The sequence below is a fragment of the Sabethes cyaneus genome, chromosome 1 (genome assembly GCF_943734655.1).
Source record: "Sabethes cyaneus chromosome 1, idSabCyanKW18_F2, whole genome shotgun sequence".
Taxonomy (NCBI): Eukaryota; Metazoa; Arthropoda; class Insecta; order Diptera; family Culicidae; genus Sabethes; species Sabethes cyaneus.
Window position 1 is genome coordinate 93,202,410 of NC_071353.1, and position 72,089 is coordinate 93,274,498.

The 72,089-nt window shown below is 40.5% G+C and overlaps 1 protein-coding gene across 1 annotated transcript; it reads right to left on the reverse strand.

Moving 5' to 3' along the window:
- Positions 1-1,798: 1,798 nt before the first annotated feature.
- On the reverse strand, positions 1,799-39,721 carry LOC128733207 (peptidyl-prolyl cis-trans isomerase-like). The gene is made up of 2 exons (XM_053826903.1): positions 39,491-39,721; positions 1,799-2,721 (listed from the first exon to the last, which is right to left on the reverse strand). The coding sequence occupies exons 1-2, from the start codon at positions 39,713-39,715 to the stop codon at positions 2,296-2,298; spliced, it is 651 nt and encodes a 216-aa protein (XP_053682878.1). The 5' UTR covers positions 39,716-39,721; the 3' UTR covers positions 1,799-2,295.
- Positions 39,722-72,089: the final 32,368 nt, after the last annotated feature.

A 72,089-nucleotide genomic window follows, 5' to 3' on the forward strand; every position in this document is an offset into this window, starting at 1 on the left:
CATCGGCGGGGCTAGCGTTTATGCGTATACGTTATATATCATATGAGTAACTAAAAATATTACTTTCTTCGGGACAACGGTTCTAGTAATAGCAGCCTTGCTGATAGTATGGATAATAGTACAAAATTGTCTCACTGCGTGACGACAGCGTACATGTAACGTACTTGTGTGGGCTGTATCTTGCGCTACTCATAGCTCATGATCTTAGTAATCTAAGAATTCGCTTTTTCGGAAATGGAAACATCGTTAGACATCGATTTTCCTTGAATTCTAATTGTATGTAATCCCTGATTTGCCTGATTAAAAAAATCTCATAGTTTCTCACCCCCCCCCCCCCTTCCCCTTCAGTGACCTGACATCGAAAAAACAAAATCTTCATAAAATATTTGTGATGATCTAACTTTAGAATGGCTGAACCTAAGAAATAAGTTTATATGACGTAATTTGTTCAATATTATGCAAAGAATTCAATCTTGTATTAATTTTACAAAAATAACTGAAATTTGGAAATTTTTGAAAAATTTGTCGGAATAAAATAAAAATCCGAAAGAGTGCTCATTAGTAGCTCTTCGCCAGATTTTAAAACATGTTTTAACTTATCATTAATAAAGATGATACGAATTTGAGGGGACATGTTTTGAGATAATTCACGTTTTATGCTTTTTATTTTGATTTTGCAATTTTTTCTTTCAGTGTATTTTTTCCGAAAATACACTTAATTTCCTACAGCTTTTCCGTTGGCGTCATTTTTAACGAATAAGTAGTTTTCAAGATATATTTTGAAAGAAAAAAACTGTTATTTATAAATTTTGTTTCATGGAAAATGAATCCTTGCGTGGGATCCAACATATCAGCAAAATTTCATTCCAACAAAAAATAATCGAGACAAACCGTTTTGTTAGTTGAGCTGGCATTGCTCATATGGGGCACTTACACCCCTTTCCTTCCAAGTGAAAACTAACTTTTACTTTGCTATTTTTTCATGTTTTAGGCTGTGAACCATTTCGCGAAATTTTTAACTTTTTATTTTTTAGTTAAAATTTGACAGTTCGATGGTTACTTCTCCTCGAGTGGTTAAAATCAGTTCAGAATGCGAACCATTTCATATTTAACAGATTGATAGTTGTTTTACTCAATGAGAGCATATATAAGGTGAGGATGAAGATGTTTCTATAACAGCGAATTTATTTATTCAGTACAGGTTGGAATTGGATGAATTTTTGGTGTTCAATTGCTCCTATTTGATAGATAAAATTTATCTCATTTCATTTCGGGTTGAATAAACGAATTTGTTAAGTATATGTTAAACATCCATACATTGCATTGGTGAAAAAAAATTCAAGGAAAAATCAGTGAAACACATCGAAGCTCTTTTCTCACCTGTGGCATAGCTCATTGGCTCTCAGAACTTGGTAAAAACTAACCATGCTTCCGAGCAGGGTTATTTTCGAAAAACCATCGTCTGTCAAATTTTAACCAAAAAGTTAAAAATTTCGCGAAATGGTTCACAGTCATGGGTAAAATTTTGACGTGAATTTTCTAGCATAAAACCATGCTCAAAGTATCGTTTCCCACCATTATCTCGATTTTTTCAATTTGGTCACTAACACCCCTCACCCTCTCAATTAAAACTATGAATTATATACGATTTGTGTATAAAATGTTGAATAGGTATTACTCTTTTGTCTACAGGAATCGGGTCAAATTAAACTGCCATACGAAAAATAATACACGTAAAGAGGAGTTACATAACTTCGTCTTATCAACAGATAATACGGGAATTTTCGAAGAAGTATTGATGAAAACAAACATTTTTGTTAGCTTGACCATTTAACTCTGTTGCAATCTTGTTTCTGTTCAGATCTGGCCTACTAAACAGGTTACTGCCGGCAACGAACCCTTTATGATATATCTAATCTTCTATGAATGATATATCGAATGTGTTCACCATTCATTGCAATTTTATGTTATCAGTTGAAGCATTGATTACAAGAATCAGGGTGGACAACTTCTGTTGATAATTGCAGTTTTTTTCTTTGAAGGATTAATGTATTATAGCAACGAAATACAAAATTATTCTCGAATTATTAGGGAAGTTGACGTTTTCGAGTAGATGAAAAATGCCTAAGATTAATAGAATGAACCGAATCAACTTTGGCTGCTAACTTTTAAAATGTGTTTTAAAAATTTCGCGAAAATTAGAACCAAGTTAGCATTTTTATTGGAAACACAAATTACATACGAATTCGAGCTAAAAAGGTATAAGTCTTGATGAATAGCAGAGTATGATTAAATTTACAGCTGACCGGAGTTGGCAACAACGATTTTTTTAGAGGTTTTGCCGGCCTGATTGCCGTATGATTCAATTTTTCGCACAACATCCATGCCTTCGACAACACTGCCGAAAACAACATGACGATCGTCCAACCAAGAAGTCTTCACGGTGGTAATGAAAAACTGGGATCCGTTGGTGTTTGGTCCAGCATTAGCCATCGACATAATACCAGGTCCGGTGTGTTTCAAAACAAAGTTCTCATCTTCAAACTTGTTACCGTAGATAGATTTTCCGCCAGTTCCATTATGGTTCTGAAAATCGCCACCTTGGCACATAAAGTTTGGAATTACACGGTGGAATGTTGAACCTTTATATCCGAAGCCTTTTTCCCCAGTGCAAAGAGCACGAAAGTTTTCACATGTCTTTGGGGTGACGTCGGTGCGCAGCTGAAAAGAGAAATTAATTTTATCAATGATCAATTAATAAGACAAAAAATTCTAATATATATATGACGACGATAATTTAGCAAGTTTAAAATATTGCACGTAGAGCAGAAATCCTATTTTGAGCCTATCAAGCGACAACCTAAACAATATTTATGGATTATGGTAGAACAGGGCAAAGAGTGTCAACTAAACTCACACTGTGCTAGCTCAAAAAAATATCAGTAGGGAAACTAGAGGGGCAAGAGGACCACCCGGGACAAAAGTACCACTCTTCAGTTTTCCATGTAAAGGACGAAGAATTTGAATATGGTTATTTTTATGGTTTATAAGTTTAATATAATCCATTCAGGGTGTCGATTATTCAGCGAAAATAAAATTCCCTGACTTTTCCAGGTGTATTTCGAAAAATTCCAGACGCAAAATATCTCCTTCACTTATCATCAGTTGTCAACCTAACGTCATTCAGTACAGACGTAATCTGATAGCATTGGTAAAAGTTTGAAAAGTAACGTTATTTCAAGGGGTTTAAAAGCTTGAGCAATTTAACAAGTTCCCCTTGATCACGATGGAATCGCTAAGGTTACATACCTTGTACATGGACATCCGAGGAATCCAAGGGATAAAACATACGCAAATCTACGACTACATCTATGACCAGCTGCTTCTCACACCGCATGAAGTGCAATCCATCCAAGTAGACTTCACGGAAGGAAAAGTGTACATCGAACTCCAAACTGCCGATAAAGTCACCGAAATCGTCGAAAAATACAACGGAAAGCGAGAAATAATTATCGAAAATCAACCACACAAAATCCGGCTCTACATTGAAGATGGCGGGATCGACGTCAAACTACATCACATGCCTCCAAGAATGCCAGAGGAATGGATATCGCAACATATGGCTCGTTTCGGACATACAATGCACATTAGAAATGAAATGTGTAAATCTTCGAAGTTTCTCAACATACCCAGTGGCGTTAAATAGTCAGGATGCAGATGCACCGAGCAATTCCGTCATATATTAGCATTCGTGGGTACAATACCTACGTCACATACGACAACCAGGTTCAAACCTGTCGCCATTGCGGTCACATAATGCATCGAAGTCCAGGATGTGCGGAGAATAGAGAGCGGCTTGCAGCAGAAGAACGTACACTTACCTCATATGCAGACATCACTTCTAAACAACATCTAAACAGCCAACACAACCAGCACTCAAAAATCAATCACTACAACCACGGTATCGACTCTTGATACTATTGCACCCAGGGGGCTGATATGACGTCATATTTTCATTGCTCACATGAAAAAAGCGGCAAACGCAAAGCGATTTTATGAAACGAATTTAACTAACCATTTTCACAGTTTCATGTATTTCGCATCAATTGCCTACCTGGCATTGGCTATGTGATGCTAAAACCTTGGCTAAAATCAAACTAAAACTAACAAAATTTAACAATTTACACATCCGACTCGGTTGTCAGCTTGAGCCCATGTATGAAGCTGTCAGCTTGGGCCCGCTCTATGTTGGCTACGTTTTTTTGTACAGGTTGGTATTGGAAGTGTCATTCCCGTGATTGCACCTGAAACAATAGCTATGCAAACCAACAACACGAAACGACCGGCGATCACTACTGATGGACTCGAAAAGGGCAGGAAAGGCAAAACGGCAAAAACTACTCTGGAACCACGTACTCTATCGAAGGAGCGAAAGGCAGAAACAACTTCCATTCATAAGCATAGTATACAGTTCCAAGCGAAGTGAAAATTGAAGCAAGTGAAAAGGCGTCCCTTTTCGCTCGCGGAAAATAAAGACTGTGGATCTCTTAATAATTTCATTAGCTTTCGGTTTACAGTTCATGCGAAGTGAATTGAAGGGTTTACAGTTCGAGCGAAGAGAAAATAAATTTAAAACCAATGCGGTATTTACAAGTGGGGCAATGGTGCTGCAGCAGTTAAGTGTAGCGCAAAACATTATCAATACGCTTTTGGAACCGAAAAAAAAGTAATAACGGTTAGGCGTGACGTCCAATTCTGCAAAAAAGTCCGCATTGCTCGTTGCGGTATGTTTTTGGAGTCATGAAGTTTTTGTCGCCAATATTAACAAATATTTTCCTTTTCCACACCTCTACACACTCATTGGCTTGAAACGTCAAGTTTTCGCTAGCTGCAGCCTTGTTCACGAGCGTAGGCGCGTGCGAACGAATAGTACCCAAGTGAAAAAGATGTCATCCACAATCTTTAATTTCGGTGGATCACGTTTGTTTACAGTTCCGAGTGAAGTGAAATGCGGCTTTTGCGCTAGTGAAAAAGTTGAGCGGTTTGTATGGGATTTTCACTTCGCTCGGAACTCTATACTAGGCTATACGCGAGATATATCTTACGGCAACGTAGGAGCACAAACACAAACACAAACACAAACACAAACACAAACATGCTGATAGATGATACGATGATCTCTGACGATGAGATCTCTCAGGCTGGCAACAGGATCAGTCGCTCACCATTCAGATCGCATCCATCCACAAGATCGAGAGAGGCAAGTAGAACACAACTTTCTCGCAAATAAATTGACACGACTCAAAATCATTCCTATATAATCGCAACTATCAACATTAACGCAATACAAAATAATACCAAAATATCAGCTCATTCTGATTTACTACGTAGTTTAAACACAGAGAACAGACATCCATTCAAGAACAAATTTTTTGGGAATTCTTGGATAAAATTTCAAATTAAAATCACCTAATATGCTAGCGTCACCACCACTATAGTTTCCCAACTAAATGATTCTTTTGATTTGCACACTGACAACCTTTGGCTCCTCTGGCGCTAGTATATATGGACTATATGCGTTATGCTAGCGCCAGAATCCATAAGCATTATGCTAGCGCCAGAAGCTAGCTGTTGTGAGTTTAGTGTAGAATTTTATGCGCCTTTAGCGACACCATCACTATAGTTTCCCAACTAATTTGACATAAGTTTTATCCAAGTGGGAACCTTTCGCTTGGATGTCTGTTCTCTGCAGGGATGGCACGTTCACTGTGTTTCTGCACGTCGGTGAACCACAGAGAACAGACATCCAAGCGAAAGGTCCCCACTTGGATAAAACTTATGTCAAATTAGTTGGGAAACTATAGTGATGATGTCGCTGAAGGCGCAGAAAATTCTACACTAAACTCACAACAGCTAGCTTCTGGCGCTAGCATAACGCTTATTGTCCATATATAGTAGCGCCAGAGGAGCCAAAGGTTGTCAGTGTGCAAATCAAAAGAATCATTTAGTTGGGAAACTATAGTGGTGGTGACGCTAGCATATTAGGTGATTTTAATTTGAAATTTTATCCAAGAATTACCGAAAAATTTGTTCCTGAATGGATGTCTGTTCTCTGTGGGTGAACTACACCCTCTCTTTACTGTGTGAATCACAGTTGGTCAGAGAAGTGGAATACAGCCCGGACTCGATTAGCCGGGTGTTGATTTTTATTTTCAGCCCGGATAATCGAATCATTATTTTTGAAACAAATTTTTTTTGGTATGTCAAGTTTCTTAACTTTTAGGTAAGGTACCCCGGGGCAAGTGGGAATACAGGGTAAGTGGGAACGGAGCTCATAACTCTCAACTTCATTTTCTCCAACTGAACCTTTCTAGAAATGAAAGATACAACACAACTCAAACGCATGTATTAAAATTATAGATTATTTATAACAGGCATTTCAAATAACAAAATTAGACTTTAAATTTGAGCGTTGTTTTCAATTTGCGTTGTAAGTTTGACGCACCTTTCTAGAAATGATATTTTGGCCACAAGCTTTACGTAAAAGTACATGTTTTTCTGGCATTAGATAAACATAACGACTGTATTAACAAATTATACCCGAAAACTAGTTGTTTAATTTGAAAAATGGCATTAAAAAAAATGGGTCGAAATAAGGTCGGCACTTCGAAGCACCCGGGGCAAGTGGGACGTATTAAAAATAAACTTCCTGTTTTAATACATTTTTTAGATGTACTACCAAACATTTTCAGTTCAATTACACAAAGAAACCCACATGCATAGCTTATGAGGGAACAAATAGTTTGGTCACATTTTGGTTACACCTAAACGATGTTAATTGAATTTGGAAAGGCAAATTTGACATAATTAAACAAATCTGCAACTGGAATTGAAACAATAAAGTGTTGTGGTTATTATAGCGTAACTATCTCTTATGAGTAGCTCTAGCGTATTGGGCATGGTAGAACAAACAGATCTTAATCGTATTTTTGAGCTATTAAACAACCCAGGTAACCAATAAGCATTTCCAATGCAATTTAAAAGCAAGCCGATAAGCATTTAAGTTGCCTTAAATGCTACTTAAATGCTATTTTGGCAAAATATGCGGCTACTTTACTGCTAGCCCTCTTATAGTGCTGACAATGCTTATTTGCAACTAGTTACCAACAAGAAGAATTTAAATAGAATTGTGGATGCCAATTTACAACAGTTATGCAGTCAAAAAGCTGATAAACAACAACCTGCAGTATAAAACGCCAGGGATGCTAATAAACGACTGATTTACTGCTTATTTTAATGCTTATTGGTTACCTGGGAATGGTTAATGCTAAATTACGTCTCGCAAGAATTGGATGCAACGACCTATTCAACTACATGTCCTTTTTTCCTTTTTTTCGGGTTATCCAACTGGTCGCTTAATAGCGTATAAAACTCTGCGCTGGGCCCTTTTGTGATGTCAACAAAGTGTCAGGGAGACCTCAAACATCAGTTCTACCTGACGAGACAGGCACTGTCGCCCACTAAAACACAGGTAGAGTCCCAAGCATAGCCGTCACGCCTATACCCGCAGGCGGAGGCGTTTTGGCCCTGCGCGGACTCCACGAACTGACTCTAAGATCTCTCTGCCAAAGGCCGGAATGTCATATTTTAAATATAATGATGATGATGATAAGAAAAATAATAGATCGAATTTGTAAATGTGCTTTGGACTTTTTGTACCACTCGAGTTGCAATATGTGGTATAGTGAAAAAGTGGAGGATTCGTCAGCCCCGCCTGACACCGGTCTTCAACCGCGCGCCCGCTTTCAGTTTTCCAACACAAACAACCACAAATGAACCAATAGGTAAGACAAATTTCGGAGCATTAGTGGTTATCAACTTATCAGGGCAAATTTAATCTTTCATCCCTTTAGCATTCACAGTGCATTTCCACGATACAAAGTAAATTGAGCGCAGCACAAGCTGGACGTTCGCGGTAGTCAACAGAAGCTTCAAAATATAGAAACTCTCCCGCCTTCCAACCCCCGAGACCAAAGTGCTGTAAAGCTCTGGGCTTATACGTCTCTTTAAGACTCGACCCCTTCCCATCGACAGAGCCCGCGGGCGGCCATCAGAGCTCAGGACAGCCACGGGGCCAGTGCAAAAATCCTACTCTATCTAGCAGCACCGCCTAGCCGAAACTCGAACACGCGACACGAATTGACCTAATTTTCCCATCTGCTACCTAAGAAGTGCTATTACCCGTAATCATTACAGAGTGGTCCTTCGGCATCCAATCGGATCCGGTATCCCGCTTAGATCCCATTACTAACCCTAAGCCCCCGACCAACTCAATCAATCCGACATTTTTCGAGATGATTTGTGATTTTCCGAGATATTTGTGACAGTTGTGATAAATAGGGATGAATCCCAGAAAACTTCATCTATTGTCAGAGATCCCCATACTGGCCTTATTCTTAAACGGAATAAAAGCACTTTCTGAACAACGCAACAATCACATTTGCAGGGTGGCCACAGAACTTCTTGAAAAAAATTCCCGACTTTTTCCCGATCGGATTCAAGTTTTTCCCGACAGAAACTTCCTTCATTTTTCCGTTATAAAATAAAGGTAGGGTATGTTGCTACATCGTCGTAATTGCCTATTCTCGTCCTATCCAACACAAACTATTAAAAATATCACATTTTTATGACACACAATGCAAAACTAGTTAGTCCCTAATATTTTAGTTTGCTGTCTATCATACGCGATCAATCAGAGTGAGCTGAGATCTATTTAAATGCTTTTGACGTAGGACTACGTCTTACGGCAAGTTTTGAGATAGGGTGTCATTCCAAAAAATCGAAAAATGCGAGCGTCACGAAAAATGAAAGGTTTTAAGCGCTAATAGCTCAGCGGTTTTCCGATCGATTTTCAATATTCTTACACCAATCGATCGGAAAATCTTCTAAGAATTGACCCAAATGAAGAAAAGTATGAATTCTTGATGTTGAACTATTGAAAAATTGAAAATAATGAACCTATGTTTTACCAGAGTTCTCGCTTCGTGATTGGTTGGAAGATTCTTTACGATGATCTAACCCTATACCAATTTGATATCTGTGCTTGGGAAGTAAACCAAAACAAGCGACAAAGTTTCCTCATTTCAACAAGATTTCTTAACACCGCGGTTTAACCTAGACCATTTTGATGTCCTTGCTTGGGAAGTACGCCAGAGAGAGTGACAAAGCCCCCTCGTACCAACAGATTTCTTACGAACACGATTAAACCTAGTCCAATTTGATGTCGGTGTTAGGGAAGTATGCCAGAAAAAATGACACAAGTTCATTGTACCAACAGATTGCAAATTCTTTACTGCGAGACGATTAAATCTAGGCGAATTTGATATCTGTGTTGGAAAAATGTGCTACAGCTGTAGTGTTTGGTTACAATACGACTCTGTATGAATACGCATGCTTGTCGTTTCATTAGAAGTGTAGTGAAAAGATGTGCTGTTGATAAAATAGGATTGAATTGGTAAAATCCCTTCAACGTGGGGAACCATGGGTAATAAAAACAATCTTTAATTTCAGTAAGGTAGCAGGAAAGTAATAGTTTGTGTTCTTGATTTTGTTAAGTGGTTTTCAACTGCACAATCTTTTGAGAATTGAACGTATGCAATGTTACTACTTTGATAAATGTTACATACAACGCATGTAGCATGTTTATATGTTACATATAGCATGTATACATGAAGAATCGAATGATTACAAGCATGAATACATGCTACTATCACTGCAAAGAGACTTACGTAGTCCTGCGTCACCTATATATGCGGTCGTGTCTTGTACACAACCCCTCTGATTTTTATCGTTAAAGAAGTCCTACCAGCCAAATTTCCTACGTTTTTTCGTGCGACGAAGAAGACAATGTCGACTAATCGTTTTAATTTCCGTCATTCATAAATGAAAATAACTCACGCAAGGCATTATCGTTATTCTACAGCTAGGAAAACTTGCCTGATCTGCAGAAATTTTGTAGAATAGCATTTGTCATGCCGTCCTACACAAATACATGCGCGTTAGATTCGTAAACATTGTTGTGATTTTCAATTCGGACGATGAAAAATTTTGATGGACGGATTTTACGGTACGGTACGACAAATTTTAGCAATAAAGTCAGTAGCGTAATTTCAATAATATGCTTTAATAATCGCTTTTCAGTGATTTCAAAGTGAACGGATCGGAAGGTAAGTATGTTTTAGTCAAATCAGCACAAGAACTTTTGGAGTATTCATTAAATCCATCCAACAAATGATGAAAATTAGAATGGCTTTACTTATTACGACGGGAATTAGAAAAAAACCCTAACATATGCTGTGTATATTGCAGTTTGCAGAGCAGAGCTCAAGGATTGAAACTATCACTCTACTATGAGTCTATGGAGTGCACTCGTCGATTCTGCCACGAAACAGAAGTGGAAGTTCAAATAATGTAGTAGCCGAAAATCAGGTATCTTTCTGGACAGCCTGGATACGACTGACTCTCAAGCCCACTAACCCAGTAAACCATTTGGTTTGTATATCTCAATTGCAACTGAGATATACGAAATCATATCTGACCGAAAAAGTTATATTTCACGCCATATAAGAACATATATGCACCAAACTGGAGGCGATATACGTGCGAGAATTTCGACAACTATTTGTAATTCTATTTTGCGTAGTTTTTATAACACGCAACTAAATACTCCTGAATATATGATTAAGATATAATCAAATGCTGCAATCGTCTATACTTCTTTATAATTCACAGTCATGAATTGTATATGAAGACACGCACGACTGCAAAACAACTTATTGTTCACTTCCGTTTGACATACTCTAATCATTATACAATTCCAATCTGAAATTGGCCTGAAAACGATTTAATGTGAACTTTCTATTACGATTTTGTGTTATCTGGGAAGTGTGCATCCAAATTAGTTTAAGAGTGCAGCAGAACTAAGGGAACTTTCCCGCCAAAACAAAGTTTCATTATTCAGGGTGCTTGGACACTGCGGAAACGAGTAATAAGCTTGTTAACAGCCTAGCGAAACAAGGATCAGCTCAGACAGCAGTCCGTCAATGATACGCCAAGCTGAGGAGGGCTGTTAGGAAATCTTGTAAGCAGGACTAGAGAGCCAGGGTCAAATATCTAGCTGATGAATGACGACGTTACTTTTTACAGCCTTCTGCTAGTGGCAAATTTTCGCAGGCTTCTGTCGTGCTCTGCAAAATATCTCAATTCTCGGCGTTTTCCTGGCAAAGCACAGAAGACGAATCGATTTGCTCTCTCTCAGTCGAATGTTACCTTCGTCGAGTTTTGTGTGTTTCATCTTTCTTTTTCTGCCGGAGCGCTACCGAATTCATGCTCTCAAGGTTACGGAACAAATCGTTCCAGTCCATAGAATTGCCTAACGCATATTCTCTTTGGGACACGGAGCAAATAGCCTCGTGTCTCCAGCGTGCGAAGAAAATATTAGCTCTGCTTGTCGTTTTCCGCCTTCTGATAAATTCTGACCTGTTTTCTTCTGGTACTTATTGATTTCGAGAAAGCATTCGACCGAAACATGAAAACATCTGGGGCGTACTAAGGCGTAGCTGAGTTCCTAATAAAGTAGTCTATCTCATTGTTTTAGTGCAAATTTGTTTATTTGTTTATTTGAAATTAATTCATCTGACAATGATGGTGTCTTAATGAATAAAACTACACTAAACTAACAATGACTTAATTCTACTTTTGAAACGCTCAGTCGGTTCGTCAAACTCGAAATGCTCTTCAACGGTCGTAAATGCACGGATGCATGCTGAGACTGGTTCGTGGTATCCAAACACCGTTCGATGGAAAATTGGTTGTAATAACGTCGTATTCCGAAGAGATCTACCTGGTATGCGAAAATTCAACATTGAGAGCAGTTCGGGGGCATCAATTTCACTATTAATTAATTTCGCAATAAACAGTGACTGCTGAAGTTTCCGTCGTCGTTCTAGAGTGTCTAAGCCCAATAGCCGGCATCTATCAGGATACGGTGGTAAATTATTAGGATCTCGCCAAGGCAAATTTTTTAGCGCTAAACGAATAAACCGTTTCTGAACACGTTCAATCCTTAGACACCATGTAACTTGGTAAGGATGCCATACGATACACGCATTTTCCGAAATTGGACGAACGAGAGCACAGTACAGCGACTTCCAACAATGTGGGTCCGAAAAATCCTTCGCAATCCTGGCGACAAAACCTAATTGTCGTAATGCTTTCGATATGATTGTTGAACATTGTAAGTTGAACGACATTTTTGAGTCAAGTACAATTCCTAAATCCGTCACTTTTGTAACTCTAGTAAGAGTAACGCCGTCGATGTTATAGTCGAACAAAATTGGATGTACCTTGCGATGGAACGTGACCACTTGACATTTTTCCACACTGATAATCAATTTGTTTCGTAGACACCAATCAGCAAATGATATTAATGAGTCTTGTAAGCGCCAGCAATCTTCCAGTGTGTGTACTACTATGTACAGCTTCAGATCATCCGCGTAAACTAGTTTGAGACTTCCATTCAGAGTCAGAGCAGCATCGTTAAAAAATATAATAAACAACAGTGGTCCCAGATTGCTACCCTGCGGGACTCCAGAACTATTTGTAAAAGGTCTTGATATACAACCGTCAATCTTCACCAGCAGCTCACGCTGCGTGAGGTAAGATTCTAGCCAAGCAATCAATTGCGCAGATACACCAAGGACGAGTCAGCTTATTTAGCAGTATTTTATGGTCAATTTTGTCAAAAGCTGCTTTCAAATCGGTATAAATTACATCGACTTGCGCTTTCACTTCAATACCATGTATTACCTTCGACGTAAAATTTAGCAAGTTTGTGGTAACCGACCGTCTAGGCATGAAACCATGTTGATCCTTGGATATATAGTTATTCGTTGCATTGAGAAGGTTTTTACACATTATGATTTCAAACAATTTAGAAACCGCAGGAAGGCTTGTAATTCCACGATAGTTGACAACGTTATGGCGGTCACCACGTTTGAAAACAGGTGTCATATACGACTGCTTCCAAATGCGCGGGAATCTTGCTTGTTCAAATGAGCGATTAAAAATGTCACATAGAGGTCGTGCCAAAATTGCTGCACAACGACATATTAACACCGCAGGCAAACCATCAGGTCCGGGGACAAACGAGTGCTTTAGCTGTTTCGCAGCTGATAAGATCATATCGAAATTTACAGTGAATACTCCCACATCAATTAAATCACTAGGAACATCACGGATGGCTTCATCAATTTCCAAACTGGAAGCGGTATCCGATGCGAAAACAGTGGCAAAGTGTTTGGCAAACAACTGGCTTGAATCTGCTGCAGTTTCTGCGGTCACATCATCTATATAGATATTCTTTGGGATTGCAGCACTTTTCCGTTTAGAGTTTACGAAATTCCAAAAGCCACGCGGATTTCTTCGCAAATTTATCTGCACACGTAACACATATGATTTGTACAGTGAGGCATTCAAAATTCGATATGCGTTACTGGCTTGTTTAAACTTTTGTTTATTGCTCGACGTTTGCTGACGACGAAGCTTTCGTTGACAAGCATTGCGTGCACGTTTTAGGGATCGTAATTGTGAATTGCTCCACACGGGCGAAAACGGCGGTCGTATTCGTGGAACGTTCGAAAGTAGCCAATCATTCAATACGGAACAAAAATTCTGAGCCATCACATCTACATCATCAGTTGTGAAAACTTCATTCCAGTCAACAGTCGTCAAATAGTCAGAAAGAGCTGCAAAATCAATTTTGCGAAAATTCAGTGGTTGTTCAATTTGTCTCTCAACAGTTTCATTACACGCCACTCGTGCGGGCAAGGAGATTTCAAGCGGGGGGTGATGTAAATCAACGGGCACCAGCGGTACAGAGCAGTTCATCACGTTGGGCTCACAGTTAGGCGAACAAAAACACAGATCGAGAATGCGGTTGAGTGACTTGTGTACAAGTTTCCTTTGGCTAAGGCACAAATAATCCATGCCATCTAGAAGAGTGCTGCTGGACGGTGGCAACTGGGAGCAATCACATTGTATAACGTTGTCAATTGAACGCCAGCGCATGCGTGGCTGGTTGAAGTCGCCACAAATGAAAATATCGTCGCCGGGCCTGCATTTTTGGCAAAGCTCATTTACCGAAGATACATAGTCATTTACAATGCTAACGCTATGACTCCGGTCAGGTGGAATATAAATTGCGCACAACAGAATCTTTCTGTCTTTGATCACCGACGAAACACATATTTGTTCTAAAGATTGACCGTTCTCAGTGTGCACAACACAGCTGGTGTACCGCTCAGAAACTGCGATCAGTACCCCACCGAAACGAGATTTGTTGCTGTTAGCGGGGCTCCGATCACAACGGAAAACATTAAAACCGGAGCCAAACAGCTGTTGCGAGTTGATGGTATTGTCCAGTCCAGTCTCGGTCATGATGATTACGTCATAGTTGCACTCATTTGTCGCCAGAAACAGGTCACTAATTTTCGTTCTCAGGCTGCGTACATTTTGATAATAGGTCCAGATCCAGATGTCGTCTTCTATGCATACAGTGTTCCGCTGCAACGTACAGTCGGTGAGAGTAGGAGAAAATTCTAAACCGACAGAATACTCGCCTTTGGCGGGAACCAGTTGGATCCCACCGTCCACATAGCATCGCGTTAAATTTAATACATTATGGCTGGATTGTCCTAAGAGTTCAGTATCCGCTACTCCCGAGGCGTGATGTAAATCGGGCGCGCAGCATTTTTTGGTAGGTGAACGAACTCCCTGAACATCAAACCGTCTGGCCAATTTTCAGCATTGATCGCTTGCATTTTTAGGGCAGGATCCAACCCGATTTTGAATGAAACGAAAGTCATGTTTGAAACATCTTTCCCTTTTGGCACGAGACGAATGACATTCATCGGTGCATCAGTGTCCAGACAACGGGAAACAATTTTTTCAACGTCTTTATCGGTGATCATAGGTTGGAATCCGGATAGATAAAGCCAGAATACAGGTTTCGGAGCGGCAGGCATGATAAAAGGCACAGATAGATCATCGAAGTTAATTTCCTTTGTACCTTTGTTTACAGTCGGTCGTGCTGTTTGCTCAAAACTAGCGCGGCGGCGTTTTGCACCTAATCTCGGCCACACAGGCGTTCTGGTTTCATTTGACAAATTGGGCAAAGGCGAGGCAACAGGGCAATTATTTTGAGTCGCCATAGAGGAAATGTTATCGACTTTTTGGTTTAACACTTCCACCATGCCAGTCAATTGCTGCAGTTGTGTAACGACAGTGGTAGCATTTGTTGAACGAGAAGTATCCAGATCAGCTAAGTAAGCGCGGACGCTCCTACCATTTAGAATGTCCCTACACGGAGGGCAGATGAAAATCAGCTTCCCTTGTGTAATCACCTCTCTGCATGAGCGCAAGTTAAAACCACAGCACTGTTGACTAATGTGAAAGTAAGCTTCACAAAAACCGCAACGCAAAGGCTCCAGATCGTTGACATCCAGTTCGCAAGCACCACATTGTTTTTGCTCCATTTCTGCTGTTTACGCTGTTCCGTAGATGGTAACAAACCCACACAACTAGACAGAACAATACTGCTGCTAGAAGATGCTAACGGCCACTATGAAGCGTGAAACTTGTTGCGACGGCGAATTAAAACCACAAAATATCCGATATGTTTGCAATAACTTATTGTACTCCACTTTCCAGGTGCGAAACAGCCAGTTAATAGACTATCGAACAATGATTCAAAACAATTAACGGTATTTAAAATAGCTTAAAACGTATAAACTAGCGATCGCGAATAAAAGAGAGTGACTCTAGTCACAGACAATCAGACAGTTGCTGCGCGATGGCCTCCTGTCGGTCCCTATATGTGTTACTGCAGGAGTGACATAAGGCTACATATGTACTGTCACCGCAACTGCTCCTCGTTGTGATGGACGAGATTTTAATTGGAACCATTGACAGTGAACCAGACCGAGGATTACCCTGGAGTCTTTTGACTTTGCCGCCCAGTTAGCTTCGAGGTACGATGCTGGTTGAACAAGCCAGTCGTCGTATGTTCGAATCTCGGCTAGGCGGTGCTTGCTAGATAGAGTCAGTAGGATTGTTACACTGGCCCCGTAATTTTCCTGTACTCTAACAGCCGGCTGCAAAGTCTGTTGATATAGAAGGGTAATGTCTAAAGACGGTTTAAGCCCAAGACTCGGAACACCTGTTATGCCGATGTCCGGCAATTCTCAATAAAAGATTAAGGTTCTTCGAAAGAGGGCTGTTAGAACCCTCTGATATTTGGAGAACAACTCCCAGCGCAGTAGTGCACTTCATCCGAAGTGCATCACCGGGCTGGACAAATGCTATTAGTCAAACAATGACAATCACTTCTGCTAGTGGTGCGTCATCTTGACAATATAGCTATAATAAAACGGGGAATATATCACAATAGATCAAACAAATGGTCGCAGTGATAAAAATACCCAACATGGAAAAAAAAGCCCAAGACTTTGCTTTTGCTTTGCTTTTGCACAATATGATGTGCAGAACAACCTTGTTGACAACTCCCAGATAGTAGGTCTCATATTCAACGTCGTAACTACCAAGTCAGTGAGATTAAACATTATTAATCCACCTTATTTCCAGTTAGATCAGGATGGCCAGGGATTTGGGACTATGAAATTTGGGAATTTGGGCTCGACACCCAAAACAGATTACCGCACCGATCCTAATACGAATTTTCAATTTAAATTTGAAATTCGTTCGATTGCCTGCAAGACGTGGTCCGTGTCGGTGTAGGCAACTGCAGGTCTTCGTTCTGCATCATTCAGGTCTCGTGGTCTCACACTTGGATTTTCAATTAGGAACTCTATCGTCAATATCGCCACATAGAAACAGAGATTCGGAAGCGTAGGTGGAGAAGGATCTGATTTATTTTGAGAAGAGGGGCGAACGAAATCGGCAGGAAGACACTCAATAGGAGAACAGAGGAAGCAGATCTAGAAGCTACTGACGGCGTGGTCTTGCTAACTGTATTCAGATTATTATTGGAACCTCACGTGGCGACATGTGGCAGATGGCAGAAAACCATGGCAGATAACCGTCCACCAACCAGACTTGATACCTTTGTTCTGCCGAACCACAAGCCAACGGACATGAACACATCAGCAATAATGTCATCAGCAACAAGGTAAAAACGGGGAATATTACAATAATTCAAAATATTGGACGCAGTGGATCAGCTCCGCAACAGAAGAAGAAAGGTCTATTTATTACTAACCATCTCCTCCCAGTTGGTCTCGTGGTACGATACTGATCAAATAAGCCAGTCGTCGTATGATCGAATCTCTCAAACATTCAAATATCTCTCGTGAAAAAAATCTACAGATCAAAGGTGACTACTTTAAGGTAAAAATATAAAGCGCTTAACTTATACAAATTGTTTTCCAATAAAAATTGTTATACGTGAGGAAAGAAGTATTAAATTTTTTTAATAACCATGAGGCCAAGTGGAAGGAGACGGTTAGCAATAAATGGAGCTCTCTTCTTCTGTTGCTGAACTGAACCACTGCGTCCAGTATTTTGAATTATTGTAATATTCCCCGTTTTTATCTTGTATGTTGCTCATGACTTAATTTCTGATGTATTCATCCGTTGGCTTGTGGTTCGGCAGAACAAAGCGATCAAGTCCAGCGACGTTCCTTGAAACCAACTGGAAGGCTGTACCCTCCACACACCACTATTACGAAAAAGCTGATACAGAGAGTGCCATATGCTCACAGTTACAGACGGGTTTCAGTTCGTCTTTGCAGGTGGAGGAAATTCCTGGTACGAAGATTTCGTTTGAGATCTAAAGATTCATGTGTTTCAGAATTGTAGAGGTTTCGACATATCTCCCAGATTATATCAAGGTATTCAACTTGAACATATTTACGTAAATTCATGAATTCCCGATTTATAGCAATTTTCATCAAATTCCCGACTTTTTCCCGCATTTTTCCCGACAGGTTCCAATTCCCGACTTTTTCCCGCATTTCCCGAATCTGTGGCCACCCTGCATTTGGTAAATTTTTACCCCGAGTTCCACTTGAAATCACAAAAGTATTTTGATATATACCCACATTCAGAAGTAAACGTGACCGCTGTTCATTTACTGATTAGTTAAAAAGCCCTACACCACGACAAGGTTGTTTTATCGTAGGGCGACCTATTCAACTACATGTCATTACAATAATGCTTTACAACGTATAATTGTACACAATCTGTGTTTTATAGAAATTATAAGGTCGCCCGTTGTGATCTGATTTTGTTACGCTATTTTTGGATGACCCTTCGTACAAATATTGTTTTTGATTGCTTCTTGCAATGCTTTAGCATTTCTGTATACTAACTTACACAATTTATTATTATTTCATGCTTTTTAATCAAATTTGAATATAGGTCCCACTTGCCCCGGTAAATGGGGCAAGTGGGACCCATCGCCATAATTTTGAAAATTCTCCTCCAGATTCATTTCATGTAAATTTATAGGCCTTTTTCGTAATTATTCCTTCGAAGTGATACCACTGAAAAGTTTCTGTGCTGAAAGAATTTTGAAATAATCATAGGTATAGAAAACACAGTGGAATAAACCCAAACTATGCATTTTTTAGGTCCCACTTGCCCCGGTGTACCTTATCATGATTGTTTTATTTATTATCGATCTATCTTTCCAAAAGTCAGAAAATTCCTTTCTGATGATTTTATTTTTGTTTCAAAATTATTTTGTGTGTGTTATGATTTTCAATATTTAGGTGTTATAAATGATTTTTTTTATTATTGATCAATCTCCCCTAAAGGCATAAGATAACTTTTTTGCAATATTTTTTATTATTGATTACGATAATGATTAAGATGATGATCATGATGATGATGATGATTTTTAAGTAAAAAATTTGATTTCATTATCACAGGATTTATTTTTGTTTTGTACGCCGATAAAAGGGATATAAGAAAGGAATTTTGTAGCTTTAGAGAAGTGAATCAATACTTGTCAAGTAAGAATCAGCATGTAGCATGAAAACTATAACATTGAGGTTTAAAAAAAATCAATATATATATTAAAATAAATCATTGAAAAAAAAATAATTTTTTTTTTCACCCGGATAATCGAGTCCCCGATAATCGAATCCCCGGTTAATCGAATCCCCGGTTAATCGAATCCCCGGTTAATCGAATCCCCGGATAATCGAGTCCGGCCTGTATTGAACAACACAGCGTCGGTGCAGCGCACTCAAAGGTGAGTGTGTTGTTTCTTCACACTCACACTTGTTATGCCGTTTTCGTTTTTGTGGTGCAGCTACACCGTTTGGTATTACACTTTTCGCTGGATAAACGAACGCTTACAGTTCAGCTGCAGTGATGTGGTATGGGTGTGTTTGTGTTTTCCTATCTGCACCAGCTACACTCTCTTTTTTTCTGGTGTAGCTGGTGCAGAAAAAGTGTAGCAATGGTGTAGCACCAAAATCGAAAACGAACAGTTTTGGTGCAAAAAAGCTACACCGGTGTAGCCTCGGTGTAGCTACACCGCAAAAACGAAAACGACATTAGTTACAGAATCATTTCAATTGACCACGGTCTGAAGAGCATACCGACAAATCGGTTGACTACCGCTACAAATATGCAATTAATGCCACCGGGAATAATACGAGCGAGTACCAGTCCCCATTATATCGCATCTGCTCTATTTTTCGGAAGTTCAAGTAGTTTTTCGATAGTTCTGAGCGATAATATTGCTCTTGAATAATATTCCGCACAAAATATTCGAAAATTTACGCCATCAGCTACAATACTGCAAAGATGGTAGATAAAGAAGCGGCTGCGGCTTTTAATGAGCATAGGTGATTGAACAGCGCTGGGTCTACCGTGATGACATGGGTAGTTGGAGAGATGAGTAGCGTCCATCCTAGCGAGTAGTTAGTCGGTAGTAGCATAGGTGATGGACAGACATAGAATTCTCGTGATATTACTAACTCGAAAATTGCGATCAACATGTTGACTAAAAATTTCTTCTTTTCTTTTCTTTTCTTTCTCTGCCTGATCTCTATCGCTTCTTCTCACGGCAACAATGTTGTCGTGAGGGGAGGCAAGAGATCAGCCACAGATGATTGCACTGGTGACAACGATGGAGAGGACGGCCGGCGTGGAGCCTGCTTTAGGTTTAATTAAGATTGACTACGAACAAGATGAGGAAACAAACAAAGGAAGGAGAAAACAAGATAAGTACAAGCCATCTTATGCTATATTGACCAAGCACACAATTATAACGAGCCAAGTTCTGTCATTCTTCTTCCGCCCATTAATCCATAATCACCAACACATTATGGCGCTAGCGTAATCCGCACGGATTCTTTTATCATTATCACAACCACCTTATCTCAGCCCTGGACAGACTTGGCTCTAACTGCCCCACCTTGTGCTGCAAACAGAAACAGAAACAGAATTTGTGGTAAATACATTATCTGCATAAGTGCGGCAATATCAACATCTGATTCATTACTAAAATCAATGCCACGATTACTCTTTCGTTAGATGAAATTTTTTGCATCTTGCCCCTTCCTACCTATGTAACGAATAGACTCATGCTCAAGGGATCGCCCTGACGCGTCATGACGAACTGAGCGTTTGATTTCGAAGTAAGTAGTGAGTTTTCCATTAATCGGAAGCTGTGACCTTGAATTTCTCACAATAAATTCTAGAAGGTTGATAAAGTTTTCGTTTATGTTCATTTTCCGCATGGTACTGAAGAATGAGGGATGTGGTAACCAGCCCAAGTCATATAAGGTCGGAGAGGATTTTGACGCGCCCTTCTAGCACACAAATCATCACGCAAGATAAGTTTGCACGGCGAAGTTATGTATCTAGAAACCGGAAGTCTATGCTGGAAGGAATGTCTTATATTCCCGTGGAATCATATAAGCGACATTGCTCATAGATCCACCCAACCCCTTTTGGTCCTTCACGAACAGCGTTGACATGAAAGTTGCTCGGTAGATAAATTCGATTCTGCAGTAATTCTACTTGCATACAATGGGAAACCCTTGAGGTGATGGTGGCTAACCCCATACATACATACATACATACATTTTCCGCATGGTACTGAAGAGAAACTGATAATTAACCCGATCGAATGCACTGCTTAAATCACACGCCATGATTAAACCTCTCCGCCTTGTGTAGTGAGTGTGTCCAATTTCGTCTCGAATCAGACATGTTGCCTCGAAGATATTGTGCTTGTTATTGCTGCATTTTTCCTCACTGGTAAGAACCAACGGAATGATTTTGTTGAGTCTGTCCTTGAGGACTCGACTGAGAATCTTATAGTTCACATTTAACAGTGAAATAGGACGATAGGATTTTACCGTATTGTCTCCGTTCTTTTTGTGAACTAATACAATAATTCCTTCAAATTGCTCCCGTAGAATTTGCCCATTTTTCATTTCGTTGATTATTTCAATGAATTCTGCCTTAATGATGTTCCATGCTTTTGTGTAGAATTCTTTGGTTAACCCGTCTTTCCCTGGCGACTTGTTCGCAGCAGACAGTCTGATCGAGTCGTAAATCTCCTCTTCTAAGACACGATCCATGATGGCGTTGTTTGTCTCTGTTTCCGGAGGAATGATTTGGGCCGGTTCAAACGTAGTCCGGTGCTCTACTCTTTCTTCTGAGAAAAGCAGAGAATAATAGTTATAGACTGCTGTTTTGATGTCGCGTGAGTTTTCCAGTATTTGGCCATCAATTTGGAGGTTTCCAATCCTAGTCCCTTCCTCGCTTCCGTTGATCGTAGAGCTGATACAGCGACACCTCCTCGTTCGGTAGATGACGCACGGAGGGTTTTTTGAGATTTTGATTGAATTTCATTTGCTTGGCGAGCATTGTCGCTTTTATTCGATTGATTTCTCTGGTGTTGTCAGTTCCCATATGAGCTGAATACGCCCTCTGAAGGCATGAGTAATAAAATCCCATGGTGCTGTTGTGCGTGTTGTAAAGCTGATTTTGTTTCCACTTGAAATACGATTTGAGCTTGTCTTTGACAGACTTCACCCACCATTCCGTCCATGTCCGATAATTAGGTCTCGTCCTTTTCCAGTATATCCATTTCCTGTGCAACTCTTCTAGGTTGGTCGGTGTTAACAGGCAGTTATTCAGTTTCCACGATGGTCGTGGTACGCACTCCGATACAAAGGGAAGAATTACTCGCATTACGACTGCCTTATGATCGCTAAAAGCAATTAGGTAAAATTTTACAATACCTCATCCGGTCAGTAAAAGACTGATTCACATAAATAGTATCTATTCGAGACATAGACCGTCCGCGCACAAATGTATAGTCTATATCATTGTTATACAATCTCCAGGCATCAGTTAAGTTTCCGGCTTGAATCAAACGTTTCAAATTTGGACTTATGTTATTTGCTCCTGCAGTGTCACGTGAGCAAGTTACGGAATTAAAATCTGCTAGTAGTACATATTTAGTATGATTTACTATGTATTGAGCGATAATTCTATTGAAAAAATTTTCCCTAGCAGCACAGAGAACCAGGGATGGCCAACACCTCAACTTGCAGCGGGTGCGAAGAGTGATTCACACAGTTCTCAGCGAATAGCAAGGATGCAGAGGTATAATTATTAGTTCACTGGCTCCTAGACGCAGTGTAAGTGGCAATGGAACTGACGACAGCGTCTTTTCTTCTCTGAAACACCGCACAAAGCGGACATGAAAACAATTACACTGTCACTGTGAAGGCCAAGTGTGACTTCACTATGAAGACCAAGTGTGACTTCACTGTGCGATACAAGTGTGACTTCGCTGTGCGATCCTTACTGATACTAAGATACTGATTTTGTTGCCTTAAAGGAATCACTGCATAACGTGGACTGGACAGAACTTGACAATTTGGCTGATGTGGACTTGGCTGTTGACTATTTTGACGCGACACTTAATAGTTTATTTCGTATTCACGTACCGGCACCGCGACCTCGTGCTAAACCTCCCTGGTCTAATTCCAGACTACGACATTTGAAGCGGAAACGATCTGCTGCTTTAAGAAAGTATACGAATAGGCGCAATCCCGTGACCAAGAATGATTTTTGCCAAATAAGTAATGAGTATCGGACTTATAATCGTCATCTTTATTCTTGTTATGTGAGGCGTATGCAAGACGATCTAAGAAAGAACCCGAAAATATTTTGGTCTTTCGTTAATGAAAAGCGCAAACAAACTGGACTACTATCTAACATGTTTCTGGGAAATTTAACTTCCGATAATCAACAAACTACCTGTGACCTGTTCGCGAGACACTTTTCCAGTGTTTTTAATTCAACCACTGCCTCTACTGCTCAAGTTGACGATGCGATGCGTAACGTTCCTGAAAATTTGTTTGATCTTGGTTCTGTTCGTTTCTGCGAAGCCGACATTAACACTGGTCCCTCGAAATTGAAAAATTCGTTAAGTGCTGGCCCGGATGGTATACCATCAATCGTTTTAAAAAAATGTGCTGGAGAACTATGTACACCCTTATTAAAGATCTGCAACATGTCCCTTCAACAAATTAAGTTCCCAGAGTCCTGGAAAAGGTCGTATGTTTTCCCGGTGTTTAAAAAAGGTGATAAATGCAACATAGAAAATTACCGTGGAATTACATCCCTATGTGCATGTTCGAAATTGCTGGAGATCATTGTCTGTGAGCTTTTGTTCAGCAAAGTAAAATCATACATTTCGATGGAACAGCATGGATTTTTTCCAAAGCGCTCCATAAGTACAAATTTATTACTGTTCAGTTCCTTTTGCCTCCGACATATGGAATGTGCTGCCCAGGTTGATACGGTATATACTGATCTTAAAGCTGCCTTCGATCGCATTGACCATCAAATTCTGCTGCGGAAGTTGTGCCGATTAGGAGCATCAAATGACTTCGTCTGCTGGCTTCAAACTTACTTAACGAATCGTAATCTCTCTGTAAAGCTTGGTTCGACCGAATCAAGTAGCTTCTGCAACATGTCCGGAATGCCCCAAGGAAGTAATTTGGGACCATTACTGTTTCTTATTTACTTTAACGACGTGTGCTTTGTAATACCACCTGGATGCAAGTTATTATATGCGGACGACCTAAAAATATACCTTGACATAAGATCAGTGGAGGATTGCAAACAGCTGCAAGATTTGGTAAACCGATTTGCTGATTGGTGTCATAGAAACAACCTCACTATAAGCGTGCCCAAATGTTCAGTCATCTCTTTTACCAGAAGCAAAACTCCAATCTTATTTACATACAGGATTAATGGATCTATTCTGGAACGTGTGACGAATATCAAAGATTTAGGTGTGGAACTGGACTCCAAGCTCACTTTCCAGAACCACTTTTCCAGCATTATAGCGAAAGCAAACCGCAACTTGGGATTCATAATGCGCTTAGCTAAAGACTTTCGTGATCCTTACTGTTTGCGAGCCCTTTACTTCTCGTTAGTACGGTCCATTCTTGACACAGCCTCTGTAGTGTGGAGCCCGTACACACAAATCTGGATATCTAGAATTGAAGCCGTGCAGCGCAGATTCATTAGACACGCCTTAAGGTCTCTCCTTTGGTCTGATCCGATAAATCTGCCACCTTACGAAGACAGATGTAAACTGCTAAATGTTGACACTCTGGTTAAAAGAAGAAATGCTTCTAGAGCCATTTTCATCGCCAAATTGCTGAAGTGGGAAATCGATGCGCCGGATATTCTCGCTTTACTGAACATTAACATCGCGCCTCGAAACCTTAGAGCCAGAGATTTCTTCCGACTCGCATTTCATCGCACCTTATACGGAAACAACGAACCAATTCAAGCAATGTGCCGTACCTTTAATCGTGTTCACCATCTCTTCGACTTTACACTCTCAACTGACAAATTTAAAAATAGAATTTTGAACTGTGATATATTAGGTTAAGTACGATATTGTAACTTTGTTTTGTATTTTAAAATGTATTGTGTGATTATTATTTATGTAACTCCTGAGCGTGAAAAAAATGGGTTTTATGCCAATTTGAGAATGATTGCAATGGTGTCAACTCAAATTGGCTTTTCCCATTCATCGGCTTCAATGAGAGGTAATCAGTTGAAGTTAAACAATAAACAATAAACTTAGAAGTCACTTGGAAGCAGTTTATTGGGGAGTTCGCTTTGTGTTGTTCCATTTCGATGAGCTACACAGAAATTGAAATGCTTCTATAATGCATGTCAATGGTTGACTTTTTCGCGTGGAGTTGGCGGTTATATGATATTCGAACAATCAAATTTTTATTGCCGTAGAACTACGTCTTACCGCAGATTGCCAAAAACTTATTTGCACCGGACAGATAGTTCTAGGCGGACTTTTTAAAGATAAAATAGTTGCAATCGTTGATTAATAATATTTAGTCTATTTCCAACGCATTTACATTCAATTTTTTCATTTCAAAAAAGGGACTCGATTTTGGCACGGTTTGGATTTTGGCAACATAGGCGATACGGCGTTGTTGGCTAATTCGAAATCCTACTGTATTACAAATCACACCTGGATGTCCACGCTCTTAGAATACCATTCTGGCCCGATTTTTGAATAGGTTTTATTGTTGCCATAAACGTAAAAACCGCGTGAGTTATTCCAAACTACCATATAAGGAAACTCTCGCTTCTTTATTTTTGTTTACAGGACTTAACTAAAAATCAGGCTAGCAGTTTTTCTTTATTTCATTATCGCTAAGAACTTTAGTCACTATGAAAATTTATTGTAATTGTAATTTCATGGTGTCGATTTCCTGGAAAAACCTGGAAAATTAGGGAATATCAGGGAATTCATTTTTGGATCAGGGAATATCAGGGAATTTAGAAATTCAATCAGGGAAATTTTGTTTACCCGGCAATATTGTTGATCAACTTTGGAATCAAATCAATTTTCGTGTAAAATATACGCAGATTGATCGGTTGAATTAAAACTTGTTACATGTCTAGTGGCGATTCGATTATCTTTCAGTTTGCCGTAAATTTTTTATTTGTTTTGCGCCGTACAATTGTCAGACTTCACTCGCTGTAGTGCTCGAAATCGGCAATGGCAGGTCTCACGCACTTCACGGTGCAGACATCAAGAGCACAAAGCGGGATGCAGACTGTTATTTACACGCGATCTACAGCGTTTTCACCAATTGCAGAATTTTACACTCAGAAGCCCCAAGCATTGATCATCTTCCTTCAGTGTCCATGATTCATGTCCGTTACCGGTTACGGGTTACCGCTACCGGGAGCATTAACGTTCTGTAGAATTAGCGTTTATGCGAGTTGGCAACCTCCGGGACTGGTTCAGCTGGTTACGTAATACGCAGAAAGCTTACATGTTTCTCTGTTCAGACGTGATCCGCAGTGAGCATGCGACTCTTGACCTGGTTCTTCTCATCTGTCATTTTCTGGCATTCGACATCAAACAAGCTGTTACACTCACCCTTATTCTGCGAGGCGAGTGACGTAACTAATTTGGAGTCATCGCGAATGAGGTGACAATTGTCACCTAGGTGACTCGCTTTGTCACCTAGGTGACACGGTTTGTCACTTAGGTGACACGGGGTTGTTACCTAGGTGACACGGTTGTCACCTAGGTGACAGCACTCAATTCGACTCGCCGTGGCGACAATTGTCCGTATTGAGTCACGTGACTTGCAGAATAAGGGTGATTGTCTTCCCCACGTCGCCGTCGTATCTATCACTTCCCTCGTAGTTGTCGGCGCCATGGCGGATCTTCCACGGCCTACTTACGTCTTATTTCCTTTCTTCCTGCTGTTCTGCGATTCGTAGATCAAGCTTTCTGGAGTACTCCACTGCAACGTCATATGCCGTAAACCGCTAGATGTTGAAATGCAATAACCTCTCAGTGCGAGCCTTCGCTGATTTCGATAACCTTGCGTGGATCTTACGACGAGATAGCGGTCAAAGTCGCTAAGAAAAGTCTGTATATTGATGACTTCCAAAAAGTATTGACCGTTAAACAGGATCGATCTGGGAGCTAAAGTCTTGAATTTTCAAGTCGGGCGCACCCCATAAATCCTTTCGAACCTGTCATAGAATTCGTCCCTAGCAAAGCAAAGCAAAGTCTTGAGCATTAACTGTCACTAGACATTATCCTTCTTTATCGACAGACTTCGCAGCCGGCTGTTAGAGTACAGGAAAATTACGGGGTCAGTGCAACGATCCTACTGATTCTATCTAACAAAAACCGGCTAGCCGAGATTCGAACACAACTGGCTTGTTAGATCAGCATCGTACCTCGAAGCTAACTGGGCGGCTCAATTCGTCCCTAGTATCATCGAATTTATGATTTGTTGGTGACTATACGTTGATTAAGCTGTAGTTGAAGAATTTGCATTAATTCTCAACACCCATATACGGTCATCGGACCGAACGGCCGGCCACCGAACTACCTTCGAGTCAATGTTGCTCTCAAACCTCGATAGTTGCAATCCGAAATCATGACACACAGCTTTAGTCTTAACTTCACGTACTGTCCACCATTGAGGGTTAAAATATTTGCCATTTGGACATTTTCTAACAATATATCTAGCTAAAGTTTTGCCGTACCTCGAAGCCAGCAAAACGCACATTTTTGTACCAAAAATCTTTGGGGAATCATCTCCTTAACCCCATACTTTTTGCAGCAAAGATAACAAGCTGAAACTTCCAGGAAAGTTTTGTTAGAAGGGATGAGGTGGATCAAAAAGAACTTCACTTGGAGATATGTATATATGCCGTGTTAAGTCTTAAGTGCAAGCTGTCACTGAAGCAAGACTTAATAAGATGTTAACGACGTTGATAATTCTGTGAGGATGGTATTGAATCGAAAAAAAAAATCCTCATACCATGGCCATATATTATGTACTATGACCCCATTTTAGGAAGTGGGAATGATGGTATATTGAGGACAGCCCTTCGCTATCGCTTGAATCAGCCAGAGAATCGAATACCTGTTTTTACTTGAAGAAGTTTTAACTCTAAAAAGATTTAGTTAGAAATGGAATTTCAGTTGAAGTCTGCCAGGATTGGGCAATGGACAGAACAAAATATATATCGAGGCTATAAAGCTTTTCGAGAGATCCACTAAGTCCGACCGCGACGACAGCTGCAAGAATGGAGAGGAGCAGGCCGCCGGTGAGTTGCCACCGTTCGACTTGATGGACTCTCCGACAGAGGCTCATCAGCATTAGGAGGGCCCTTGGGAGACAAACAGCGTCATTCATGATCATTTTATGTTGTTAGTTGAATACCGTTAACGCGGTTAGTCACAAGACATGCAAATCATTCTAATAAGGAGGGAAATAAGAAAAAAAAAAAATAATTATAATTAATTACCTCCAAAACAATACCATAGAGGTGACAGTAACAGTAACGATAGCAATATTAGTAATAATAGTAATAACATAGGAAACTGACACAGGAACACAGCTACTGACTATAACTTCCTGCCCATTAATAATTGCAGTTTGGCAGCATAGGTATAAAAAGAATTTCCGACTCATCATAGAACACTCAACATATATTCATTCGTACCTATACACCCATGCACACTCATACATGCATACACATGTATACATGTACGTGTGTGTATATTTTTCAGTGCTGTGCTGTCCATAATCGCATAACAGCCACAAATTCTATGGCAATCTCATAGAAAATGTCTCGATTACGCAAATAAAGACATCACATCATTTTTGAACACTCGTTCGTTCTAACTAGCGATAAATTTTAATTTTCATGAGTAAGTCAAAATCTCATGAATGGTGGGTAGGATTTGGTTTCAGTTTTCTAGAGAAATTTCTGTGCATACCAGCAATTCATCTAGGGAACTGAGTAAGCCCTCCCGGTTCTTCGGCCCAAACGGATTGAATTTAAAATCAAATCCGTTCGATTTCGCTCCATTCCGCTTTACGAGACACATGCTACAGGTAAAGGTGAATTATGCAATACTACATACTACACATATATCCAACTTAAACTATATTACATTCTACATGCGGAACTAAGATTTTTAGGTCGTTTAGCCGAAGTACGCGTCAAACCACCTACCCATGGGAGGGATAATGTATTTACCACAAATTGCTTTTAAAAAATACATCTACTCGCGGGGCAAAATGCGCACCGCTTTATAGACCAAGATTGCTACCCTGAATTGCATAACCATAACCTTAAATCAGCAACAATCGCTGCATAAAATATTTGTAACGGAATAAACATGCATATTTATTTGTTTTCGATAAAAATACATTGTTTAACATATTTCTGTCTAATTATGACCACAGAGGAATACGTACATTCAATGAACAACTTTTTTATGGTTAACTAAATATTCCAAATTATTTAAATAATGTTTAAAATAGTTTATGACCAGCTTGGATCCATAATATTTATTATTTAGATTATACGTGAAACACAATCCGGGCTGTAGACGAGAACCTGTCCTGGCGACAGGTAAAAGCCATGGCGGGTAACCGTCAGCAGTGGAGATCTCTGATTTCATCCCTTTGTTCTGCCGGACCGGCGGACATGGACACATAAGTAAGTGAAACACAATGAAGGTTTAATAGCTTTTGGAAAGGATGGCCATCTTGCCCCGCAAGGGTGGTCATCTTGCCCCGCAAGGGTGGTCATCTTGCCCCGCAGGTTGGAAAAATTCCCAAAAATCGATGAATTTTTGCTCGTGAATATTTGATATGCGTTATAACTTTTAGCACCCAATATGCATACAAGTTATAGAAAAGACTGTAAAAGATAACGTAGCGAGGGTTTTGAGCCCTTTGCTGTAGATTTCTTCGGATATATTGATAGTGAGCTTAAGGTGGGCATCTTGCCCCGTGCCAACAATTTAAATTATTAATGCATTGAATAATTAGGATATTTTGCTCACAATAAGTTTGTTGAAGAATATACGTTAGTTAAACAACGATTTGTAACTTTATAACAATATGGCGTTGAAAAACCTACACGTGTTGTATAAAATACAACAGCGTGAGTTAATAAAAGTTGATGAAAATTATTCAAGAAAACTCTATTGAAGTGAGTCAAATAGAATGGCGTTACAGGAAACTATGCATAGTTCAAAAACCTATGAACTAGACCTTTACTAGACAACGTATATGCAAAAGGATAAGATTTCCACTTACAACTTACTTTTATTTGCACTTACTCAGGTTAATAACAACTTACTTATCCTTACTCGGCAATTTCATGAACAAAGGATCTATCAAAATTTAAAAGTGTTCCTATTTTGTTCAAATTTTGTAAACTTATTCAATTTTCAAAAATTTTATGTAAATCAACGCACTACGCAACGATAACCAATAGATGAATTATGTTCCGAAGACGTGTCGATTTCTACCTCAAATAGCAAGTAAGACCGTATAACAAAGGTTCCTTTCACCACTAGGTGAATTAAATCGGGGTTTTCGCGTAATGTTGAAATCCACAAAGTTTTTTTTTACGCGAAATTTTTTTTTTTAATGCGATTTTCGGAATTTACGCGGTTTTTTACGCGGTTTTCGGAATTTCCGCGGTTTTTTTTTACGCGGGACGTATCCTGCGCGTAAAAAGCGACTTGAGTGTACTTAGCTTCATTCAACCGAACACTGCCTTTATTGGGGGTCTTCATTTGAGTCAAGATGTTATTCATTCCAACTAAATGGAAAGGGTAAATGGCGCTGGCGGGTATGAAATGGAGAGAGTTACCTGGAAGGAGCGTCAAACATAGCTCTGGCTCTCTCAAGCTCCCACCTGGCGCCTCCACGCAGATCTAAGTCAAATGATGACGGTCGATGGCCTTACCAGGAAATGCTTCACGTACTTACTGAAGCAGCTAAGCTAGGAGGTGCGAACTAGAGCGCCTGTTCTCCAGGTGAGGGGCGGCTCACACAGCGTCTGTCTCGTAACGGGCGGCTGAATATGAAATGCTGTATCCCGCAAGCTATACCTAAGATGGCAGACCCATCAGCGGGATGTAGGTATCGCGACCCCGGTGAGGTAGTATACCGAAAACTCAATTACCACGAACAACGAACAAAGAAATTCAGGACGGAACAATCGGTATAGGACACGGCAAGGGACAAGGAAACGATTAAGGGATAACGATTGGAAACTTGGTACCTGGAATGTCCGAACTCTCCATGAACCGGCACGGGCTGGCTTGCTTGCTCGAGAGCTGCATCAACTCGGAGTGGAGATCGCTGCTATTCAGGAAGTTCGGTGGCCAAATTCCGGAGAAAGGGAGTTCCGTGCAGTAGACCATATTGCAGGCACTTCTTTTAAGTACCACATCTACTACAGTGGCGGTAAGAAAGCTGAACATGGAGTCGGTTTCGTAGTGTTGGGAAAACAAAAGCAACGAGTTATCCGGTGGAGGCCCGTAGATGACCGTATATGCGTGTTGAGGATTAAGGGCAAATTCTTCAACTATAGCCTAATCAACTTATACGCACCGACAAATGATAAATCCGATGATGCTAAAGACGAGTTTTACGACAAGCTTGAGAGGACCTATGGAGAGTGCCCAAAACACGACGTGAAAATCATCATCGGAGATGCAAACGCGCAGATCGGGAGGGAGGAATTCATCCGTCCAGTTATTGGAAGACATAGCCTGCATCTGTCGACCAATGATAACGGTCTGAGGCTCATAAATTTTGCCGCGGCCAGAGGGATGGCCATCTGTAGCACCTACTTTCCACGTTTGAATATTCGGAAACAAACCTGGAGGCATCCAACTGGAGACTCTAGCTCTCAGATCGATCATGTCTTGATTGACGGTCGACACTTTTCGGATGTTATCGATCTACGGTCTTTTCGTGGACCAAATATCGACTCTGACCACTATCTCGTAGTGAGTAAGATTCGCGCAAGGCTGTCGAACACGGCGAAAGCTCGCACTGAAAGGACGCTGCGTTTCAACATCCAGCGGTTAACGGCAGACGGCGTTGCAGTGGAGTACGCCAGGAAGCTTCACCAGCGAATCGCAGAACAGCAGGTAGAAGAAGAAGATATAAATGGGCTGTGGAGGAACATCCATGGTGCCATCCAAACAACAGCGAGAGAGGTGGTAGGCACGACGCGTGGAAGACAGCGTAACAGCTGGTTCGATGCCGAATGCCAGTGAGTGACAGACGAAAAGAACCAGGCCAGGAGTCGCATGCTCACTGCGGCAACGCGTCAAAACAGAGAGAGATACAGAGAGACTAGAGCTGCGGAAAAAAGAATCCATCGTCTAAAGAAACGCGAGTACGAGAAGCACGTGCTTGCCGGCGCAGAGGAGCGATACGCCAGCAACGACACACGGAGTTTCTATAAAACGGTGAGAAGCAGGAATTTTGCCATGCCTGTGATGTGCAATGATAGTGCTGGCAACCTGCTTACCGACAAAACGGCGGTAGCAGCCAGGTGGAAGGAGCACTTCCAGACACTAGTGAATGGAGAGGTAAATGAGGAGATCAGCAGGGACAGGATAGAAATTGTAAGCGATGGTCAAGCTGTGGAGCCACCAACACAGGAGGAGGTTAAGAAGGCAATCAGTGAGCTGAAAAACGGTAAGGCTGCTGGGAAGGACGGTATCCCGGCTGAACTTCTAAAAGCGGGGAGCGAGCGGCTGTACGAAGCAATCCACCGGATCATTGTCAGGATCTGGGAGGAAGAACAAATGCCGGAGGAGTGGTTGGATGGCCTCATTTGCCCAATTTTCAAAAAGGGACATCGAATGGAGTGTAAAAACTATCGAGGAATTACATTGCTCAATTCTGCCTACAAGGTGCTTTCCCGTATCCTGTTCTGCAGACTGAGACCGTTAGCGGAGTCCTTCGTCGGCGAGTACCAAGCTGGTTTTCGTGAGGGTCGCTCCACGACGGATCAGATGTTTACCCTGCGCCAGTTGCTAGACAAGTTCCGGGAGTACAACTTGCAGACACACCATCTGTTTGTGGACTTTAAAGCGGCGTACGATTCAGTTAAACGAAATGAGCTGTGGCAGATAATGCTAGAACATGGTTTTCCGACGAAACTAGTTACGCTGATTCGTGCGACGCTGGATGGATCCAAATCATGCGTTAGAATAGCGGGTGAGACCTCAGCTGCTTTCGTGACGTTGGATGGACTGAAGCAAGGGGACGCACTCTCTAACCTGCTATTCAACATTGCCTTGGAAGGTGCATTACGAAGAGCAAACGTGGAAAGGAATGGAACTATCATCACGAAATCTCACATGCTTCTTGGTTTTGCGGATGACGTCGATATCATCGGAATCAACCGTAGAGCAGTAGAAGAGGCCTTTAGGTCCTTTAAAAGGGAAGCTGCGAGATTGGGACTTACCATTAATACCGCCAAAACGAAGTACATGGTTGCTGGTAGGGAACGTGGGAGCTCAAGTGGTGTTGGTGCCGAGGTGGAGTTAGATGGGGAACGATATGAAGTAGTGGAGGAATTTATATACCTTGGTACACTCGTGACATGTGACAACGATGTAAGCCGCGAAGTGAAACGACGAGTTGCAGCCGCGAATCGGGCTTTCTACGGATTACGTAGCCAGCTGAAGTCCCGTAGTTTGCAAATTCGCACAAAACTGGCGCTCTACAGAACACTAATCCTCCCGGTGGCCCTTTACGGACACGAATCATGGACGCTAAAGGAAGCTGATCAGCGAGTGCTTGGGGTTTTTGAGCGTAAAATTCTGCGATCTATACTTGGTGGCAAAAAGGAAAATGGAGTGTGGCGCAGACGCATGAATCACGAGCTGTACCAAGTATACAAATATGCTGATATAGTGACGGTAGTGCAATGTGGCAGGCTGCGGTGGGCTGGACACGTGGCCAGAATGCCCGATGAAAGAGTAGCCAAAACTATTTTCAGCAGAGAACCAGGAAGAGGCCGTAGACTCCAAGGCAGACCCCGCACCCGGTGGGTGTGTGCTGTCGAGGACGATGCACGTTCAGCTGGTGTTCGTGGGGATTGGAGAACGGCAGCCCAGGACCGACGGTACTGGAGGACTATAATTCGTGCGGCGCAGGATCGGTAACGGACCGTTGCCACTAAAGTAAAGTAAGTAAATGGCGCTCCTTATAACTGCGCTCAATTTTGCCAGGAGCTCCATTTTTCATCACTCTTCTCAAAAGCTTAATGTTCTTGCGCTTATTTCTAGGCTAACCAAGAATTTAGAAGTATTTTATAGAATAAATTGAGTATTTCTTAGTACAACACAAGTTTATTACGTATTTGCGTCAATTTCCAGAGTTGTTTACGTCTGGATGTAAACAACACGACATTTCAAAACCCCACTGACGCTAGTTTGACTGCCGGATTATCGAGCCAAAATTCGTTAATCCGGCTATGAATTTGTCGGATTAGCAGGGTGGTACTGTATTCCATAACTCCCAAGATACTACATTACGACTTAACTGATTCTTGGGAATTCGTTAATAGTCATTTATAAAGAAATTTTATCCGAAAACCAGATTTTCAGAAAAACTAAGAAGGTTAAAGTCCTTCACCTTGCTCCCAATTGTGCGCATCGCATATTTCAAAAAAAAAATTGAAATATTCTCTAATTAAGAACTAAATGTATACATATTTTGCGTAAATAAGATAAAAATTCATCGGAAATTGGATAGTTTTAATTGAAATACGGGGTGCGCAGAATTAGGCCGTTATTTCGCGGATTTCATCTTCAGGAATATATTATTTTTTCTGCAAAATAGTATTCTGGCGATTAGTTTCTTCTGGAGAATAGTATTCTGGAAATTAGTACTTTTTACTGTGTTACCTGACTCACTGCGAATATGCGTTGTGTTCGCGGGATCGTGTTGGTTCGAAAGGTTTCGAAAAATATTGCCCTTGTATCGAAAATATCGTTAATTTTGATCACCAAAAATAACGCACTCAAACGTTATATTTGAAGTGCCAGTAGTACGCTAGTACGCAATAATTGTATTGTGACACTGAATTGTTATTTATCACCCCATCGACATCTGATGCATATCTAGCTGCAGTGAACGTCAGCGACAGCATGTCCTGGGCTCAAAATTTGACAGCGGGCTCAAATCAGACTGCTGGCAGTTGAGCGAAACGCAGTGCTGACATGCTATCTCATTTTCGCACACACGAGATGTTGGCGGCGAAACATGGCGATGGGATGTTATTTATGCAACACTAGCTGACCCGACAAACTTCGTATTGCCACAAATTAAACTGTGTTGTACATAAATCGTGAATCTCGGATGACCTTTGTCACAATCCTGAGTTTTGCAAGTTTCTGGGGAGTTCATGGGTGTTTTAATATACAAATTTTCCTCACACTAAAGTAGAAAACAACTTTCCCCATTGCTTAGCCTGATAAAATAAAGCGGATAGCATTTAAATATTCGCCATCATTACAAACCATTTCGCCGAATACCATTTTGGCGGAACACTAATTCTCGGTTGACCATAACGCGGAATATAGTGACCGTGACCGCACATAATTGCGATCAGCTCCTAATTCCGATCACTCAACCTAAATGGTCAATTTTTAGAAAATTGAGCCAAAACCTGTAGTAAATGAGCACGCTTAGTTATTGTGCTATGTGTTTATGTGTCAGTTGTTGAAAAATTGCCACTTCAAAATAAATTAAATTCGACAGGCAGAAGCAAAAAACGCCCTCAAAATGTATCTTCTTAGCCGAAGTGCTAATCGCACGATCAAATTTGCTAAGATCATAGCAGCGTGAAAACATTTACAAACATAATTACCTTCTTCGGTATTCTATGATAACTAATAGATACAAGCATATATAATCGTTCTGTATCAAATTTGGCTGAAAAGATGCTGAATTTGCGGAATTTATTCCATTAAAGTAATTGATCGGAATCATGAACATCATTTTTTTTCCTGCTTCTAATTCCGATCACTATATCAAAGTTATAAACTGGCAAAATGCAAGCTAACGAAGTTACTATTTGGATTTTAGGATTGATTGCAACATGATAACATGGTAGGAATATCGAAATTTTTGACGTAGGACCACGTCTTACGTCATCTACGTCATAGGTGTCAACCAAAATTTGGAGTTAAGCCACCGTCACGAAAGAATGAAAGATTTTGAACGCTGATAGCTCTTCCAATTTCAAACGGATTTTGATCATAAACGATGCAGCAGTTGTATGGCTTTCTTGAAAAGATTGTTTGCCAATCGCTAAATAGTGAAAATTAACGAAAGCTTTCAAGGTAAAAATTCTCAATACATTTTCCGTACGATGGTCTTGCTTCCCAGACACGGACGACCATTACACATACCAAGCTTGTGGCTGCTGCTGATTAGCATAAGCAAGCATAAGCATAGGCACAAGCATAGGATTCCGCCCGTGTGCTGCTACTCCGTTATTGACCAGGACCGATGAAAATTACAAAATGATGGCTGAAAAAAGCATGCTTAGGACAGCGCACTGTTCCTTTTTGTGCAACCTTATCAGGTCCCTGCGTGCTGGTCAATACAGACGTCGGCCACGTCCGAATCCGGGTCCTGGTGGGATGGGCAGGAATGTTAGTCCAATACTTGTTGCTAATAAAGACCAGGGAATCCTCTGCATCTTCACAAGCATCAAGCTTGTGGCTGCTGCTGATTCAAGACAAAGAAGCAAAATAAACTTGCGTGTTTTTTGTTTACTACAAAGCACAGTATTGCCTAGGTGCTACATTCTGAATTGGAATTTTGACCTGTTCTTATACGACAGACTTCGTAGCCTGTAAGAATACGGGACAATTGTGCTACAAATCCTTTGACTCTTTCAGTTGAGATTCGAACATGTGACGTCTAGCTTCCTGATCAGATGATTCTAGCAAAAATCTTACAGAATTGTTGCTCAAGTTGATATTTCTATCCAACTTTGTAATAAATGTTTCTACCTTTGTCACAATTTGGTTACACTCAAGTCTTGTTTTACACGGTTTGTTTTTTTCGATTACTCGAAAACGGTGCAGCTAAGGAACTATTTACAATCTACGTGAGGAATGTCTACTACTACTCCCAAATATATTGAGAAATAAATTAATGGTTTCTAAGTTACCCCGTTCTTAATACTCAAAAAACTAAACCGTGGAAAAAAAGTACTTGAGTGTATACAGCAAGACAGAATACTGATGTTGGTTACTCATATGGATATAAACTAGATAAAATTATATCATAATTTGATATATTTGTGATATGCCTTGAACAAATTTTGTTACAATTTTAGTTATTTCAACTGCTAACGAGACCAAGTTTATAACAAAACGCAAAGGAGACTTTGTTATAAAATACTTACTATCTAGAACTCATCCTGTTATAAATTTGATATATTCATTTGATCGGGTTATTAAACCAGTGGCTGCTGGTCAACTGAAGTACCGCATCTGACGTTTGTTTTCGTTTTTCTCACCATCGCAGCAGGTAGCGACACGGCGGCAGTTTTTAACACCCCACTGTCACAAATGTCATTCCCATACATTTTTCGTGTATTAGCCAACATCTCACCTAGCCCATAACAAACTTTGCCTCGGACCAAATGTATTTGTGAATTGTGAGTAGCCCGTTCTAAGTTCAGCCTCGGATGAATGTGTATTGGTAAGCGCTCGAACAGTTACTTTTTTGCTTTTTTTCTTTTTGTGTCGAACGTGTTGTAGGAAGCGTAAAAAGATGTTAGCCGTATTTTTACCCTTCAGTTTCATACGCCTGGTTTTTAATCACATTCATCAATTGGAAAACAAAATATAGAGATTAAATAAGCTAGAGAACCTTAGAGTCGCCATCTGAAACAAATAATCTAGCAACAATGCAGCTGCGTATGTCAGTGTTGCCGCACGCACAGATTATTCTGTGATCAACAGACATTTGGAATAAATAACAATCTGGATATGTAATTCCTTTTCATGATAATTTTACCACAGATAATGGTCGTACCGTAAATAGCAGGCGTATGAAACTGAAGGGTAAAGATGCGGCTAACATCTTTTTACGCTTCCTACACGTTCGACACAAAAACAAAAAAGGAAAAAAGTAACTTTGTTCGAGCGCTTACCAAAACACATTCTTCCGAGGCTGAAGTTAGAGCGGGCTACTCACAAATACATTTGGTTCGAGGTAAAGTTTGTTATGGGCTAGATGAGATGTTGGCTACACGAAAAATGTATGGGAGTGATATTTGTGACAGTGGGGTGGTAAATAGTTATGCTGCTGTTGTCTGTTATTGCCAATTCTTTGAAGAACCAGCGATTTAAATTAAAGATTTCGAGTTTCTCAAAGCTACATATAACATCCTCAAGGAACCTTCCTCTGAAGCTTTTATCTTTGATAATTCATAAAAAGCTGCTAAAAATTTAGAAAAATCTACTCAAAAAATGTTCTTGATTTGAGATGGCGTCTCTCTATCTTTAATAGGCTCTCTAGTCGTTACTCTTTTTAAGGCTCTCTGATCGGTGTTTTGACAAGTCTCCTGTTCGATTGGACTTACTTTTGACAACTGATTCTGTTCGATTGGAATTTTCGGTTTAAGATGGCGACTCTCTAAAATAAGCATAATGATATTAAAAATGCTATCGGTTAGGTTAGGCATATTAAATTATATACCTATTGCCCGTTTCTTTGGTAACAAAACGCGCTGATCACTTTTTTGATAGCTTCAAATCGTCGCAGAAAGAATTTGCTTGGCTGTATGTAAGTTATAAGTATATATTATGCTTGTCTAGCACGCAAGCTATTGATTTACTTGACAAAATAAAAGTTATTTGCCCCTGCGACCATTCTGGCGACGGTTATAATTCATCGCGTACGAAAGGGTGGGAAATTCATAATACCTAGATTTATAGAAGAACCCAACAAGCTGAAGTGTGTACCAGAGCTGCCACAAATACAGATATTTGTGCATGCATAAATTTGAGACCCATCAATTATTTCAGCTGCTGTGATTTCTGGCTCTACTAAGGTCCCTGAATTTTAAAGTACTCCATAAACTGTTTGTTATTTAAAAGATTAGATCAAGAAAATAAAATACTCCGGAGAAAACGGTAGGGTCCCAAATTTATGCATGCACAAATATCTGTATTTATGGCAGCTCTGGTGTGTACTATTGATAGCTATACCCTATATATCGACGATCGGAAAAGAAATACGAACATTTTTGAAAAGCGAGAAAAACTAACCTCAAAATTATTTATCTAATGTGAACACTATCGATTTTTAGTCATATTTGCAACTACGTTTTTAGATCACGGCACACTTATGCAATAAATCAACAGTAAACTACACAAGTCCAAATACAATTTTAAAATATTTATGATATGGTAGCTTGATACCTCTGGATTGATTCGAAGTCGAAACCAGTTATTAAATGCGAAGACAAAAATTAGACTTACCTCAATTACGATCCTCCCCAGGGGAGAATTATCAGCAGTCATATCGAAAAAACAGCGCGGTAGACCCATGACTTTTTTAGCGTAGTGACACACTTGCTGCAACTCAAAAGAACCAGAAAACAGCGTTTTACGTGAAAACTTTGCAAGCACTTGACCACCGCAGAATCTCCTGGTAACGATGGCAAATACGGGTGGTGTCTGAGTAACGAACGCTGCTAGTATCATAGCGGAAGTTGGTTGCTGCAAAAATTGTGTATACAGTCAGGGTTGCCAATGGATCATTTAAGTCATCACATCGCAGTTAGTTTTGGAGTGACAACAGCTTGTTTCTGGCGCTAGTGTACATTGATTCGTCCTTATCCGCGCACAAAGACTTCATTCGACAAATAGCTGGCGCACTAGTCTAAAGCGGGGTACGCTGCTGAAAAGAAAACAGCTCAAGAAAAAATCTTGTTATTTACCGAAGAAATTTTGACAACTCCAATGCAAGCAACCATCTGTCATTTTTTCTTGTGGTAATAATTGCGCCGGATATTATTCCGTACGGAAAAGTGACGTTTTAATTCACCTGCATGTAAAACTGCGCCATCTGAACGTGAAATAATATTTCTTATGAAGTGCGTACTGCTTAAGAAATCGTAAACGAAATCGATTTCTTGAGCATTTCTTGTCCTATCTTTTTACCCATTACTTTTCAGCAGCGTACCCCGCTTTAAGAGCAAAAAAAAAAAACCAAGGGTTGTGTACAAGACACGACCGCATGTTCAACGTAGGACCACAGAGAACAGACATCCATTCAAGAACAAATTTTTTGGGAATTCTTGGATAAAATTTCAAATTAAAATCACCTAATATGCTAGCGTCACCACCACTATAGTTTCCCAACTAAATGATTCTTTTGATTTGCACATTGACAACCTTTGGCTCCTCTGGCGCTAGTATATATTGACTATATGCGTTATGCTAGCGCCAGAAGCTAGCTGTTGTGAGTTTAGTGTAGAATTTCATGCGCCTTTAGCGACACCATCACTATAGTTTCCCAACTAATTTGACATAAGTTTTATCCAAGTGGGGACCTTTCGCTTGGATGTCTATTCTCTGTGACTATGCGCTGAGTGTCCGACCACTTGTGCAATTCACAAAATGATTGCTGGCACCTATATGGAACTCGACTTTAAATGTAACATTTTATTGAATTACCAACAGTGGGAATGATGAAAATGGATAATAAAGGTAAGAAAAAGCATTACCTTTCATTTGATACATATTGTTTCTGATTAGGGAGATTATTAGAGCCACAGAGAACAGACATCCATTCAGGAACAAATTTTTCGGTAATTCTTGGATAAAATTTCAAATTAAAATCACCTAATATGCTAGCGTCACCACCACTATAGTTTCCCAACTAAATGATTCTTTTGATTTGCACACTGACAACCTTTGGCTCCTCTGGCGCTACTATATATGGACAATAAGCGTTATGCTAGCGCCAGAAGCTAGCTGTTGTGAGTTTAGTGTAGAATTTTCTGCGCCTTCAGCGACATCATCACTATAGTTTCCCAACTAATTTGACATAAGTTTTATCCAAGTGGGGACCTTTCGCTTGGATGTCTGTTCTCTGTGTTAGAGCTTCGCAAGTGTATTTATGTTTACGAACTGATAAGTTATATCACAGAGAACAGACATCCAAGCGAAAGGTCCTCACTTGGATAAAAATTATGTCAAATTAGTTGGGAAACTATAGTGATGGTGTCGCTAAAGGCGCATAAAATTCTACACTAAACTCACAACAGCTAGCTTCTGGCGCTAGCATAACGCGTATAGTCCATATATACTAGCGCCAGAAGAGCCAAAGGTTGTCAGTGTGCAAATCAAAAAAATCATTTAGTTGGGAAACTATAGTGGTGGTGTCGCTAGCATATTAGGTGATTTTAATTTGAAATTTTATCCAAGAATTCGCGAAAAATTTGTTCCTTAATGGATGTCTGTTCTCTGTGGTTATATGTTTGGTTCTTGGCGCAGGTGATGCTAATCACGAAAATAAATCCGTTAGCATTTGAAAACACATTGCAATGCACTGAAGATTGAAAATAATTGGTGATTCTCTATCCAGGATATGTAAACTTTACAGTTGACTCTATGTACTTTTGTTTCATGCGGTACAAAATCAAACATTAACATTTTTCTGCCATTAAGTTAATTAATTCGCATATTTTCACTTACTTTAATCACAGAGAACAGACATCCATTCAAGAACAATTTTTTTGGGAATTCTTGGATAAAATTTCAAATTAAAATCACCTAATATGCTAGCGTCACCACCACTATAGTTTCCCAACTAAATGATTCTTTTGATTTGCACACTGACAACCTTTGGCTCCTCTGGCGCTAGTATATATGGACTATATGCGTTATGCTAGCGCCAGAAGCTAGCTGTTGTGAGTTTAGTGTAGAATTTCATGCGCCTTTAGCGACACCATCACTATAGTTTCCCAACTAATTTGACATAAGTTTTATCCAAGTGGGGACCTTTCGCTTGGATGTCTGTTCTCTGTGCTTTAATGTAGATAAACAAATTTCTACCAATATTTCGCTATCTAAAATCCTGACAATTGAAAGGGTTAATCAAAAACTGCATTTTATTTCAGCTTTTTTCAAAAATGTATGGAGTTTGACAGCGATTTTACTTTCATCACTTTTTTTATGCAGCGCCTCCAAGCGGGTGATAGCTTGTCAAAAACGCCTATAGTGGTGGTGTCACTAGCATATTAGGTGATTTTAATTTGAAATTTTATCCAAGAATTCCCGAAGATTTGTTCCTGAATGGATATCTGTTCTCTGTGATAAAACCACAGAGAACAGATATCCATTCAAGAACAAATTTTTTGGGAATGGATCATTGTAGGTAGCTTTTGCTCATGCTTACCGATAGATGGACACTAAAGCCCCACGTGGCATATTTGGAGTAAACTTTAAGGCTGATACAGATTACACGTCATAATTTCTTGCCGTTCCGTTGTTGTTGACGGTTGATAACGGTTAATCTGAACCGGTCTTTTTAGGTGGACCAATCAGATTGCAAGGCAGTTTGACAGACGTTTGTCGAGTGTGTTTGACAGAACATGTCTATGCTGGAGCCATCTGTGAAATTTTTTAGCTTTTCCAATGATCCATTCTTGGATAAAATTTCAAATTAAAATCACCTAATATGCTAGCGTCACCACCACTATAGTTTCCCAACTAAATGATTCTTTTGATTTGCACACTGACAACCTTTGGCTCCTCTGGCGCTAGTATATATGGACTGTAACCGTTATGCTAGCGCCAGAAGCTAGCTGTTGTGAGTTTAGTGTAGAATTTTATGCGCCTTTAGCGACATCATCGCTATAGTTTCCCAACTAATTTGATATAAGTTTTATCCAAGTGGAGACCTTTCGCTTGGATGTCTGTTCTCTGTGACTATAGTGTTGGGACGTTTTCGGACCTCTTTCCAGCACGCGAATTTATATGTATAACGCGAGCTCAAAGCTAGTTTTATTAAAGGAGAAATTGTACTGTTAGAAGTGTTTTACAATATTTGGGTGTTTCAGGAATAATCAAAGTATGTAAAGTAAAGTATAAACTTACATTTAGTCTTCTACGGATGTTGTTTGATACAGGAACGCCTTTTATAGAGGAATTTTAATTACAGTATTAGCGACAACACGTCTGTATGAGGCAAAGGTTGTACAGAAAAAGAGAACGATATTCCTTGTGCGGAAGCTAGCTTGATAGACAGCTGTCAACTGTAGGCATTCGGCCTGTCGAAGAGTGTGACTTAACGAAGACGTCAGTTGCGTACGATCGCTTAGCAGTGGTGCCGTTCGGCCCCAACATCCCCCGACCCGTAATGCAAGTTAAGCTCATCCAGCGGTACTGCATTACCCTCTTCTTGCTCTTCGTTAGACGTCCTGATATCCAGAATCTCGTTATCAGTCTCCAGTTGTTCCTTAAGGATACGGGATGCTCAGTAATCGACCGAGGTTTGTCCACTATCGGTCCGAAATAATCCGAGCCAATGAAATTGAATGGACGAAGGAAAGACCTAAGTCGTACTTCTGGAAGCGGCGCCTTTCGTGGGTATTTTAGTCTGGCTTTCAACACCTTACAGTGCACATAGACTCGTGACGAATTCCGCACAGACGTTTTGAGACAAGGAACGTAAAACCGTTGACGAACCTCCTTCGCCTCAGTTTCATTATTTAAATGCTGATAACGCCGATGGTACCAATCGACAACTGGCTCGGTCACACGGTGTCTTCTTGGGAGTATAATAGGAAATTTAACTTCACATGGGATGAATATTGCCTCAGCAATTCGTGTTTCTATTCGCATTATTTCATACTCGTTCATAAACGGAGGCACTTTGTAGAGTCCACTCGGCCGATTTAGTCGCGATTTGTGTCCCTTCTGTGCCTTCCGTGGCAGGACTACTTCCGAGGAGTATTGGGATTGCTTTACTAGGCGACAAGCTGCATCTTCAGCCTTAATGACCATATGCAGATTACAGCTGTAGAAGCTTGAGCCATTTGGAACGGGCCCGTAAATCGCCCATCCCAGGCGAGTTTTCGCTGCTACTGGTTCTCCCACACGACCCTCCCTTGTACGTAGGGTAGTGGTGAGATTGGCGTTCTTGACACCGATAAGAATTTTAGGAGTTTTGTATTCGAAATCACGCACCGGCAGCTTTCTTAAGTGGCTATAGCGAAGGGCAAACTCTTCGTAGTGCATCGATTGGGCTGGCAGCGCCAGCGAATCAATCGTCCGGACATCTTCCAACGTATATCGTTCACCTCCATCGATACTCGAAACCTGCACTTTCACTAGGCGGGAATTGTTTTCTTCTCTGGCGATGTTGCCTGTCCATCCCAGGCAGAGGCGCTTTCTAATTCCTTGCAGCTGCAGTGCATTTGCAATATCTTTTTCCAAAAGCGTAACGGATGAAGCTTCATCTAAGAGAGCGAGCGTGTCGATGCTTCGCTCCCCGTTATAGAGTTTCACCGGTACCATACGAAGCAAAGTAGAACACGGAGTGTGCTGGGCATTCACACCTTCCGATTGTATTGTTGGATGTCGATTTTGTCCATCCCGGGGCAGGCATTTGGTTATGGTTGATTGGTTTGTCGAAACTCTATGTAGAAGTGGATGATGGCGCAATTCACATCCATTCTCCCCACAGCGTGCCGTTGACCAACATGGCTTCCTACCATGCTTACCGAGGCAAATGCGACACAAGTGAAATCTATGAACTGCTTTCCAACGATCATCACGATGCATATTTTTGAAAATATTACACTCCTTTACCCTATGTTCCGTTTCCCCGCAAACAAAGCATGCGACTGGAGAAACAGTTCTAACGGGCTCAGCACGCGACGTCTCTACAACTGATTTATTGGCCACTGCAATGTGGGCGTTAACAAATCTCTTATGGTTTTCCTCCAATTTCGATTTCACTGGTTTTGGATCGAGTGTTAACGTTACTTTTGCCGCTGCCGACACTAAATTTGACATAAATTTCCCGAATACGCGCAGATCAGCTACCATAAACTGTCGCTTAAACACCACCCAATCCAACTTTAAGTTGACAGGCAATTTATCTACTAATTCCTGCAATAACACTGGGTTGGACAGGTGTGCAAGCTGTCCTGCTGCTTCTAGGTGGTCGCAGAAATTCTGCACTGCCATCCCGAAGGTCACGATCGTACACAAGTTTTCTGCCTTGGGCGGCGCTACATCTCTCACCTTCTGGAGAAGAGCATATATAATTTGCTCCGGACGACCATACAACAACTGCAGCGTTTGCATCACGTTCGGCACTGAAGCGGGTAGCAAGAGCCGGCTACGCACTGCTTCCAGCGCCGTACCTCTCAGGCACCGCTGGAGACGACCGAGATTCTCTACGAGACTGTAACCGCATGCTTCAGTGGATGTATTAAATGCACTAAAAAACATTGGCCATTCCTCCGGATGACCGCTAAACGATGGAAGCTCTTTAGGCATAACCTGCCTTGCTGCTAACTGGCGTGGGGTAGGCGAAATATTGTCACTGCTAACGACAGGCATGGTGTGAATGTCAAGAGGCACTTGAGGACTTTGATAGTAATTGGTAGGAAGGAAAGAGTGTGCATGTGTAGTGTGTGTATTAACATTTACTTGTGGTCTAAACCCTACACTGTTACTTGCATATGATGTACAAGTGACCTGTGCTGTTGGTGTGAAGTTCCCTACGCTATTGGTTACCTGGTATTGCTGGTAATGATTCAAATTTTGTAATTGATTACTACCAAGTTGACCCACCGAACTGATAGAAGGTGGTAGGCACTGCGTGGAACTGGTATGATACGCTGGCGCAACCTGGGTCGCAGTAGTCGGTGTTGACGAACCCAGGCGGTATGCCTCTCCTCCAGGAAGAAACTCGTGCATGAAACTCGAACCGTAACCAATTGCGTAGGCGCTTGACGATGGTTGCTCCAATCGATGATTGGGAAAACGTGCGTTATCAATTGGTTGCAATGTAGGCGCACTTGCCCCCACTGTTGGCAGCGTAGCTGCCCAGGTAACCAATAAGCATTTCCAATGCAATTTAAAAGCAAGCCGATAAGCATTTAAGTTGCCTTAAATGCTACTTAAATGCTATTTTGGCAAAATATGCGGCTACTTTACTGCTAGCCCTCTTATAGTGCTGACAATGCTTATTTGCAGCTAGTTACCAACAAGAAGAATTTAAATAGAATTGTGGATGCCAATTTACAACAGTTATGCAGTCAAAAAGCTGATAAACAACAACCTGCAGTATAAAACGCCAGAGATGCTAATAAACGACTGATTTACTGCTTATTTTAATGCTTATTGGTTACCTGGGTGTTGAAGCCGGCAAGGTATGCCCCATCGGAGCGAGCTGTGCTTGTCTCGCGACGGGAATGACCTGTCTCATTTCAGAACTGGTAGATGGGGCCGCTACTGCACCGGTCGAAGCAGAAGATTGCTGAATCGGGCTGGCCACAACCTGGTTCAACCGCTTAGACCAGTCGTTGAGACACCCGGCACTTTCTATTTCTCCACCGGTGGCGTTCAGGATATCGAAACGCGCCTTCCATGCTTCCTTTTCCAACAGCAGCATTTTTCGTTGAAGCTGGTTTGTATGCTCCAGCTCGATTTCCTTCATCAAGTGCGTCTTTTGTTCCTCAAGCAGTTTGAGGTTAAGTTGAGCACGCGGTGTGATTGGGTCGTTACCACTCGCTGCTACACCCGGTGATTCCGTAGCTCGGGGATTGGATTGATTCGTGCCGTCTTTCTCAGCAGTGGATCGTGAGACACACGTAGGGCACTTCCAATCTTTATCCACTTTCCCGTCGTCGAATCCAGCGCAGCCGTAGTGGTACCACTTGTGACATTCGTCACATTGCACCATATCGTCGATGCTGTTGGCCAAATCACACAGCTGACAGTCAAATCGGCTAGTTTCCGGCATCCTGTATCGATTCCGATCAGCGTGTCCTCCAGATAAATCTTTGAGATTTATGTTGGGACGTTTTCGGACCTCTTTCCAGCACGCGAATTTATATGTATAACGTGAGCTCAAAGCTAGATTTATTAAAGGAGAAATTGAACTGTTAGAAGTGTTTTACAATATTTGGGTGTTTCAGGAATAATCAAAGTATGTAAAGTAAAGTATAAACTTACATTTAGTCTTCTACGGATGTTGTTTGATACAGGAACGCCTTTTATAGAGGAATTTTAATTACAGTATTAGCGACAACACGTCTGTATGAGGCAAAGGTTGTACAGAAAAAGAGAACGATATTCCTTGTGCGGAAGCTAGCTTGATAGACAGCTGTCAACTGTAGGCATTCGGCCTGTCGAAGAGTGTGACTTAACGAAGACGTCAGTTGCGTACGATCGCTTAGCAGTGGTGCCGTTCGGCCCCAACATATAGTTTCCTAACTAAATGATTCTTTTGATTTGCACACTGACGACCCTTTGCTCCTCTGGCGCTAGTATATATGGACCATATGCGTTATGCTAGCGCCAGAAGCTAGCTGTTGTGAGTTTAGTGTAGAATTTCGTGCGCCTTTAGCGACACCATCACTATAGTTTCCCAACTAATTTGACATAAGTTTTATCCAAGTGGGGACCTTTCGCTTGGATGTCTGTTCTCTGTGATTAAACCGTCTTAATATACTAGCGCCAAAAGAAAGTCGTTGTCACTTCAAAACCAACAATCTTCAATGATCCATTGAAACTGAAGAAAAATAAAATTTTTATTCCACTTTTAGGGGGATTAATCAATAATTGGACAAAAATTGGTGCAACAAACGATAGAGCTTTTAATTTCAAGAAACTCTTCCAAAGGTTCCATAAACCTAAAACCACAGAGAACAGACATCCATTCAGGAACAAATTTTTCGCGAATTCTTGGATAAAATTTCAAATTAAAATCACCTAATATGCTAGCGACACCACCACTATAGTTTCCCAACTAAATGATTCTTTTGATTTGCACACTGACAACCTTTGGCTCTTCTGGCGCTAGTATATATGGACTATAGCGTTATGCTAGCGCCAGAAGCTAGCTGTTGTGAGTTTAGTGTAGAATTTTATGCGCCTTTAGCGACACCATCACTATAGTTTCCCAACTAATTTGACATAAGTTTTATCCAAGTGGGGACCTTTCGCTTGGATGTCTGTTCTCTGTGCTAAAACCATAGATTATGAAAGGAAGTAGATACGCCAGTCTTTGATTTCCTCATACACGTGTATTGCCGGATTTGCCCGGACTACTTTTTCTTTCCCGTTTAGATAAACACCGTTCTTTAATCGCACTACCGACCAGACGGGTCGGCGTGTCAAATCCGAATCGCTTTATTTAAAAAAACACAAAGTTAATTCTTACTTGCTAAAAACTATTTACCCTAAGGAAACTCCTCCTCCTCGAGGTAGTTCCGTCCTATTCTGCCTAGCGGCAGACCTCACGCTGTCCGTTGAGCTTCCCTCTCGCGCATACATTTTAGCCCCTCGCGCGGGAACTTTGTTTTTTTGTCAATTCGAACAGTTCCGCGCTTCGTTGTTTACCTTAGTCGGCAAAACTGCAATACTTCGCGCAACACCGCATTTGTTTTGGGAACTGTTCGTTGCGGCAGGTTAAGAAACTTGCGCGTTCATTAACCTAGAATGGTGCAAAACGCGTTGTTTTTCATCGAAGTATTTTGCCCTACCGGCGCCGTCGCTCGATCGAGTCACTGACCGGCGCGGGTAATCGGATAAAATGCGGAATTTATGTTCTTAGCCGACCGGGGTTGATTCATCCGGGTTCGGCCAGATGAAAATGCGTAAATGTAGTGTTACAGCGGGAAATGAGGATCGCTTCACACGAGTAAAAAGTATGCCGTCAGCACTATCTACTGTAGGGTGAACTCGACTAACATAGTCTTGACACAGAGAACAGACATCCAAGCGAAAGGTCCCCACTTGGATAAAACTTATGTCAAATTAGTTGGGAAACTATAGTGATGGTGTCGCTAAAGGCGCATAAAATTCTACACTAAACTCACAACAGCTAGCTTCTGGCGCTAGCATAACGCATATAGTCCATATATACTAGCGCCAGAAGAGCCAAAGGTTGTCAGTGTGCAAATCAAAAGAATCATTTAGTTGGGAAACTATAGTGCTGATGTCGCTAGCATATTAGGTGATTTTAATTTGAAATTTTATCCAAGAATTCGCGAAAAAATTGTTCCTGAATGGATGTCTGTTCTCTGTGGTCTTGGTATTGGCCAACAAAAGCTTCATTCGACAAGTAGTTGGCGCCGCGGTAAAAATGATATTTTTATATCAAGTTGGCAAAACACTGAAGAAAACTAAAATGCGCGAATTCTAAAGGTTCGGTTTGTATAATACGAAATCGGCTCGGCAGTTTCGACTAAAATGGTCTATTTTGAGTGCTGGAGAGAGATAAGGTGCATATGAGCTATATTGCCAAAGCTCCTGAGCAAGAGGAAACGCATTAAGATTTTTTGCTTTTTTTTAATTTACCGGTCCACTTTAACGTCAATTGTGTTTGACGCTTGATTGGGTTGTCAGAGTGCAAATCAAAAGAATCATTTAGTTGGGAAACTATAGTGGTGGTGACGCTAGCATATTAGGTGATTTTAATTTAAAATTTTATCCAAGAATTTCCAAAAAATTTGTTCTTGAATGGATGTCTGTTCTCTGTGGTTTAATCACAGAGAACAGACATCCATTCAGGTACAAATGGTCCGGGAATTCTTGGATAAAATTTCAAATTAAAATCACCTAATATGCTAGCGTCCCCACCACTATAGCACAGACAAACAGACTTAACTCTCGGAAGAAAAATCAACAAAAATTATCGTAGCTCACATTTAGCCTGAACACTAGCACCATCTATGATCGACATTCCCAAATATCAAATAGCAATATGGGTGTCCCTCGAAGTAGCAAGTATTTTTTATGGGGAATTCCCCTTCTTTCGTCAAAAAGCGCCACTTTGACCAAAACGGAGACATTCCCAACTAAGCCCAAATTTGAAATGACGGTTTTATCGGTACGATGAATGGAAAACGAGTGTTTTGTCTGTTTGTCTGTGACTATAGTTTCCCAACTAAATGATTCTTTTGATTTGTACACTGACAGCCTTTGGCTCCTCTGGCGCTAGTATATATGGACTGTGAGCGTTATGCTAGCGCCAGAAGCTAGCTGTTGTGAGTTTAGTGTAGAGTTTTATGCGCCTTTAGCGACATCATCTCTATAGTTTCCCAACTAATTTGACATAAGTTTTATCCAAGTGGGGACCTTTCGCTTGGATGTCTGTTCTCTGTGGTTTAATGTACACTAGCGCCAGAAACAAGTACCCAGGTAACCAATAAACATTAGTATAAGCAGTAAATCAATCGTTTATTTGCATCCCTGGCGTTTTATACTGCAGGTTGCTGTTTCTCAGCCTTTTGATTGCATAACTTTTGTAAATTGGCATCCACAATTCTATTTAAATTCTTCTTGTCGGTAATTAGCTACAAATAAGCATTGTCAGCACTATAAGAGGGCTAGCAGTAAAGTAGCCGCATATTTTGCCAAAATAGCATTTAAGGCAACTTAAATGCTTATTGGCTTGCATTTAAATTGCATTGGAAATGCTTATTGGTTACCGGGGTGGTTCTCAAGCAGCACCATTTGTTGCATGAAGGCTTACGCAACTATAATTGAAATATTCAAGTATGGTAAAAGTTCGCATCAGTTACCTTTATCGAACTGTTATGTGATTGAAAAAGCGCAAGAGGTGGAGCCTATATGCAATCAATTGGGTCCTAAAGCCCTATGTCGGTTTTAGCTTGAAACGATAAGATTAGGGTTAGGAACACATATTTTAAAATTTAATTTTATATTTTTAGGCTATTGCCGTTAAAAACCTTTTTTTTTTAATTTTGTGAAATTTTTAACAAAAAATAAACATTTGGGCAACCTTATATAGACAAACTATAGTTGTGCATGGTTGTGTCAAGCGGTGTCTAGACAACACGAATTATAAAAAGAAACCATAGTATGTCTTGAAATGTCACGGAAAACTTTTTGTTTACCTTCACGCTCATGTGATAGTGTGTCAAAAAGTCAAAAGTTGCAAAGTCAGGAAATGGCTTGGCAATCGCGACCTAAAACATTTTCTGAGTTTACAGCTCATTTTCCGGTTCCGGTCATCTCAGTTTAATTAAGGCCTTTGTCAAAATCAGCAATAAGCGTAGTGACTGCACTTGGTCACAGCGTGGATGACTTCAGTTGTCGGATGCAACACCCGCCATCGAGATGCGACCGTGTTTGGTTAGAAACGCACAGAAATTTTTGGTCTGCCGTTCGCCCTACTGCTGATTCATATCGGAGTAGCAGAACATACCAATCTGATTGATAATACGGTGCCAGTTTCGGTTGGCGTTTTTTTTTCATACTGTTCTGCGGGGTCGATTGTACCGAGATTATACTGTTGGCCATCAGTTTGACATCGTTTAGTCATTCTTAGCGCAAACTAGATTTGGACAAAGTCTAGCACCGTGAATCGATGGATTGGAATACATTACCCGAATCAAAACTTTTATCCGATAACTAGTACAAATTTGATGTTCCACTTCCTCACGACCAGCAAAACGCAGACAAGCACAAGAGACAACTGCGAAGCTGTAACTGTCAAAACGATCAGCTGCTCTAATGTCAAACCAGAGTTGCCAGTGAGAAAAAGTTATCATTGTTGCCAGAAACGTGTTATTTTCGTTATGTCAAGGAAGATCTCTAATGTCAAGGGAGAATAAATTACAATATTTTTGTTTTTTAATTTTTTAGTGCTCTGCATCTTTTTAAAAAAGAAAAAACTATACTCTGGTAGTCATAATGGGAAGCTTTATCGTTCCTTCTAAAAAAATCATCTTTTTATCACAAATTTTGGGACCCAATTGTTACACAGATGTTTTATGAAACATCAATGCGCGTTATCTATCCATTCGCGACTACGATACTAAAGAGATTTTAAGCCTGTTCGCACCCCCACGAAATCCTATACCACAGAGAACAGACATCCAAGCGAAAGGTTCCCACTTGGATAAAACTTATGTCAAATTAGTTGGGAAATTATAGTGATGGTGTCGCTAAAGGCGCATGTAATTCTACACTAAACTCACAACAGCTAGCTTCTGGCGCTAGCATAACGCATATAGTCCATATATACTAGCGCCAGAGGAGCCAAAGGTTGTCAGTGTGCAAATCAAAAGAATCATTTAATTGGGAAACTATAGTGGTGGTGTCGCTAGCATATTAGGTGATTTTAATTAGAAATTTTATCCAAGAATTCCCGAAAAATTAGTTCCTGAATGGATGTCTGTTCTCTGTGCCAATGCCGCGTTGTCAAAACGTGAGTGAAAACAAAAACAAAGATACTTCCTTCTCTTTTTTTCTCGCACAAAACCAATGCGCGTTATCTAAATACAAGCAAGTATTCGCGACTACGATACTAAAGGGATTTTAGGCCTGTTCGCACTCACACGAAATCCTATGTCGCGTTGTCAAAACTTGCGACTACGATACTAAAAGAGATTTCAAGTCTGTTCACACTCACACGAAATCCTATACACTCAACCCCCGCTAATATGAAAAACAGCTCGTTCAGATTGGGCGAGTTCATTTTTAATCTGAATATTTGGTAACTCTATTCATTTTCACACACGCGTAAGACGAGCACCCTATGAACTTATTGTTTTGATTTGACGAAAACAAACGTTTTGAGAACATCTCAAACATGCGCGAATTCTAAAGGTTCGGTTTGTATAATACGAAATCGGCTCGGCAGTTTCGACTAAAATGGTCTATTTTGAGTGCTGGAGAGAGATAAGGTGCATATGAGCTATAGGCGTTTTTGACAAGCTATCGCCCGCTTAGAGGCGCTGCATAAAAAAAGTGATAAAAAGTAAAATCGCTGTCAAACTCCATACATTTTTGAAAAAAGCTGAAATAATATGCAGTTTTCGATTAACCCTTTCAACTGTCAGGATTTTAGATAGCGAAATATTGGAAGAAATTTGTTTATCTACGTTAAGGTAAGTAAAAATATTCGAATTAATTAACTTTATGGCAGAAAAATGTTAATGTTTGATTTTGTACCGCATGAAACAAAAGTACATAGAGTCAGCTGTAAAGTTTACATATCCTGGATAGAGAATCACCAATTATTTTCAGTCTTCAGTGTTTTCCAATGTGTTTTCAAATGCTAACGGATTTATTTTCGTGATAAGGATCATCTGCGCAAAGAACCAAACATATAACCTATCAGTTCGTAAACATAAATACACTTGCGAAGCTCGAATATTCTCCCGAAACAGAAACATTATATATCAAATGAAAGGTAATGCTTTTTCTTACCTTTATTAACCATTTTCATTATTCCCACTGTTGGTAATTCAATGAAATATTACATTTAAAGTCGAGTTCCATATAGGTGCCAGCAAGCATTTTGGGAATTGCACTTTTTTTGTAGTTCCAATAATGACAACCAGGTAGCGAACGGTTGCTCTTAGTTTTGCTCGAATTCGCCTATATTGCCAAAGCTCCTGAGCAAGAGGAAACGCATTAAGATTTTTTGCTTTTTTTTAATTTACCGGTCCACTTTAACGTCAATTGTGTTTGACGCTTGATTGGGTTGTCAGAGTGCAAATTAAAAGAATCATTTAGTTGGGAAACTATAGTGGTGCTGACGCTAGCATATTAGGTGATTTTAATTTGAAATTTTATCCAAGAATTTCCAAAAAATTTGTTCTTGAATGGATGTCTGTTCTCTGTGGTTTAATCACAGAGAACAGACATCCATTCAGGAACAAATGGTCCGGGAATTCTTGGATAAAATTTCAAATTAAAATCACCTAATATGCTAGCGTCCCCACCACTATAGTTTCCCAACTAAATGATTCTTTTGATTTGTACACTGACAGCCTTTGGCTCCTCTGGCGCTAGTATATATGGACTGTGAGCGTTATGCTAGCGCCAGAAGCTAGCTGTTGTGAGTTTAGTGTAGAGTTTTATGCGCCTTTAGCGACATCATCTCTATAGTTTCCCAACTAATTTGACATAAGTTTTATCCAAGTGGGGACCTTTCGCTTGGATGTCTGTTCTCTGTGGTTTAATGTACACTAGCGCCAGAAACAAGTACCCAGGTAACCAATAAACATTAGTATAAGCAGTAAATCAATCGTTTATTTGCATCCCTGGCGTTTTATACTGCAGGTTGCTGTTTCTCAGCCTTTTGATTGCATAACTTTTGTAAATTGGCATCCACAATTCTATTTAAATTCTTCTTGTCGGTAATTAGCTACAAATAAGCATTGTCAGCACTATAAGAGGGCTAGCAGTAAAGTAGCCGCATATTTTGCCAAAATAGCATTTAAGGCAACTTAAATGCTTATTGGCTTGCATTTAAATTGCATTGGAAATGCTTATTGGTTACCGGGGTGGTTCTCAAGCAGCACCATTTGTTGCATGAAGGCTTACGCAACTATAATTGAAATATTCAAGTATGGTAAAAGTTCGCATCAGTTACCTTTATCGAACTGTTATGTGATTGAAAAAGCGCAAGAGGTGGAGCCTATATGCAACCAATTGTTACACAGATGTTTTATGAAACATCAATGCGCGTTATCTATCCATTCGCGACTACGATACTAAAGAGATTTTAAGCCTGTTCGCACCCCCACGAAATCCTATACCACAGAGAACAGACATCCAAGCGAAAGGTTCCCACTTGGATAAAACTTTATGTCAAATTAGTTGGGAAATTATAGTGATGGTGTCGTTAAAGGCGCATGTAATTCTACACTAAACTCACAACAGCTAGCTTCTGGCGCTAGCATAACGCATATAGTCCATATATACTAGCGCCAGAGGAGCCAAAGGTTGTCAGTGTGCAAATCAAAAGAATCATTTAATTGGGAAACTATAGTGGTGGTGTCGCTAGCATATTAGGTGATTTTAATTAGAAATTTTATCCAAGAATTCGCGAAAAATTAGTTCCTGAATGGATGTCTGTTCTCTGTGCCAATGCCGCGTTGTCAAAACGTGAGTGAAAACAAAAACAAAGATACTTCCTTCTCTTTTTTTCTCGCACAAAAACCAATGCGCGTTATCTAAATACAAGCAAGTATTCGCGACTACGATACTAAAAGGGATTTTAGGCCTGTTCGCACTCACACGAAATCCTATGTCGCGTTGTCAAAACTTGCGACTACGATACTAAAAGAGATTTCAAGTCTGTTCACACTCACACGAAATCCTATACACTCAACCCCCGCTAATATGAAAAACAGCTCGTTCAGATTGGGCGAGTTCATTTTTAATCTGAATATTTGGTAACTCTATTCATTTTCACACACGCGTAAGACGCGCACCCTATGAACTTATTGTTTTGATTTGACGAAAACAAACGTTTTGAGAACATCTCAAACATGCGCGAATTCTAAAGGTTCGGTTTGTATAATACGAAATCGGCTCGGCAGTTTCGACTAAAATGGTCTATTTTGAGTGCTGGAGAGAGATAAGGTGCATATGAGCTATATTGCCAAAGCTCCTGAGCAAGAGGAAACGCATTAAGATTTTTTGCTTTTTTTTAATTTACCGGTCCACTTTAACGTCAATTGTGTTTGACGCTTGATCGGTTTTTGATGTGAACGCATTCATACCACCGGGGTACAGATTAAAAATGTTCAGATTAAAGAAGGTCATACCAACGGGGGTACACCACAGAGAACAGACATCCATTCAGGAACAAATTTTTTGGGAATTCTTGGATAAAATTTCAAATTAAAATCACCTAGCATGCTAGCGTCACCACCACTATAGTTTCCCAACTAAATGATTCTTTTGATTTGCACACTGACAACCTTTGGCTCCTCTGGCGCTAGTATATATGGACTATATGCGTTATGCTAGCACCAGAAGCTAGCTGTTGTAATTTTAGTGTATAATTTCATGCGCCTTTAGCGACACCATCACTATAGTTTTTCAACTAATTTGACATAAGTTTTATCCAAGTGGGGACCTTTCGCTTGGATGTCTGTTCTCTGTGGGTACACGGTATGTCGCGTTGTCAAAACTTGCGTGAACACAAAAACAAAAATACTTTCTTCTCTTTTTTCCTCGGACGAAAACCAAACAATTATGAGCAACTTTGTAATCGCGAATTATGTTTAGCGGGAACCGGGAAACAAATTTCCTCTCTGGTCTCCAAGACGAAAATCAGACTTGTTATAAACACCGTCCAGTGCGACACGGTTGCCACCCGTCCACATACGCACGGCAATGGGTGCTTTCGATAATAGCACAGAGAACAGACATCCATTCAAGAACAAATTTTTTGGGAATTCTTGGATAAAATTTCAAATTAAAATCACCTAATATACTAGCGTCACCACCACTATAGTTTCCCAACTAAATGATTCTTTCGATTTGCACACTGACAACCTTTGGCTCCTCTGGCGCTAGTATATATAAACTATATGCGTTATGCTACTGTTTTACCTGACTCACTGCGAATATGCGTATTATTGAAATAAAACGTAACCATACGTTTTATTCGTTTATAACGCATGTGCAGTTAATATCGATAATAAACGATTTTTTATAAGTTGTGCTTTATAGCATTTAATTTGTAAAAAGTTGCATAAATAACAATTCAGTGTCACAATACAATTATTGCGTACTACTCGCACTTGAAATATAACGTTTAAGCACAGAGAACAGACATCCATTCAAGAACAATTTTTTTGGGAATTCTTGGATAAAATTTCAAATTAAAATCACCTAATATGCTAGCGTCACCACCACTATAGTTTCCCAACTAAATGATTCTTTTGATTTGCACACTGACTTATGTCAAATTAGTTGGGAAACTATAGTGATGGTGTCGCTAAAGGCGCATGAAATTCTACACTAAACTCACAACAGCTAGCTTCTGGCGCTAGCATAACGCATATAGTCCATATATACTAGCGCCAGAGGAGCCAAAGGTTGTCAGTGTGCAAATCAAAAGAATCATTTAGTTGGGAAACTATAGTGGTGGTGACGCTAGCATATTAGGTGATTTTAATTTGAAATTTTATCCAAGAATTCCCAAAAAAATTGTTCTTGAATGGATGTCTGTTCTCTGTGGTCAAACTCCATACATTTTTGAAAAAAGCTGAAATAAAATACAGTTTTTGATTAACCCTTTCAATTGTCAGGATTTCAGATAGCGAAATATTGGAAGAAATTTGTTTATCTACGTTAAGGTAAGTGAAAATATTCGAATTAATTAACTTTATGGCAGAAAAATGTTAATGTTTGATTTTGTACCGCATGAAACAAAAGTACATCGAGTCAGCTGTTAAGTTTACATATCCGGGATAGAGAATCACCAATTATTTTCAGTCTGCACTGTTTTCCAATGTGTTTTCAAATGCTAACGGATTTATTTTCGTGATTAGCATCATCTGTGCCAAGAACCAAACATATAACCTATCAGTTCGTAAACATAAATACACTTGCGAAGCTCGAATAATCTCCCGAAACAGAAACAATATATATCAAATGAAAGGTAATGCTTTTTCTTACCTTTATTATCCATTTTCATCATTCCCACTGTTGGTAACTCAATAAAATATTACATTCAAAGTCGAGTTCCATATAGGTGCCTGCAAGCATTTTGGGAATTGCACTTTTTTTGTAGTTCCAATAATCACAACGAGGTAGGGAACGGTTGCTCTTACCCGCTTAGGCGCGCCCGGCCGAAATCGAACAAAAATCTGGCAGCGAAAAACTTTTTCTGCCAGACATTCTGCCGGATTTCTGGCCGCCGTCACCCGTGAAAACTAGCAGAAATGCAACAACCGTTTCGGGCAGAAATTTCGCCTAACGGTTTTGTTTTGATTTTTCTGTCCGAGTTCTGTGTAGTAGATACGGCATGAACTGGTAAAAAGTCAGTATGATAAAATTAAAATATGATTGACCACAATTTAGAGTGTACAATTAGACTACTCGAAATTTTAGATTAGGTTGAGAGCGTTCGCGCAGTATCAGTGACCTAAGCTGAGTCAGACTGAGATAGCGCGACATCGAAAATTGTTGAGTAAGGGAGTAAGAGACATTCTATAAGGGAAACAAATACTCATTCTCAATTAGCGATTCAGTCTGTTGGATATATTCGCTATGTGCGCGAAACGGTGCTGCCACCTTCCCAAGTTTGTTCTATTTGTGAAGTCTGTGCACAGGTTTGTTAAAGAGTGAAAAAGATAGACAAAACTTTGCATCAAATCTTCACAAACTTTCCATATGGCAGTTCCATGAGAGTACAAGAGATCGATTTGTGCTTACATAGCGAATTAGCCGATATAGGTCGCGTGTGTGACTTGCTCCTGAAGTGGGAATGGAAGTCGCGACATTCTGTTCGATTTCTGTCAGTCATTTCGAACAGAACCGGTGCAGGAACCGGTTCGGCTGATTTTCCTTTTTTGTATTATTTTTCATTATTAAAGCGGGGTACGCTGCTGAAAAGAAAACAGCTCAAGAAAAAATCTTGTTATTTACCGAAGAAATTTTGAAAACTCCAATGCAAGCAACCACCTGTCATTTTTCTTGTGGTAATAATTGCGCCGGATATTATTCCGTACGGAAAAGTGACGTTTTAATTCACTTGCGTGTAAACCAACGTCATCTGGACGTGAAATAATATTTCTTATGAGGTGTGTACTGCTTAAGAAATCGTAAAAGAAATCGATTTCTTGAGCATTTCTTGTCCTATCTTTTTACCCATTACTTTTCAGCAGCGTACCCCGCTTAAAGATAGAATGTCATCATACAAATTACGTTAAACCAAATTTATATTTATTTTTCTAGCTTTTTATTTACATTATCATAAGCACACACACATAAAGCGCTTAAATAGCGCACAAAAGAACACCGGTACTGGAAACAATTTTCTGAAAAAAAGGTCTGGTTATTAATGTATCACACTAAACAAAACAAACATTTTTGTGATTAGTTATAGATGCAGATTGTTTGATTTGTTTAGTGTGGCTATACGACCAAAAACTGAAGTTTGCAGATATGAATTTCTAATTTCCTTACCTATAGAATCGGAAACTGCAACGAGCAGCGCGTGTCATCTCTTGTCACTTGTTCTGACATAAAGAGAGTAGAGCGAAAAACGAAGAAGATGAACCGGTTCTGAATGTCAAATTCAGCCGGCGCCATATTGGTTCTGTTCGATTTCTGCTAGGCATCCGACTTTTTCGTAAGCGGGTAGTTTTGCTCGAATTCGCCTATAGTGATGATGTCGCTAAAGGCGCATAAACTTCTACACTAAACTCACAACAGCTAGCTTCTGGCGCTAGCATAACGGTTACAGTCCATATATACTAGCGCCAGAGGAGCCAAAGGTTGTCAGTGTGCAAATCAAAAGAATCATTTAGTTGGGAAACTATAGTGGTGGTGACACTAGCATATTAGGTGATTTTAATTTGAAATTTTATCCAAGAATTCCCAAAAAATTTGTTCCTGAATGGATGTCTGCACAGAGAACAGACATCCAAGCGAAAGGTCCCCACTTGGATAAAACTTATGTCAAATTAGTTGGGAAACTATAGTGATGATGTCGCTGAAGGCGCAGAAAATTCTACACTAAACTCACAACAGCTAGCTTCTGGCGCTAGCATAACGCTTATTGTCTATATATAGTAGCGCCAGAGGAGCCAAAGGTTGTCAGTGTGCAAATCAAAAGAATCATTTAGTTGGGAAACTATAGTGGTGGTGACGCTATCATATTAGGTGATTTTAATTTGAAATTTTATCCAAGAATTACCGAAAAATTTGTTCCTGAATGGATGTCTGTTCTCTGTGATGTCTGTTCTCTGTGTTGTTACGTCTACGGACGCTTTTTTGTGTGCAAGTTGTTTAGCGAGAAGGTAAGAGTGAGAGTCGATTGTGTGTGTGACAAATTGCTGAAAATGCCATTCAGCTGGTAGATGGCTTCTCTTTTTGGCTTTGTTTTTGCCTCTTTCTCCGCCAGCCGTATACTAGCACAGCTTTACGTCCCGCACCCACGCTGCTGACCCACGACGGATACGAAGCTATCGACTGTTCCACCGAAAGTCGATAATTGCGGCAATTTACATTTTGACGCCGATCAGCGCAACGCCATTTTTGCGCGGCCGAGACCACCATTGTTCGTCAGCTTCCGGTGCCATTCTGTCGCCGCGAGCAACGCCATCGCTGACAATACTACTATTCAGTCATCGCGCATAATTGGCGCATCATCGCTATTCTCGACGACATCCACGATACCGGAGCTTTGCAGCAGATGGCATCTGTCGTTTCGGGACTTTATTCAAAACCTGCCCTGAGATCAGGTTTCAAGCTGGACAAATTCCATCTGACAAGTGGCCCTCATTAGAGGTGGCGCTAAAGTCACTCGTGACATTTAGAAGACGGAAACACTTAGCGGCCTTCCGGCCAGCTACAAATTGACGCCCAACGTTAAAAAAGGCTTAACACCTCCAAATTTTTTTTACTTGACGCATTAATTAGGTAAGAGCACTTTCGCTTCTTTAGCCCAAATTGTTATATTGGGACTATTTCAGATTTCTGAATTTAATACACAACACATAATATATCATTTATTCTTCAATTATTTTTATTGTTTGTATATAAATTGTTTCTTGCTTGTTATTATAATCTTATTTTATATCCTTTCGCTTGGATGTCTGTTCTCTGTGACTTCGTGTTAATCATACAAAAGCGTTAAACATATTGTTTTCGAATACGAACGTTATTGCTTTGTTATTGCTTGTTTGGATAAAGAAGGATAAACTACGCTTTATTCACTATGAAATTTCGGCAAACCGGCGTTGAAAATACAAATTCATGTAACCGTTGGGTTACAAGTATAAGTTGTGGCATTCGCCACAACAATGTAGCCAATAACTTGTAGTGGGAATTTCCTGTCCATTCTCGAAGTCCGTCCCTGATATTAGTTGGACCCGATGAGTGAGGTGCATCCAGATTGTACTGAACTGGTGAATCACTCAACAGGCCATCTCGCCGTCACCTAAATGTGTGCGTCTTACCACAGAGAACAGACATCCATTCAGGAACAAATTTTTCGGGAATTCTTGGATAAAATTTCAAATTAAAATCACCTAATATGCTAGCGTCACCACCACTATAGTGTAGCGACCCTGCCCGCTACTCTCCCATATACTAATTCTGCCTGGATCCGAAGGACGGAATCCTGGATCAAATCAGGCCACATTCAATCACATTCCATTACATTTTCTTACCGATGCCCGACACCACTATACTACGGTACGAGCATTTACACGGAAGAGAAACTTAACCAGGAACAATTTAATGAATTGCAAGATGAGGCGAGGAAGATACCAGAAGCCATCCAGTATGTTTTCGAATACTACACAATTATAACAAAAACACTACGTTGTTCAAAACACACCTAAACACTACATTTGAATTCCATTATAAGACTCACCAACACTCATATACTTAGAAATTACAACTCGCCGCTTGAGGCCAAATATTATAGTACGCAAGCGATATTCAGTTTTTCTATGACATTATTACATTCTATTTTTTTCCTATAACATTATAACATTATAACATTATAAGGTAGGAACCCGGTACCATTACTAGATTAAATTGAGGAATGGTGTTAAATTGGCCATAAGAGGCTTTAGCACTTATCAAAGAGAAAACAATCAAGGACAAGTCAAATATATACACATAATTGAAAACCATAGCATACTGTTTCCAACTGACGTAGAGCTCCTCCACCACGCAGAATTTAATCTTATCTGAATATGCCCGTTTTACTTACCGAATTGCTGCGCCTCTCCTGCAGAGACGCACAGCAAGCTTCTGAGGGTGGGGAAGTGAAGCGACCCTCATTTCCCTCTGTAACATTGCATGCACGCATTTTCATCTGGTTGAACCCGGATGAATTAACCCCGGTCGGCTCAGAACATAATTCCCACATTTTATTCGATTACCCGCGCCGGTCAGTGACTCGATCGAGCGACGGCGCCGGTAGGGCAAAATACTTAGATGAAAAACAACGCGTTTTGCACCATTCTAGGTTAACAAACGCGCAAGTTTCTTAACCTGCCGCAACGAACAGTTCCCAAAACAAATGCGGTGTTGCGCGAAGTATTGCAGTTTTGCCGACTAAGGTAAACAGGTATCAGGTATCAGCATCTTTGGCTCGAGCAGCACGTTCCTCACAATCATGTGGAAGATTTGTGCCTTGCCCATCTTGCCCGTGTCATCATTTACCTGATGAGGACGGGAAGGAAAACAGGAGGAATAGGAAGGGGTGGATGAGGAATTTGGACAAACACAAACATATATATACCGAGAGATTTTTGTACCCCCGAGGGGATACTGCAATCCTTGGTAGTTAACTTATCAAAAGTACACCCCTGGGGGGTATACTCATGATAAATAAGAGCTTATAGCTCAATACCGCTTTCGGTAAGGAACATCAAAATGTCTCGTAATTTTAGTTTCCTAAAATCCGATTCATTTAAGACGTAGGATCCAAAGATCCTATGACGCAATTGTGCTACTGCAGGACAGTTGCAAATTACGTGATATGGTGTACCGTAGTCGGATTCACATAAATTACAATGAAACGATTCAGCTCGCTGAATCGTAGCCATATGATAATTTAGTCTGCAGTGACCAGTCAGTGATCTGACAAGAATACTGCAATTTACCTTTGAGTGTTGCAAAAGAAATTTCGCAACCTTCTCACAAGGCTTAACAATGAAACTTTTCGTTTGACGACAAGTTTCAAGATTTTCCCAATAACGTACATGTTCAGATGAAAACCAAGATCGAATCTTTTGTTTTATCCAACATGCCGCAATTGGTAAAGCAGGTTCCGGTCCGAAAACCGACTTTTCTGCTCCAGATCTTGCTAGTTCATCAGCCCATTCATTTCCGGTTATACCAGAATGGCCAGGAACCCAAACCAGATGAATGGCATTTAGAATGCTTAGTTCTTCTAATTGGGTGTGGCAGGCGATGACTGTTTTAGATTTAGAATTAGCAGCACAAAGGGCTTTTATAGCGGCTTGACTGTCAGAACAGAAGTAGATAATCTTGCCTATCAGTTCTTTCTGAAGTGCAAACTGAGCTCCGCACATAATTGCAAAGATTTCAGCTTGAAAAACGGTGCAGTAACTACACAACGAATAGGATTCCTCCAATTCCAGCTCACGGCAGTAAACACCAGCACCCGCGCGACCTTCGTACAAGGAACCATCGGTATAACAGCCCAGATAACACAAAATCGTAATAGAAAGTTCACATTAAATCGTTTTCAGGCCAATTTCAGATTGGAATTGTATAATGATTAGAGTATGTCAAACGGAAGTGAACAATAAGTTGTTTTGCAGTCGTGCGTGTCTTCATATACAATTCATGACTGTGAATTATAAAGAAGTATAGACGATTGCAGCATTTGATTATATCTTAATCATATATTCAGGAGTATTTAGTTGCGTGTTATAAAAACTACGCAAAATAGAATTACAAATAGTTGTCGAAATTCTCGCACGTATATCGCCTCCAGTTTGGTGCATATATGTTCTTATATGGCGTGAAATATAACTTTTTCGGTCAGATATGATTTCGTATATCTCAGTTGCAATTGAGATATACAAACCAAATGGTTTACTGGGAGACCACATAGTCGGAAATTTTCCTTTCCATGTAGCCTGACATCCAATCCTCTCTAGGAGGAAAGTCACTTGAGAAAGTCCTATACGGGAAAGTACGCATGAGTGTTACATCGCTAGGAGCAAGGGCAAACTTGTCCTCAGCAACAATTTGCGACCACAGTCGAGTATGACCAGTGGAACCGTCCACAGACTGCCAAAGGCCAATCGCGTGTAGTCGATAAGCACATATTAGTGCCTCTTGCTTCAGGTGGAAGTGTAGAGGTTTAATATTGAAAATAGCTTCTAGGGCGGCAGTAGGAGTTGTAGTAAATGCACCAGACATTGCCATTAAACACATCCTTTGAAGATGGTTTCGCTTTGTCTGGACAGTCACAACTTCCCCTCTCTGCCACCATACAAGACAACCATACGCCAGTATTGGTCTGACAACGACCGTGTATAACCAGTGTATGTATTTGGGTTTAAGCCCCCAAGAGTTGCCAATTGCTCGTCTACATTGCCCAAAGGCCATGCACGCTTTTTTAATTCGGAAATCAATATTTGTGGACCAGTCAAGCTTGGAGTTGAGAATCAACCCCACGTACTTCACTTCGTTCACAACATCAACATCCGAATCGTAAAAGCGCAGAGCGCGAGCTCCATTGGTATTTCTACGTCTTGAAAATAAGACGATAGATGTTTTGCTCGGATTTACCGAAAGTGCAGTTTCTCGGCACCACGTTTCTACGACACGTAGTGCCTGCTGCATTAAGTCAAATAATGTGCTTATGCACTTTCCAACTACTAGGATGAGATAGTCATCCGCAAAACCATATGACGGATAGCCTAGACCATTGAGTTTCCTCAATAGGCCGTCCGCCACAAGGTTCCATAAAAGAGGCGAGAGAACGCCACCTTGTGGACATCCACAAACACTTTGCTTCCAAATGCTTGCTTGCCGTAAGGGCGAATAAAGCAATCGGTTACTAAGCATTTGTTCTATCCACTTTATGATTATTGAAGGCACATTATGATAACGAGCAGCCTCCAAAATGGAAGCGAAAGATACGTTATCAAACGCGCCTTCAATATCCAAAAAAGTTCCTAAGCAAGATTCCTTTTGTGAAAAAGCAACCTCAATTTTATCCACCACATCATGTAATAAAGTGGTTGTAGACTTGCCACTTTGATAAGCATGCTGTGCTGAATGAAGAGGAACTTCTACTAAGCTTGTTTCGCGGATGTGGTGATCAACAATCCGCTCAAGTGATTTAAGCAAGAAAGACGTTAGACTGATTGGTCTAAAACTTCTGGCTTGCTCGTATGTCGCGCGTCCACCTTTAGGAATAAACTTAATGGTTATTTCACGCCGTTGAGTTGGGATGTACCCAATAGCAATACTACACACAAACATCCTTCTCAGAATGTGTTTGAAGTACTTGAATCCTTTTTGCAGTAGAATAGGGTATATTCCATCTGTTCCAGGAGATTTGTATGGAGAGAAGCTGTTCACGGCCCACTCAATCGCTTCAGTTGTGACAAGTCTCCGAGCAAAAGCCCATGAGTCTAAGCCACCTAAAACGATTTCTGGATCGTTTCGAACTTCAGGTTCCACACAGCCCGGAAAGTGACTATAAAAGAGACATTCCAGGATTTCATTGTCATTCGAACAGTATTCACCGTTCGAACTTCGAATGTTATTAACCTGATAATCTTTCGATTTTGACAGTATTTTATTAAGTCGACTTGCCTCGCCGAAACTGGAAACGTTGCTACAGAACCTGTGCCAGCTCGTGCGTGCTGAAGATCGTAAAGCCTTTGCATAGGCTTTCCGGGCCTGCTTGAAAGGCTCCACGCCATCCCTTCGACGTCTATTCCAGGCTCTCCTGCATCGTTTCTTTAGTTCCGCGAGATGAGAGTTCCACCATGGTGTTCCTCTAGTCGTTTTAATAGTTTTTAGTGGGCAAGCTACTTCAAAAGCTTCCGCAATAAAAGATGTTGTGACATCTACAGCCACATCCAAGTCGATCGATGACTCAATCGTCGGTTCGAATCCTTGAAATTTCGTCGCCAGTTCCTCCTCAAAGAGTTCCCAGTCAGAAAATCTCGGATTGCGAAATGTTGCAGCGTTCAAGGAGACACCCAAATGATCAAAATATATAAAGCAATGATCAGATATTGGTGTCTCATTTGAAACATGCCATTGTGCCAACTCATGACTGATCCTGTTAGAGCAGAGTGTTATATCTAACACTTCCTCTCTACCAGCTCGTATGAAAGTTGGACAATTGCCAATGTTGAGTATTCCAAGGTTGGTACCACTCAAATATTCCATCAAATCAGAGCCTCTCAGATTGATATCCGAGCTGCCCCAAATGATGTGATGGGCATTGGCATCACTGCCTACAATGAGCGGAAGCCCACTAGATTGGCAGTATCTCACCACATTTCTGAAATCGTCGCTGGGAGACGGTTCATCGTGTGGTAAGTATGCAGAACAGTAGACATAGCGCCTATGGACATCATCCACGACGAGTTCTACTGTGACTGCACAAATATCTCGAGTAGTCAACTCAGAGATAAGGCATGCACTAATTGACCTATGCAACAATATGCATGCCCTGGGCATCAAACGAGGATTTGTCATACCAGTTTTGCTGAAAACAGCAAAGTTCTGGTTTCCAATATCCGTCGAATGAAAGTACCCCTTGCGAAAATATGGCTCCTGGACCAATGCGATGGTGACAGAGCCATTAAAAAGTTTTTCGCATAAATACAAATTTGCTGCCCGTTTGTGTTGAAGATTTATTTGTGCGACTCTAACTATTCGACTAGCGGAGTATATGCACAAACAATCTCCAACACAGATCAGACAGCAAATTGTAAGCGAAGCCAATTAAGTTGGCCAGAACGCACTTGGCGTAAAACCCATAAGGGAAATTGGGCAGGACTACTATGCTGTTCCCACGAAACGCAAGGGACAACAAAGATCGACCGTACCAGAGCCCCGCATGGCACAGTAGGGGCAAGATGCCCAAAGCACTCCGTTCGCGACTGGCATGTTTTCACCCCTCCAGCCATTCAGTCATCGGCACGGAGATAGACCTTGACTTAGGGGCACCTGATTTGCCGACTCCCGGCAGGATCAGGTCCCGTGGCTCAATTTTTGCCCAAACGTACAATTCGGCACCAACCGCCAAAGGGCGTAAGTGCAGATTGTATAAAACAGACCGATTAAGAGTCTCTCTCTCTCTCTCTGTGCTAAGCCAGCTGAGAAAATAACTCTCTCCCGGTGTGCTCACACCCCGCAGCCGCGCCCTCCGAAAATCCTGCGCCGAACTGCACGATTAGGTAGCCGGAAACCACACGGCGAGTGTTCCACCTTCTCTGTCTGCATACGACAACCAAAGTTGCGTACCACCAGGTGCGCAACTTTGGCTACCGTACCCCAGCCGGCACCTCGTGGAGGTAGAGATAGGAGTTAGAAAACAGAGGTGATATATTTGCACATGTTCACTCATTTGCCAGCCACCATTCTAGGTTAACAAACGCGCAAGTTTCTTAACCTGCCGCAACGAACAGTTCCCAAAACAAATGCGGTGTTGCGCGAAGTATTGCAGTTTTGCCGACTAAGGTAAACAACGAAGCGCGGAACTGTTCGAGTTGACAAAAACAAAGTTCCCGCGCGAGGGGCTAAAATGTATGCGTGAGAGGGAAGCTCAACGGAGAGCGCTAGGCAGAATAGGACGGAACTACCTCGAGAAGGAGGAGTTTCCTTAGGACAAAGAGTTTTAGTAAGTAAGGAAATAACTTTGTGAAATGAATTTAGGAAAATAAAGGGGAGTCCAATTTGGCACGCCGACCCGTCCGGTCGGTAGTGCGATTAAAAACGGTGTTTATCTAAACGGGAAAGAAAAAGTAGTCCGGGCAAATCAGGCTATACAATAGCACAGAGAACAGACATCCATTCAAGAACAAATTTTTTGGGAATTCTTGGATAAAATTTCAAATTAAAATCACCTAATATGCTAGCGTCACCACCACTATAGTTTCCCAACTAAATGATTCTTTTGATTTGCACACTGACAACCTTTGGCTCCTCTGGCGCTAGTATATACGGACTATAGCGTTATGCTAGCGCCAGAAGCTAGCTGTTGTGAGTTTTGTGTAGAATTTCATGCGCCTTTAGCGACACCATCACTATAGTTTCCCAACTAATTTGACATAAGTTTTATCCAAGTGGGGACCTTTCGCTTGGATGTCTGTTCTCTGTGACAATAGTTTCCCAATTAAATGATTCTTTTGATTTGCACACTGACAACCTTTGGCTCCTCTGGCGCTAGTATATATGGACTGTAACCGTTATACTAGCGCCAGAAGCTAGCTGTTGTGAGTTTAGTGTAGAATTTTATGCGCCTTTAGCGACATCATCACTATAGTTTCCCAACTAATTTGACATAAGTTTTATCCAAGTGGGGATCTTTCGCTTGGATGTCTGTTCTCTGTGGTCTTACCACCATGAGTGTGAGGTACATCGTACAGCACACCTCACTAGTGGTTAAACGGGAGAAGTTTAGCTCAGTGGACGTAGGCAAATCATCGCTCTCGGTGACATTCGGACTTGCCGTTGTCTCGTCTCACAACTTCCGCTCTTCGAATCTATAAAAGCTCAGCGTTCTCACAGTGAAACTTTGATATGTTCGAAACTGGCACAGATTCCAGAAGTGCGCGTCGTGTGTGTCATTAAGACTAAGGTAGAAGTTAAAAACCTAAAATTTGGCATGCACAAAAGTGAAATCTATAAGTTAAGAATACGTAGCTTTTGTCTGTGAGCAACATAAAGCTGAGTATTGTCAATATTGTATCGAGTGTCAGACAAATAGATTGTACAATAGAAAAGATCCAGCGGGCCTTTTCTGTTTTACCGGAGTTTTTCGTCTGTACAAGCAAGCCACCGAAGCCAATTCTTCAGTTTCGGTCGGCGAATTTACCGGTCAGATCAACACGAGTATACTTTACCCGTGCCACTCGGGGTGGAGATCAACGTAATTTGTAGCCGAGAGTAAATCAACTCATCCGTTTAGAACCGGGCTGCTGCCTGTGCACGATGACCGATAGGACGACTGGCGGTACATTCATCTGCTGGGGTGTGCGTCGCTAAGCCCGGCTATTGCTGAACTTTTCTTTAACCGTCACGACGTTTATATATCGCTCGGTGCTAGATCCTGCACCTGCTGAGATATTCATCCACTGTCACGACGTGTATACATCGCTCGGCGGTAGATCCGGCACCTGCCGAGATATTCATCCACGACGTTTCCAAACTCTTCGTCGGTAGATCCGGCACCTGCTGAGTTCATCATTGATAGTCGTAGCCACCGTTGATTGTGGGTCGGTGCATACGGCCCATGCTGTAGACTGTGGCGTTTCATTCTGTTCCTGATATTTAACCGCGACCAGCGTCTACTTTTCCCAATACATACGCTCGCCAAGTGACCGTCATCGAGTCGAGCCGTCAGTGTCGTCATCTGCTGGACGGACCTTATGCAGCTATGAATACCCATACCCACCACGAGTACCCACGAAACCGCAAATAAAACCAAGAAGCCATAACTAACCCACCATGTACAATTTGTAATAAAACTTAGCATGTAGGAGAATGTATAAGGTACCTTTAAATTCAAGTACAGTTCACACATCCAAAGATTTTCACCACTTCTGTTAGTCGAAACCCGGACTCATAAAGCTAGTCACCAGGCCTCGGTCTGATCTAGTTTTGGTTCAGTTATCAGTTTCACTGTCGCTTTTGAGTTGTTCTTCGTTGTGCGATTCCACTTTGCGACATTTCTCTTGGACAGTCATCCGTGAGTGAATCGGGTTTAACCTCCTCATTCAAGGTAGGCTGCAGGTTTGGTGAAGTGAGGTGTCAGCTAATATCGTTTAAATCTTCTGCCGCTTCCTTTACCCAATATATCCGCTGACTAGTTAAAGGCTAACATTCATTTCATGCTGAATTTCATTCCGTTTCTTCTGATAGAACGGTAATTCCTAGGTTTATTTACTTTGCTCGATTGGTTCCAATAATGAAACAGCGATGATGACACAATTTGACATTTTATCTGTCAAAAGCTAAAAACGACCCTTTTTACGACCGTTCAGAAACACGACTGTTTCAACCGTCGTGTCCAGTAGGGGAATGCGTGCACTATAACAATTAGTTAGAACAAAATTAAAAGGTATACAGCCCTAAGGGTTGTACGAAAGGGTGACGTAGGCCTATGTTAACATTATATTGTATTGTATTGATAACATGTTTTACTCGATGAAGTACTCCTTTATGCAGACTGTATTTCTGACATGTTTATGTTCATAAGTATCTATCGCCTCTAGCTTGGCTAATTAAAACAGTGAACAGATGCGCTACGAAAACCGGTCGTGAGGTTCAGATCTTCTTTCGTTTCTTGTTGATGAGTGAATTAGCCAAAATACCTTCCCGGAAGGCACATAACCCAGATAACACAAAATCGCAATAGAAAGTTCACATTAAATCGTTTTCATGTCAATTTCACATTGGAATTGTATAATGATTAGAGTATGTCAAATCGAAGTGAACATTAAGTTGTTTTGCAGTCGTGCGTGTCCTCATATACAATTCATGACTGTGAATTATAAAGCAGTGTAGACAATTGCAATATTTGATTATATCTTAATCATATATTCAGGAATATTTAGTTGCGTGTTATAAAAACTACGCAAAATAGAATTACAAATAGTTGTCAAAATTTTCGCACGTATATCGCCTCCACTTTGGTACATATATGTTCTTATATGGCGTGAAATATAACTTTTTCGTTCAAATATGATTTCGTACATCTCAGTTGCAATCGAGATATACAAACCAAATGGTTGACTGGGAATTATCATGCCCTTCGAGTTATTAGTAAATGTTTCAAGATAAATATGAATCCATCAAACAGCCTTGGTGGCCTTCAACATCAAGTAATAATTGAAGATTAAATTGTATTTTATTTCAGCTAAAAAATATCTCTTAGATGCATTAGCAACACCAAAAATTGTTTTGGGAAATTTTACAGTGTTGTAGCTTAGTAGTTTGAAAGGAACGTCACAAAAGTAGCATGTATTTAGCGTTTTAGGTATGATAAACTAAACATTTTTACAAGAAAGTCAATTTGCAATTATTAATGCGAAGGGCAAATTACGAAAAATTTTATTTAACCTTCATTTAATTTGTTGGTTGCCCCTAAAAGGGCCATTGGTTACAAATAATATCAATGCACTAGCAAGTTCAGCGCAAATATGAAGTGTCAGACGGATGTCTTTCTCTTTTGGCATGACTTGGGGTGGTGTGGGTGTCGAACTACATACATTGTCCATGTCTCACTCATTGGTTTTGGTACTTTTGGTTCTGGTACCTACTTACTGATTGATTCATCTTAAAACAACTGAAATTAATAGGCGTTTTTGACAAGCTATCGCCCGCTTAGAGGCGCTGCATAAAAAAAGTGATGAAAAGTAAAATCGCTGTCAAACTCCATACATTTTTGAAAAAAACTGAAATAAAATGCATTTTTTGATTAACCCTTTCAATTGTCAGGATTTTAGATAGCGAAATATTGGAAGAAATTTGTTTATCTACGTTAAGGTTAGTGAAAATATTCGAATTAATTAACTTTATGGCAGAAAAATGTTAATGTTTGATTTTGTACCGCATAAAACAAAAGTACATAGAGTCAGCTGTAAAGTTTACATATCCTGGATAGAGAATCACCAATTATTTTCAGTCTTCAGCGTTTTCCAATGTGTTTTTAAGTGCTAACGGATTTATTTTTTTGATTAGCATCATCTGCACCAAGAACCAAACATATAACCTATCAGTTCGTAACCATAAATACACTTGCGAAGCTCTAATAATCTCCCGAAGCAGGAACAATATATATCAAATGAAAGGTAATGCTTTTTCTTACCTCTATTATCCATTTTCATCATTCCCACTTTTGGTAATTCAATAAAATATTACATTTAAAGTCGAGTTCCATATAGGTGCCAGCAAGCATTTTGGGAATTGCACTTTTTTTGTAGTTCCAATAATCACAACCAGGTAGCGAACGGTTGCTCTTAGTTTTGCTCGAATTCGCCTATCACAAAGATTTTAAACGCAGTCTATTAGCTATAATTTAATTATTACTAGCTGTTATTTTAGATATGAAGGGTACTTCAGAGATGTCGCCATTCATGGATGTTTAGTCTGCCAATTTTTGACAATTTCACACCCCTGTTGGCAACAGACACGT

Bases quoted from the DNA above. Each gene is read 5' to 3' on its own strand.
- LOC128733207 (XM_053826903.1), bottom strand. From the start codon at position 39,715: ATGATACTAGCAGCGTTCGTTACTCAGACACCACCCGTATTTGCCATC. The intron at 2,722-39,490 runs GTAAGTCTAATT...TTCTCTTTTCAG, and splicing joins TGGGGAGGATCGTAATTGAG to CTGCGCACCGACGTCACCCC.